Source organism: Nuphar pumila, chromosome 17, assembly GCF_984573655.1.
Source record: "Nuphar pumila chromosome 17, dmNupPumi1.hap1.1, whole genome shotgun sequence".
Classification (NCBI taxonomy): Eukaryota; Viridiplantae; Streptophyta; class Magnoliopsida; order Nymphaeales; family Nymphaeaceae; genus Nuphar; species Nuphar pumila.
In genome coordinates this window covers 5,403,139-5,475,227 of record NC_143265.1, presented here as the reverse complement: position 1 = coordinate 5,475,227, position 72,089 = coordinate 5,403,139, and the positions used below count along the sequence as shown (strand labels likewise).

General features: G+C 37.4%; 1 protein-coding gene across 1 annotated transcript; it reads right to left on the bottom strand.

Moving 5' to 3' along the window:
• Positions 1 to 24,000: 24,000 nt before the first annotated feature.
• On the bottom strand, positions 24,001 to 54,494 carry LOC149811433 (gamma carbonic anhydrase-like 1, mitochondrial). The gene is made up of 2 exons (XM_089993402.1): positions 54,101 to 54,494; positions 24,001 to 24,742 (listed from the first exon to the last, which is right to left on the bottom strand). Exons 1-2 carry the CDS (start codon positions 54,444 to 54,446, stop codon positions 24,366 to 24,368), a joined length of 723 nt encoding a protein of 240 aa, XP_089849528.1. The 5' UTR covers positions 54,447 to 54,494; the 3' UTR covers positions 24,001 to 24,365.
• Between the last annotated feature and the right edge of the window lie 17,595 nt (positions 54,495 to 72,089).

Below are 72,089 nucleotides of genomic sequence, written 5' to 3'. Positions count from 1 at the left end.
CATTCAAAATATTTGTGAAATTAGCGATGAAAAGTTTTCTCTCGCTAATTCCATCGCTAATGAGTGACAGATTAGCGACAAAATTTTTTCGTCGCCAAACACTACAAGAAAAATGCTAATTAGTGACGGAATTAGCGAGAGAATATTTCTGTCGTAAATCTGCCGCTAATTAGCGACGAAATTAGCGAGAGATTTTTTTTGTCTCTAATCCATCCCTATATAGCGATGGATTAACGACGACAAAATTTTGGCTCTAATCTGTCACTACTTTTCGATTTAAACCGACCCATCTAAGACACAAAATTTTTCCTCTCTCCTCGTGCAAAATTTAAACTGACTACTTCGTGGAGGGCCTCCTTGACTTCTCGAACGAGGACGACCTCGTGGCGAAGGAATGTGAGGAAAAAGAGGAGTCAGAGTCGACCGTCGGTGCTGGAGGACCAGGTCGGCCCGAAGTCTCCGGTAAGTGTTTTTCTTTTCTGAGTTTGGCTTTCCGTTCTCGACCTAACGATTCTGTTGGGGGTTCTGGTTTCAGGTCGATGGACAAGCGTGGGAACCAGGTCGGGAGAGCGCCAGAAAGCACGCTGGTTCAGAGGTGTAGCCACTGCGTTGTGCAGAACACTCCGCAGTGGCAAGCCGGGCTGGACAAGCGGGGAACCAGGTTGAGAGGGCACTGGAGAGCGTGCATGAGAGTGCACCGGTTCGGAGGTGCACTCTCCTGCGTTGTGCAGAAGACCCCGCAATGGTGGGTCAGGCCAGAAAAGCAGGGAACTAGGTCAGGAGGGCGCTGAAGAGTGCGTCAGAGAGCGTGTCGGTTCTGTGCAAAAGACCACGTAGTGGCGGGCTGGGCCGCTCGGGTGCAACACATGTGTGGTGCGGTATAAGTCTGGCCTATTGCTGCCGGAATACCGTTCGACAGAGAGCAATTTTTTTTTATTTTTCTTTTAAAATTTAGCGACAGATATTATCCGTCGCTAAGTTAAAATAACGACTGACTCGCGACGAATATTATCCATCGCTAATTTAAAATAGCGACGAACTCGCGACGGATCATGTTTGTCACTAATCTGTCATAAATTAGTGACGAAAGTAGTGACAAATCATTTCTGTCGCTAATTAGTGACGAGAAATATGTGACAAACGCTATCCGTCGTTAATCCATCGTCAATCTGTCGCTAAGTTGTTTAGCGATGGATTAACAACGGATAGCGTCCGTCACTAATCTACGTTTTTCTTGTAGTGAAAGAAGATGAGGGCATATTGAACCCAAATAATCATCAAAATGCTTATGTTCAATTTGAGTTTTAATGTCTTGAGCAAATGATGCTTATTGCATAGATGTAATTTAATTAGCTCGGTTAGTGCCTTTGACAAGTTTGATTTTGTTTTGCAATTGCTTCGGATAGTGTTGTCTCTTCTTAAAGAATCGTGTCCATTATACTAGCCAACAATACAACAAATAGTTTCTTATGGACTGGACTTGGTTACGGCTATATATATATATATATATATATATATATATATATATATATATATATAGAGAGAGAGAGAGAGAGAGAGAGAGAGATGGGTAGGTGATAAATGAAATATGCTAAATAATACATGCTAAATGGGGTTTTCTGCTCTTTCAGTGTTTTTTTCGCATTTCCGACCCCATAAATGTGTTGGGCATAGTCGATTTATGAGAAATCCATACCTGAATCATGTGTTTTGGATGAAAAATTGATATTTCAAGGTTTGAAATTTTGCAAAGATTTTGGACCGTTGATTTTTCCAATCTTATTAAAATTCACCCATGTGTCTGAATCGAACACTTCAAGAACTGATCCATATAAAATCAAGTACATAGATCACATATGCCCGATCATAATTTAAAAATAAAACCAAAAAAATTAGCATGTATCATGCACCAACCTATATATATATATATATATATATATATATATATATATATATATATATATATATATATATATATATATATATGTTTGGATTAGTAGAAATCAGTGTTTAGATCATATTATTTCACTTTTGCAGGGTTTGAAAAATCAATGGCCTACAATGTACCCAAATTTCAACTCTCAAAAAAACACATTTTTATGTCAAAAAATCTCATCTAAGTGTCGATTCCTATTATTCTGACTATGCCGAACACATCCATAGGATTATATTTGGTCAAAACAACCTTTCCAACCATGTGTTCTAACTTGGGGTTCCATGGACTAACCACACTTGAGATCAGACCTGGCCGCACTAGGTCTTACCCTACTCTACCTATGGTTGCCGTCCTAGTAGTGTAAGACTCCGTGGGCTCTCCTCTCAACCCGCAGGAAGCTGCCTTGTAAAAAGAGATGCTCACATGATGATTTGAATTTGGGGCTCTATCTATCAGTCTCAGACCATGTGGGTGACCCCTTGGGGTCTCCGCATTGTGTTTGGTAGTTTGCCTTTCCACTTGACTTTGATTCAGGCAGGTTGGGTGCCAATTCTGCCACCACTCTTTCCTGGTTTGTCTCTCTCCCTATATATATATATATATATATATATATATAGAGAGAGAGAGAGAGAGAGAGAGGTGATAACCCAACTCTATTTCTGCCGGACCCATACCCAATGGGGCTTTTTTTTTCAAAAGTCTGACCTTATGAATGTGTTCTGCATGATCAATTCACTAGAAATTGACTCTTGTATCTTGTATTTTGGATGAAAAATTTGATTTTTGGAGTCTCAAAAGTTTTAAAAAATTATAGGCCATTGATCTTGGAACCTTATAAAAACCTATCCAACGCATTGTAATCAAATTATCCAAGACCGGATTCCTATAAAAACAAGCACGTAGAACACATCTGTAAGGTTAGAATTTAAAAAAAATACCAAAATTTTTATAAAAATCCATCTGGTACAAGTTGGGCATGGATGGAGTCAGGTAGATTCCCATTTTCTTATATATATATATATATATATATATATACCGTGACATACCATTGAGTACAAGTTGGGCATGGATTAACCATTGAGTAAAATTCACCTTCTTTTCTTATTTTCAGTTTTTGTTTTTTGATTGGACTGTATGGATTGATCTATGTTGTTGTTTTGGCTCAAAGTTATGTGCTTTTGAACCATAACTGTGACAAAATTACCCAATGTTTTCCGTACGTTTTTTTATAAATTATTTTTTGAGAAAAAAGTTCAGATTATGAAAATTGTATAGTTAAATATTGATCGTTTTTTGAGAAATCCAAAGGGTTTAATTGAACATTGAACTCTAGATTTTAAATTTAGATTCAAATCAATTTTTATCTTGATTGTTTACTATCTTTTTATTACTTTTGGACCGTTTTAAACCCACTAACAAAATTTTAAAAACCAAAATATTTTGGGGTCTGACCGATGAGTCAAGGGCCATTTTCGACCCATTTTGAACACGCCACCTAGCCTAACAGGTGGCTCCAACGTCAATAGGCATGTTGGGACATTAGTGCACACATGCTGCCCGTTTGGTCATTATGAGGTCATGCTAACAGTCTGGTCAATGGACCGCTGTGGCCCTGATGACCAACGTTCAATCTAGGTCTTGATATACCTTGATTGTCCCATATATTCATACACTTCTGCAATTCATTTTCTTCTTCTTCCTCTGTCTTCTTTCTTATTTTCCTCTGAAGCTGCTACGCGATCAGAGAAACGTGGCAGGTTAAGATTGATAAATAACCTATAAAACTCAAAAAATATCAATAATATTTATTTTTTTAAATAATACATGTCATTAATATTTTATTTTATTTTTTAAAATAATACATATTACTAAAATAGCTAGAGACTACAAACATCTTAGCCATGTTTCATTGGAAATGTATGTACGATTGTTGATATGTATGGAAAAAATAATACTATAATGATGTTAATATATTTATTATTTTTAAAATCTTACCAAAGTTCATCATAATTCCAAATATTAATAAAAGTCCACTTGGACAACTTGACTTTCATGTAACATAAACATCAAAAAAATAAATTTGCTAGGATGGCAGTGGACCAGGGCGAGGGCGAGGGCGGGGGCGGGGGCGGGGACAAGGTCTCCACTCCTTCCCCATCTCAAAATTTTTCCTTCCATCCCCACCTCCGTCTTTGTTTCATGTCCTCCATCCCAGTGGCGGAGCCACAAGTTTTTTGTTGGGTGGGCAGACTTCGGGTGGTGATCATCAACCTCTGTCGGTGGTGCAGTGGCACGAAGCTTTCATGGTGGTGAAGATCATACATCGAGATCGAAAGCCTGTTTCTGTAGTTGAGCCACCTCCTTCTCGGTGGTGATCCAGCAGCAAGCCAAAGGTCTTCCAACTGAGGTGCCTCCTCAGCTCTCTCTCGGAGGGGACGGTCCTCGCCACAGCATCGAGGCAGAGCAACTCTGTATCGCAGGGAGGCGTGATCTCCACTCCTGCACGACCCTGCTCTGATCTTCTTCGACAAGCATTCGCAAGGAAAGAATGCAACCTCCAAATCATGGGGAATGAAGAAGAAGACCCGAGTCGTATCATATTTGGACTCGGTTTCTAATTCTGGGGTGGGCGACCGCCCACCCATGCCCACCCCGGGCTCCGCCACTGCTCCATCCCCAGTCCAAATGAGGCGAGGCAAAGCAGGGTCCCATTTTTCCTCAGTCCACTGTCAATCCTAAAGAAGGAGAGGAAGCGGGGACCGGGCGGAAAAAAGAGCGTAAGTCCATCACTGCCTCCATCCCCTCATGGGTTTTGATTTTAACCTCCATCCTAGCCTCCATCTCCATTTCATGTCCTCCATCCCGGGTTCAAATGGGGGTGAGGGGGGGGGGGCTATTTCTCCCCTGTCCACTGCCATCCCTACAAGTCACAAGATGTTGCACATATGGTTCTCTAATGGTTGAGTAAAAAAGCTTTCATAATGATATCAATTATAATAGCATGGCAAACAAGACAAAATAAAATCACTATAACACCCTGATTTAAAAACGTTTTCATGAAACCAACTACTTAAAGACACAAAAAAACTATAATTTCATGATTGCATGCATGGGTGAACAATAGGCAACACCAAGACGCTGAATTGGGGTGAGCATATATAGCTCACCCAGTTACATACATAACTGATTAACTGGCCAAACTATTTGGCCGATAATCATTAAATTTAAAATGACTCTAACTAATTTAACATAAATAAATTGAATAGAGATGATGAAACATATCTTTCATCTAATGAAAACTTCAATACACATGTTGAAGAAAGAAAGAAGAAAACACAAGGCAAGAATCAACTTACTTTTACCTCAAGTCACCCTCAAGAATTGAGTCGAGCTCAAGGTTTGATGTCCACCCTTGGTATGTGAGCAAACTGAATAGGGCGGAGACCATGAGTTTGCCGCTTATATGGTGTGCTCACACCCATAATGAGTATCATAAAAGTCATGCTTATCCAATACATAGACATATATACAACCCAATAATCGACATCTTAATTATCTAAGACCAAAGTTCACTTAGCCAACTCCAACTCGAAGGTCACCAACGAGTGTGGTTTTTAACCATTATCTCTCCAGAAGGCTACGTACTCTTCACACACTGAAATGTCTAACCAATATAAAGAGACAACAAGGGACTCTTGCAAACATGTGTGCTTCATATTCCATGGTTTTTTGTTGAGTCCTTCTTCAGAAGACTCCTGCAGAAAAAACAAAAGAAGACACATTACATCGCCTAAACTCACTAAAGATTTATCCCAACCTAATATGTGAGACATAAAAAACAATGCATCTAAAAGTTCTCGGGGTAGGGTTTTCTCATGTCAAATTGACATAATTCATATTTAATTTTCAGATGAGCTCATCCTGCAAATAAATGGTTAGTACCACAATATAATCTTGTACAAGCCACGATTGCATGTTGTTCATGAACAAAACATAATTTTATTCATTTAAATATCTATGGATTTCATTAAAAATTATGCAAGGCCATACAAACATCAATGTTCACTGTAAGTTTCATCCAAGGCAAAACCATGAATAGAATCCTAGTTAAATTACCATCGAGCGAGGAAAACCCCGCGTGGGGCCCCACAAAAAAAGATCCGAGTTAAACTATTAAACTCCATTTTTAGGAGAAGTGGACAATGTGTGTATGCCAACTTTCAAATAGAGCTAGATCTTGATTGGATAATATTGAACGTGGTAAAATGCCTGAGTATGGTGTTGGTAAGATCTCATATATTTAGAGAGAGAGAGAGACAAACTATAACCATCAACATTACGAAACAGGTTCAACCAACATTGAACCTACCAGATAACCCACCAGGCCCAAGGCATGCCAAGGAGCCCCAAAACGACGGAAAAAGAAGAAAGAGAAAAGAAAAATGAAAAACAGATAACAGAGAAACACGAAACAACTCCAGTTTGTCGGTGAGCATCACCCTGGATCATAAGTGGTCCTTGTGGGCAGATTGTGTTGTAGATCAGGGATGTTGATGCGTAGAATGGTATACACGTCCGCCAAAATCAGGTTCACCATTTTGTTGAACACTGCCGGAATATGCCGAAAAATAGCGTTGTTGCTAGTCATCCATACAACCCACCATGACGAGATAAGCCAGGTTCGCCAAATAATCCGCCAATAGTTGCAATGACGAACTTGCTTAAGACCCCACAACAAATCGCTGGCGAACGATTCCTGGCGCACGCTGACCCCCGGCTTATTCCAAGTCACCTTGAAAATGTTTTGAAAGACAGAGCACTCCCAAAAAAGGTGAAACGCAGATTCTTCGGCCGCCTCGCACAACACACATTTACTCGGCAGATGGAATCCGATGGATTTGAGGAAATTGTCAGTCTGCACCCGATCGTGTAAGATTAGCCAAGCTAGGAAACATGATCTCGGAGTCAGACCCTTGCCCCAGAGCAGGCTCGTCGGAAACCGGTCCACCCCTGACGGAAGGAGAGCGAGGTAGCCTTCTTTTGAGCGGAAAGATCCGTTCGGAGCAAAGATGCGTCCAACGAGCTGAGATTGCGAGTCAACATTACCATTATGTAACAGAACCGCATACCAAGCTTGGATCCATGATCGACGAAGCTTTGACATTATTCGCTGACACACGCTAGTGGCCCCCACCAAGGATTCCACACCTCCGTATTTAGCCAGAAGCATGCTTGCACACGGGGACCCAGGTTGGTGTGCAAGTCAGCTCTGCTTCACGACGAGAATCATACTCCTCAGCCTTGAATCCTTGATTCTCACCCCCCCCCCCACCTATATAGGGGAAGTCAAAGTGTGTCCCACCCTATGAGGTGGCGTTTGTTGTTGGTACCTCGCCCCGACCACAGAAAGTTCGTCACTACCCGAGTTAGCTTCTTACTAACCCCCATAGGCATCGGGAACATAGACATAAAAAATTCTGGCATAGCAGAAAGAACGTGCTTGATGAGAGTCAGTCTACCCGCGGTATAAAGGTAGGAAGTTTGTCAGCCCGATATTTTGTTCTGAACCCTTTGAATAGTAGCGCTTCAGGCTGCCGTTGTTACACGACTGATTTGAAGCGACCGACCCAGGTAAGAAAAGGAGTTTTCCGATACCGAGCACCCGAATATCCGCTGGCCCATGTCCAGCATTGACGAAGGAGCATTGACCATGGATAGACAACACTTATCGTAGTTGATGGATAACCCTGACATCGATAGGAAAAAAAGAAGGACAAGCTTGAATCTTAACATTTGTTGGATGGAAGCCCTTCCGAAGATAATTATGTCATCGGCGAAGGTCAGGATCTGACTACAGCACTCCTGTATACCGAGAGACTCAATTAGACCATCCTTCATTGCCCTCTTAACCAAAACCACAAGGCCTTCAGAGACGATGTTAAAGAGTAACGAAGACAGAGGACATCCTTGTCGAAGACCACGACCAAGTTTAAACTGATTTTCCTTGACACCATTGATCTGAATTTGTGACTGGGCATTGGTTACCAGCTCATGCACCCAACTAGAGAAACGCCTACCGAAGCCCAGGTTCGCCAACATGTTGAAGAGGAACGACCAATGAACCGAGTCATAGGCTTTATTAAAGTCAAGCTTAAGAGTGAAGAAGGCCCCCCCGTTGATCTTCAGAGAGTGCAACACTTATGTGGCCAAAATAAAGGAATGTTGAAGCCTTCTGTTAGGAATGAAGGCAAACTGAGCCTTCGAAAAAAATCCTAGGTACGACTGACCGCATCCTATTAGCCAAGACCTTGGCAATAATGCGATATAAGCTCCCTAACACTGATATAGGACGAAACCGCGAGATATCCGATGCGGCTTCCTCCTTAGGAATAAGTGACACAATTGCTAGATGAGCATGAACTGGCAATCTTCCATTGCGATGAAACTCAACGAAGACACTAAGAATGTCACTCTTAACACATTGCCAGAATATGCGAAAGAAATCCACTGGATACCCATCAAAACCTGGAGCTTTCTACCCAGACGAATCCTGCACCGCTGAGACGATTTCTTCTTCGGAGAATAACCCCTGAATCGAGTTGGAGAGCGCTCGGTCCAAGGACAAAAATAAAGTCGTACCCATATTGCCACCTGCAGCTTGGTTGCAGGAATACAGGTTAGAGAAATAGTTGGTGACAACATTGATTACCTGATCGCCCGAAAAGGAGACACCGTTGATATACATAGAATGAATTGCAATTCTTCGATGCCTATGCGACGCTAAAGAATGAAAGAACCTTGTATTAGAGAGAGAGAGAGCGAGATGTATTGAGTTGTTTTCTCATCAAACAATTAATTTCTTTTCTTTTTCGGTTTCTCTATTCCATGTGGATTAAAGGGTCGTGTTGAGATCGTTTCAACAAAATGATGTTCTTCTCTCCAAGGTTTTTGCTACGTAAAAAATGTAGTGTATCAATAAGTTGAGTCCGGCTTAAATCTGCATGAGTTGGGACCATTATATGTATAGTTCGATATATCTAGACTGTGTTTAATCAGATCTGTCTAAGCAGATCGTGATTGAGATGAACAAGAAAAAGCTAGGCTTAGTTTGATAAAAATCTTACTTTTTAGAATAATTTGTATACAAAACCTACTGAATTTTTATCAGATTTTAGATCTGTGTGTGGTTTACGAACACCAGAATCATCTGGTTATCAAATTTTATGTCTAGGCTTGATAAGCATGGATCAATAATAATTTGAATCTTGGCATCGTCAAGAATAGAATGCAATCATAAAAAGAACAATTAAATCATGACATACGTATAATAGCTATGTGTCATAAAATAAGAAAAAAAAGTTTGTTACAGACTTTGAGATACTTTAATTCCTTGCTAAAACGAGGAAGTTGAAGAACATCTAATTTGTATGTAAAAGTAAAATTTTATATCCTAGAGATTCTATGAATCCCAATCTTACTAAATTTTAGAGTTTCCAGACATAGGATGTATAAAAGTCAATAAAAAATCTTGATTCCAAACGGTCCTAAAAGGTGGAACCGGAGGCTCAGTGACGAAAGTTTAAAACTTGTTTTTTTTTTCGGCAGTCAAAAACTCTCAAGATTTTGATTTTTTTTTTAAATCTTGCATTTTTCGAAAAAATCTCAACAATAAAAATAAACTAAAAATATAAAAATATTTTTTATAAGAAAATATAAATAAAAATATTCTAAAATAAAAATCACACATTTTTTCATGATAAATAGCCGTTTAAAACATACATATCATGTTTAAATCACAATATTTATGTTTTGCTGAAAAAGCATGATATTTTGAAAATATCGTGAGAAATTCCCGTTTTTAACTCAGGTAGTTTCTCACGAGATTTTCGTAAATCTCGCGATATTTGTCACTATTACAAGAGGATATTTACTGGCATGGGGGATGGTCTTTGTAACTATTACACACATGCCCACAAGGGCTCCACTTATTTGGTAGGGCGACTTGTGAATGCCACTAAGTTAAAGGGACATCACTAGTTCAAAACCCATTGGTGGCTTCCCTTGCCGTAAGGATGAAGTTGGGTATACTCTTTGGCTAGCAGACAATGTGCGGAGGGGTTTCCCTTGGACTATAAAAAAAAAATTAAAACTATACTACACACGCATGTGCAAATGCAGGCACTCATGCACACAACCTCAAACTTAGGTCAGTTACCACCATTCAACAATTGATCATGCCTGCTATTGCCATCATCATTATCAAACTTTACCCTCAGCTGCATGGGTTCGACTTTATGAGCACTATTTTTCTGTCCATATCTATACTACAACATTGGTCGCCTTACCACATAACACATTAACACCAATCACTGCCTCCCTCCATGGCCTCATTTTTTCAGTTTCTTCTATTTGCATTATGTCTACCTATCTTAGAAGCAGTATAATAAGCTTTCCCATAGTATGCCCAAACTATCTTAGATGTCATTGTCTAATCTTTTCCTTTGTTGCCTTATTATAATATGGGTAGAGTTTCATGATTGTTTGTCACTGACAGCAACCCTCCTCCTTTATGCTGCTTGGGACTGACCAAAACCATCCCTAATGGTGGAGTTATCATGACTTACTAATTAGTATGAAATAAACTGAAAAATAGGACTAACCAACCCTATTGGGATTAGGGATGGCAGTGTGCCACCCCCGCCCTGTCTCAAAATCCTGCCCTTTATCCCTGCTTTCATCTCGGCAAAGGTTTTGATTTTAACCTTCATGTCCCAAACGGGGCAAGGCGGAGCGGGGCCCCGTTTTCCCTCGATCCATTGACGACATACCTAAAGAAGGATTGGGGATGGGTCCATCCCCGCACGGGTTTTGATTTTAACTTCCATCCCCGTTTCATATCCTCCATCCCCTGTGCAAATGGGGCAAGGCGGAGCGGGGCCCCGTTTTCCCTCGATCCATTGACGACATACCTAAAGAAGGATTGGGGATGGGGCGGGAGAAAGGGTAAGTCCATCCCCGCACGGGTTTTGATTTTAACTTCCATCCCCGTTTCATATCCTCCATCCCCTGTCCACTGTCATCCCTAATTAGGATGTAGGATATATAGCTGGATGAATTGTGATAATCATGATACCTTATGGTTAAAAACAACAAATAACATGACTAGAGTAGAGAGCATAGTGGAACATTAGAATAAAAAAAAAATCATGTACCTGTACTTAGATTACAAAAAAAAAAAAAAAAACTTCTGGCAGACCAACATTAAGTAAACTCTTTCCCACGAGGAATTTGCTCATCTGGAAAGGATGATTCATAAACATCATCAAGCTGAAAGATGTCGCCAGTTCGAAACTTACAGGTGCACATCCCTTGAAGAAGCTGGGTGTACTCTTTAGTGGGCAAGGGGCACCAGGCATTTTTATACCAATGAGTTTGCGAGTGAATGAGGTGGTTTTCTCTTATTATCCCACCCAAGATGCAACGATCACTGTTCCAAGTGCCTCCATGGGTATGCTTGTAAATGGGTCAGGTCCGGATCCTACCAACTGCAATCAGGTAAATAGATCTGACTCAGCAAAACCCATGTCCAAAATATTCTTTTGAGTTTCACCCCTCAAAAATTGTTTTTTAATTAACACACCAAAACCAGGTTTAATACTGAGTGAGTTTAGGATCCTATCTGACTCAAGCAGAGAAGGTTTATTATGGGTATGGGTACTATCTGATTGAGAGTCAAGCTCAATCAGATCAAATCCATTAACAGCTTGGTAATTATTTCCTCTACCAGGTTTCATGATTGACCAAATATTATTTTTCTCAAGGGAATAGCCAGAGAAACAACTCGTTTTTTTCATCTTCCAAGAAGAACAATCAGTTAAACCAGTACCTCTTTCACAATGTATGTCAGTGACCACGAACTTGTGACGTCCCGTCAACTTGGTGACATTAGCCGAGCTCCTGTAGGCGACTAACTAGGTATTTGATAACTGGATTATGTATAAAACAGTACCTTGTAAGAGAAATAATGAGAGGAAAACGATTTTGCTTACAAGGAGGGAACATTTCATCAGTTATATAGTTCAATCAATAACAGTACTTCATGCATAAGTTAAGCATAAACAACATTTATGCGGAATAAGGAGGGTCTGGACCTATCTGTGGAAGTGCATTTTGCTCCAGCAACTATACATTCTGATTTATCTTAAACCTAAACATTTCCAATCAATAAAATAGCACCCTATCTTAATTCTTAAACACTCCCTATTCTACTGAATTACAGTTAGCAGCAAACTAACAAAAGCTAAACTAAGATAAAATATGGAATTTAATGCCAGACTGTGAAAAAAGAAACAACAATAATCTCATTGATAAGGGAGGAGTGAACACCATGATGATTTTTTTATTTAGGAAAACACCACCATGATGAAATTATCCATTTGAATATGTCAATTGTTCAACTCGAGTTGGTTTATCATGCAACATAGAAAAATCATCTCGGATAGAGCTAGAGAGCGAAGTTTTTTTATGAATTTTTTTTTGAGAGATTAACCGAAACAAGGTCATGATCAACATGGCTCATCTCGGCCAGTAGCGGAATGTCTAAACCGTAACAAACACACACACACACACAGACATAGAGAGAGAGAGAGAGAGAGAGTACCAACATGAAAATCACTAGCAGGAACTTGTTTTACATCCACATCTAGTGCTTTTCATAATGATCGAAGCTACGTGATATTGGCACGGCTCAATCAGATCATAAGATCCAAACACTTTGGAATTCTGATCTGATTGAGCCATCCCAACATCACCTCGAAGCCCCCCCATTAACCTGAAATTGAAATCCAAGAAACGAGGGAGAAAATATTGCAATGGCCAAGAGCTCACGGAAACATGCAACAGAAAGAAGAATAGATGATTGGGTTTGATGAGAAACCAGTGTAGAAATAAAGCAAGTGCAAGGAGATTGGTTGGTACGTCCTAATCTTCTCTAAGGTGAGAAACCAATAAAATAATTTTATTTTATGCTGTAGGGAAAAAAATGAAAAACTGAATAAGAATTACAATATATTAACAATTTGATCCCAATTGGTAGTGGTGGTTGGTGAAAATGGAATCATATACGAATTTTTTATTACTTAGTTTGAGCTTACTCCCTTAGATTGCATGGACAAGCAATGGATTCTCTCATCCCCCAGTTGCAAGGAATTTTTTTTTTCTTGAGGAATGGAGAAACTACCTCTGGAGTAAAAACCCTAGGCTGTGCTAGATTATGCCTGCCAACCTACAGCCACTTCTCCGTTGGCATCAAAAGGTAGAGAAACCCTCACCCCCAAGGAGTGGCCTTGCTTCGGCTTATAATTACGCCCGCAGGATTTTAACCTAAACTGCCGTCTAGCAGCCTAGGCCCATCATACTTGTCCAAACCCTTATGGGGCTTTTTTCGGATTTATAACAGTTGTGATCAGGTGCAATCACATTGCACAATTGTAATGTGCTGCTGAAACTGATCACCATTCATTTGCTGTTGGGCCCCACTCACAGGTTGTACAACAAAAAATGGAGGAGGTGCAGCGGCACATTGCATTGTGCAATGTGATTGCACCTGCCTCATTAAATGTAGAGGTGCTTTTGAGAGGCAGAGTCAAGGTGTTTATGGGACTTTGGTTTGGGTTGGATCCAAGTCAGAGGAAGAATTGGGTAGATCACTCTTTGGCAGGTCTGCCAACAGTTCATATCCCAAACTGATATATATAGTCACTTTTTTTTTGGGCCAGATCCAGGTTCATCTTTGTTAACCCAACTCCAGCCAGTTTTACAGGTGGGATCACATTGGGCCACGTAGGCTTGACCATCCAGCCTAAGTGGAAATCATGGTGCGAGCCGCATTGACTTAATCAGACCTCAAAGATGCATTCAGTATGGTCCTTTAATTTTGCTAAAGAACTCGCCTTAAATCACATTTTTTTTTTTGACATAGAAATACACTTTTTTGAGCTGTGAAATTTTCAAACACTGCAAACCCTTGACTTTTCAGGCCATTCTAAAACCTGCTTACTCATTGTAATCACACAATATCCAAAACCCCTTTCCTTTTTTTCAATTTATCCCAAAGAAACCGCACCCGATATAAAGACCTGGTTGCACTGGCTCAGCCTGTATTACCTACGGTGGTCATGCCCTCAAGGTAAAACTCCGAGGCAAGGACCCCTGCCCCCCTGGGCCTAACTCGGCCCAAAACTCCTTTCCTACTAAATGAACCTTGTAGATCACATCTATAGGGCCTGACCTTGCAAAAGTAAAAAAAATAAAAAATTGGCCACCTTTTACTCATTATAATGTAATGGTGACCTAACCAAATATTAGCCTTTTACATGTAAAGTTTGACATATGAAACAGATCATTGCATGATAAACTGGATAGCTAATAGGATCTGGATTCAGTAGTAGTTGTTCCTATCCATATCTGACACCGAACACAAATTAGTCCAGATCTGAGTATGTCAGATCGAGTTGCGCCTACATCCAGACCGAACCCGATCCATCTTCATCCCTAGACTACTGATTAGACCAGTTCCAATTTCTTGGTATTCTATTCATTAATGCTTATACTAGAACCGAACCCAAACCGTTCATTCCCTAGAACTAGAGGAAGGTGTTTTCTGTAAGGTTGGCAAAATAAATATCCAGTCAATCAGTATCATAATGTTCATTCTTCTGTAACTGAGCCTGCAATGGAAGTCATGGATCCCATCGTTGCTAACAGAGCCCGTATGATCAAATTCAGCAATGAAATAGCATCCAATTAGTATTTGGATTTGGTTTACAATTTACATCCGAATTATATGAACCTGAATCTGAATATGCTATCTTGTAAAAGACATGCAATATATCTAACTATATCCGGATTCAGTATTAACTCTTCCAATCTGAATGCCAATAAACTCCGAATTAGGGCTGCAAACGGATCGGATATAGTCGGATATCAGATCCGAGAATGACGTCATTTCAGGATATGAATCCTTTAAGTAAAATCTGAATGCATTGAGATCTATTTAATCAGATTACTTTTGGATTCGGATTGGGTTTGGAACAGTGTTTTAAGTATGATCTGGAGTTTATCCTAATCAAAATCCGACCTGATTGCAATTTTTTACATGCAAACAGCTTGTTTTTGTTCTATTTTTCCCTGGTTCAGTATTACCACATGTATTTCAGATTCAGATTTAATCTTACATCCTTGGATCTGATTCAGATCTACTGTTTAAATTTTTTATTTGGATCTGGATCTAGCAAGATCCAACCCAAACCTGACCCGTTTGCACCCTACTACGAATCTGATTAAGACTTATCTGATTATGTACGAGAGTGATGACTACATTCGAAATGAATCGGACCCGTTTACATCCCTAATTTTTTTTAAATGTTGCTTTAAGTGATCTACATCCCTAATTTTGCACGTCTGATGAGGTTGCTTCTAATGTAATCCACCAACGTGTGTGATATACTGTTTTTTTTTTCTTCTTTTAATGCAACATATGGAGCTGCTCCAATCCAAAAGGCAGGTATGGAGATCCTTCTAGAGTAGGCCTTGCTTACCCTTTTAATATATATAAAAGATGCCAACAATTAGGTATGACTCATTTAGCTCGCCTACCACTCGAGTCTGCTAAGAGGAATATATGCCATCCTACAAAATCAATGACATCATTTCTTATATTTTTAATGTAAATCACAGTGATCTTAGATGTGATGTGGTATCCAAAAGGCTAGACAAGACTTAGAAAATGGAATTTAGGTCTACATTTCAGACCTTTCAAGAAAAAATAAATGTCATCACCATCAACTTTAGAACAATAAAATCAAAAGAAAATCATTGTAATTATTATTTCTAGTCCACTATTGCATAAGCCACATTAGATGTGGGACTCAAAGAGATCCTTTTGCTTGTATACCGACAACCATGCTAGTCCACTACCTAAAATTGTATTTTTGAAAATGACAAAGTACCAAATTGCTTGTTTGGATCTATTAACAAAAATGCGAGACATTTTTAAAATATCGTGTGATGCTTTCAAAAGCTGACCTAATCTTAAAAAATCAACAATTTTATTTGTAAATGTTATATATGCTCGGTATTTTATCAGAATCTTTTAAATCACAAACTTTTTAAATTTATGGTGAGATGTGCTATCATTGAGATTTTCTTAGGGGCGTTTGATGTCATGGAATGGGGGTGCCGCGGCACCCCCTTCCTTGGATTCCACTGCCGCAGAAATGAAATCGGACCCCTCAGAACTGTTTTCGCGGAAAACCACCTCCAGAGCATGTAAAATGGCACGCCCATCAAGGGTTTTCCATGGGAACACATGATTCTAGCATTTGTGTTGTCACTGTGGGCCCTGCGAAAACACACGCATGTTGATGGGTTTCTACGAAAAACAACCCACTTTCCATGACACACAAACACACCCTTAATACCGAGATTTGTGACATTGGTTTAAAACATAGTAAACATACGCCTTGCTTCCTCCTTCGGAAGAAGCACAGAGAAAATTTCTTTTCATTAGTGAAAAGCATGCTTTCTAGATTATAAGAAACAAGCTTCCCACTTATCTTATTGTTTCCCACTTGCTTCTCACTCGCTTCTCCCTTGCTTTTCCTTAGTTTTTTGTGTTTTTCACGTAATATTTGTTATTTTTCACTTCCCACTGGCTTCACCCTTGGTTCTCCTTTATTTCTTACATATTACCTTTTTTCACTTGACACACACTTGGATAAAGGTTCCAAAAGTAATTCAGCTTCACACTTCATAGTGCTTTTTATGCCTGCTTCCATGTTTCGGTTTTGCGCAATGCTTCCTGTATCGTTTCATATCCCACTGGGGACGAGGGGTAAGCCCTAGAAGTTTATGCTGACAGAACAGCAACTGTAAGTACGACAGGCTCAGCCAGTGCGACTAGGTGAGAGTAAAAAGAAAAAGTACAGTTTGGACCATATCTTAGGGACCAAGTTGTAATCCAATTTTGAAGGGCCTTACCTGGCTCAAAGTCAGCACTTAACCTAGCCTAGGCACCTAATAAGATATAGCAGTGTTTGATTATCTCAGATTAAAGATTCCATCATGGGAGGCGTGTTGGAGTAACACATGTTGTGTGGTAGTTACCCAGGTTCGGGACTCCCCAAAAAGGTGTCCCTTCCGATAAACACTAAAGATTATAAGGAACAGTTATCTTAATTGTTTTCTAACTAAGGCTATAAAACCGGGTGTCAATGAGAAACCTGGATCAAGAGAGATCAAGAAAAGGATCAAGAAAATTTCTTTTTTTTGAGATTTCAAAAAGTGGAATAGGATCTTGCTCACCGGTTGCTGAAGGTGTCTGCGCTCATTGGAGGGTTGTGATCCAGCTGAGGAGAAAATGTTCCCATGTTTCTTCTGCTCTGCGAAACACCATCTGCCATTGCCGAACTGGAATGGCTTCTTCAGGTACACCTTCGAACCTCTTACATGCATCCAATGGCTTCTTCAGGTACACCTTTGAACCTCTTACGTGCAGAGAATCCCCATCATTGGGTTATGCGCCCACAACCCATACCGCTATGCGATGTTGTATTTTATGCCCCTTTGATGCTGTGTTTTTTTGAAAGACTGGTCTCGTTCGTCTGAACGGCGATGCATCTCTTTCCCTGAACCCAATATGGTCGGTTTCTTGAAGGAGGGAGACGTCGACGTCGTGCCGAACGATACTCTGCCAGTTTCAGGAATGCCCGACATTATGCCAGCTATTTTCTGAAATGACCAAATCAAAAGAATACCTACCAATCGTCGGCGGGATCCTTCCTCCTTCTGCAAAAAGAGCTTTCTGGGACCATCATCGACTGACGACCATGGTGGATGCAGTCGGTCGATCTTCACTAGCATTGAAGTTTCACCAGTCGGCCGGGTCACTGGCTTTCAGTCACTGCCTGTTTTGGTTTCCCTGTCGTGGCTGGATGGGGGCAGATTTCCACCGTTCTTCTAACTGTCGACCAGAACAGGGTGGAGGTTACCGCCCTCCTCCATCCACAATAGAAGTCGGCGGTGCCCAGCCGCCGAACAACTTCTTCTGGCGTTTTGGTTTCGAGGGAGGGCAACAACGATCTTTCAGGAGGAAAGAGAAAAGTTCGGAGGGGATTAAGGGTTTCTGAAACCCTAATTCGTAAAAAGGGGTTTTAATGTTTCGGGTCGGGTCCATATTTGGATCTGGACCCACCCCACTTGTATTGATCCATAAGATTTAATTTGATCGGGTCTAAGTTTGGGTGAGGGATCCAATATTCTCAGAACCCAGACCCATGTAGCTTTGGATCAGGATCGGGTCCATAATTCGATCTGAACCCGACTTACCCGTTCCGATCCATAAAGGTTCTTTGGATCAGATTCAGTTATCGAGTAAGAGACCCAAACCCTGACCTGTTTTGGTTTTGGATTTGGGACGGGTTAATTTGTGGAACTCGATCTGGACTCTAGATCTGTATCTGATCCATATTGTTTCATTGGATCGGGTCATTGCTTTATATCTAGATTTGTGGACCCGTACCAACCCATAAAGTTGTCAGGTTGGATATGGATATAGAGTTGCAGATCATAGTACTCGAGTCCAAATGTCCCTAGATCGGATTCGGGTAATTGGACCTAGTTCTATCTATGTCAGATCCAGAATCTGATTGAACCGGGTTATATGGTTTTGGATCTGGCAAACTCAAAACAACCAAATCCACTATAATGTAACAGTAACAGTGAACCGGTTCAATCGTTTCACTGGGTTTCAGAACCGATTCAGGCCATTCTGGAACTGGTTCTTAGTCAATTGGATCTGGTTCAGAGCTTCAGATACCAGTTCATGCAGTTTGAAGACCGATTCAAGGGTCTTAGAAACTCGTTCATGCGGTTTTAGGACCGGTTCAAGGGTCTTAGTGATCGGTTCATACGGTTTTAGGATCGGTTCAAGGGTTTTTTTGTCGGTTCACTATATTTTTTTTATTTGGATACTTATTTTTCTTTATTTCATGGGCATAAACATCAAGTTGCAATATGTTAAAGTTTATATTTTATTAACATGTTTATTTATTTGTAATTATGCATGTATAAATGAATGTATAATATCGGCATCAAGAATAGCTAGATGACTTAGTGAATTCATGTCACCAAAGTGACTGAATATACGTGTGTTATCAAATTTTTGTTCTATCACAGAGCTTTAGCCAATATTAATATTGTTCTTAGATTCATGAAACGATAAATGACCTAAAGGAAGTTTTATCGTGTTTGGATTTTAGGTAGGATAAAATAAGGCAAATGTGTTGAGATACATCTGACATGTGTATCCAAAGGTACCATGTGATGATGGTCTAGCTTCACATGAATCTTAATTTTACCAACTATGGTCAAAAGGCATGGTGGTTACGCATATTGAAGTTCTTACCAAAGTAAGGCTTCAATGACCCCTATACTCGTCCAAAAATAAGCATATTCAGGGCCTTTTATTTATTGTGTTTTCTATCAGGTTTGCCTTATATATGCTTTCTTTTGATACCTGTCTTTTGTCATGCAATTTCTGGTTCTGTGATTTTAGATGGCTCGAATATTATTCATTTTCTTGATGGATCTAATTTTAGTGATTGAAAAGAAACTGTCCTTTTTACATTAGGGCATATGGATTTGGATTTGGTCTTAAGAATGGATGAGCATGCTGCTGTGATAGATCAAAGCACTACTGAACAAAAAAGTGCTTTTAAGAAGTGGGAGCTATCGAATAGACTTAGCATGTTGCTTTTGCAATCTAAGGTGACTAAGAATATTCACAGTGCTATCACGCAATGCAGGACAATGAAGGAATTTTTGAGTGCTATTGAAGCACAATTTGTCTATTCGAATAAGGCTAGAGTCAGTACCCTAATGTCAAAACTTATATTTATGAAATATTTTAGAGGGGATAATATTCGCCAGCACATTTTGGAAATGATGAACATAGCGTTTCAGCTAAATGACATAAAGCTGACCATTTCTGACTCATTCCTAGTGCATTTGATTCTGTCATCCTTACCTTTGGAGTATGAAACTTTCAAAATCTCTTACAACACACATAATGATGAATGAACATTTAATGAGCTTATATCCAACTGTATTGAAGAATAAGAGAGATTGAAAGGAGAGAAGGTGTAAAGTGTACATATGGCTTCTCATGGATTCAAGGTAGGACCAAAGAAAAATGCATTCAAGAAAAATGTTAGGAAGAAGTTAGTAGAAGATAAGATATCTCAAAGCAAGCAACTCAATTATGCTCCCATGAAGTGCTTCTTTTGTAAAAAGAAGGAACACAGGAAGGCAGATTGTATAAAGTACAAGAAATGGTTAGAAAAGAAAGGTAATTTGTCATTTATTTCTCATGACTATAATTTATTACATATTCCTGAAAATAACTGGTGGATTAATTGTGATGCTATTGTTCATATTGTCAATTGTTTGCAGTCGTTCCTGAACAGAAGGGAACCAACAATGCATGAGAAAAGCATCTATTTGGAAAACAAGATGCGTTCGTATGTAAAGGGTGTTGGGACATGCAAGATCACTTTAGATACCGACGTAGATTTGGATCTTCATGATTTCTTTTATGTTTCATCATACAGTAGAAATTTAATTTCAATTTCAAGTTTGGATAAATATGGATATTACTTTAAATTTGAAAACTCTAAGTTATTCATTTACAAAAATTCAATTGAAATTGGTTTTGCATTAGTTTATGGTGGTTTGTATAAATTAAATATGAAGATCCAAACTCAGGAGTCTTTGACTTCTGAATACGCGTTGGTTGGCAATAAACGTAGCATGCTTAATGATAAGTTCTACATATTTTGGCATCGAAGGTTGGGTCATATCTCTGAAAAGAGAATAAAGAGACTCGTAAATTAAGGGATTTTGAAATCCCTAGATTTTACTGACAATGACCCGTGTGTTGATTGCATAAAGGCTAAGCAAACAAACACATATAAAGAGGGTGTCAAACGTAGTAGTGAGATATTTGAAATAGTTTATACGGATATATGTGGACCATTTACCCCCTGCTATACAGGCAAAAGATATTTTGTCACCTTCATTGATGACTATTCTTAGTATATGTATCTCTACTTGATTTATGAAAAAACTGATATTTTTCAGATGTTTAAAATTTAAAAAAAAAAAGTAAAGAAACAAACTGATAAAGTTATTAAGATAGTCAAATCTGATAGAAGTGACAAATATTATGGTAGGTTTACTAAGATGAGTCAAAGGGAAGGACCATTAGTGTGATTTCTAAAAGAGGAAGGCATTGTGCCTCAGTATACCATGCCTGGTAGTGCATAACAGAATGATATAGCTTAAAGAAGAAATCGTACGCTTAAAAAAATGGTCAGGGTCATGTTGAATTATTCAACACTTCCCATGAAGTTGTGGGGTGAAGCATTAAGAACTGTTGTGCATATTTTGAATAAGGTTCCTACAAAATCGGTGCCTAAAACTTCCTACGAGTTATGAACAGGTAGAAAACCATCATTGTCTTATATGCACATATGAGAATGTCCTGCAGAGGCTAAGTTGTATAACCCCCACATTAAAGCCTTTAATCGAAGAACAACCAGTGGATTTTTCATTGGTTATCCAGAGAGATCAAAAGGATACATGTTTTATTGTCCATCTCATTCACCATAGATTGTTGAAACGAATAAGGCAAAATTTCTTGAAGATGGTTCAGTTGGATTAAGTGCACTTCAAAATCTTGGTTTTAAAGAAATACAAGATCCAGTTTCATTACCTGTTAAAGAGAACATCGAGAGATACCATATTGTTATTCCTAATAATGATATGGTTGATCACCCGATTGTTGATGCATAAATCCAAAGTGAACCTATTGTGGACAATGCAGAAGAGCACGAACAGGATGAACTCTGAACCTGAAGAATGACATGTTTGGAGATCCACAAGATTTAAGAAATCTGTCATATATCCTGATTATGTGGTGTACCTTCAGGAGCCTGATTATTTCATAGATATAGATGATGACTTGTTGACCTTTATGGAAGTTGTTGAAAGCAAATAATCTCCACACTAGATGGAAGCCATGAAAGAATAGTTAGACTCTATGGCTAAGAATCAAATATGGGATCTTGTCGAGTTACCTAAAGGAGTAAAACCCATAGGGTGTAAATGGGTCTTTAAGACCAAAAGGGACTCTAAATGTGACATAGAGAGATATAAGGTAAGATTTTTTGCTAAAGGGTTTACCCAAATGGAGGGCATTGACTATAATGAGACATTCTATCTTGTCTCAACTAAGGAGTCAATGAGGATAATTTTAGCTCTTGTAGCTCATTATGACTTGGAGCTACATCAAATGGATGAAAAAAAATGTTTCTCAACGGGGATCTGAATGAAGAAATATACATGGATCAACCTCTTGGTTTATTTGAAGATGATCGTTTGGTTTGCAAGCTTAACAAAACAATATATGAACTTAAACAGGCCTCCCGATAATGGTATATTAAAATTTTCCAAGTCATTGTGACTTTTGGGTTTACAGAAAATATTATTGATCAATGTATATACCTTAAGAAAAGTGGGAGTAAGTTCACTATATTGATGTTGTATGTGGATGACATTTTGTTAGCAACCAACGATATAAAGTTACTTACAGAGATAAAATAGTTTCTTGCATCACATTTTGATATAAAAGATATGGGTGAGGTTGCTTATGTACTACTGGGCATAGAGATTCGTTGAGACAGAGCAAAAGGTTTTCTAGGCCTCTCCCAAATATCCTACATAAATAAGGTATTAAAACAATATGAAATGGAGAATTATTCTTCTAATACATCACCCATATCAAAATGTGATAAACTGAGCCTGAAGGATTGTCCACAGAACGATATTGACAAAGCACAGATGAGTGCTTATCTAATCAAGAAAAGGATCAAGAAACACTTAAAGTGTGCAACTACATTGGACCAGGTCCTCCCTCTTCGGATCCTGCATAAGCTGACAATACACTCATCAAGCACATCAAGCAGGCCACACTCCTATCTTAGGCGAGCAAATTGTGCAAAGTACTCGTCCCAATCACTGACTGCTACATCCCACACCTCCCCCCTCATTCAAAAACGGGTCTCACACCTCTAGTTGGGTTCCACTCATCCCCTATGTCATCCCCCATCTTCATACCCCTTTGAAATCTTAATGATGCAAAGTTGTTGTGATCAAATCTAACCCCATAGATGGATTCAGTATGGTTGGTTGATTTAATAAAAAATCTACCCTTGAACTGCATGTTTTATACCAAAAATATGATTTAAAAAAATAGAACAGTGTGTTTTATCAATCGCCCTTTTAAATCACTGAAAAATCGTGCATATAAGTTGAATCCCCAAAATTTAACTATTGATCTTCACCAAATGAATGATGTAGATCACATCAAACAAGGCCGATTCAATCAAGAGAATTTGCATCGATGAGATTCTAGAGAGGGGTATGAAGATAGGGATGACTTTGGGGACGAGTGGAACTGGATTGCTCATACCTCTTCCCTCCTGAAGCAGATCAGGTCATGCTGAACATGAGCGTTTCTGCTCATGCAGACATTGTAGCCATCCTATTTGCATTTTAAAAAACTCAAAAGTCAACAAAACCATGTGGCATTCATCCAAAATGCAAACAGACGGCCACGATGTCAGCATGAGCAAAAACGCTCATGTTCACCATGACCTGATCTGCTTACCTTCCCTCCTAGTACCTTGCAAAATAGTGAGTCCAATCACTGAGTCCTCCCTCACATGATGTCTAGCGCACCCACCTTGAAAGTTATCCACAATCCTTGTATAGAACGGAAGATGCATAGAAATTTTCTATACCGCAACCCACATCTGGCCATGTTGGAATCACCAGGTTGGCCTTGAGTAGGGAAAATCGACAGGGGCATGGCGCATCAGCTTTCCCATGTTATGAAAACATACCACTTGTCAGTGTTGCCAGTGAGAAATGCTTTGAAAATATCATGAGAAAAACTCGAAACTTTAGCCACCGAAAAAACAGGAAGATGGGTCTATATCCAATTCTCCAGGTCCAAACACAAGCTAGATCTTCGCGACCCAAGAGCACTAAGTAAACCTAAGCAGCCTGTCAAGCTTCATCTTTTAGCAAGATGGGGAAGTAAAAACCTTCCCTTAAGAGGACCAAATCTATGGAAAAGCTAACGGGCCTAAATTCCAACCTCTTATTTAACAACACTTGTGATATGAAGGCGCAGAAGGCCAAAATCTTCACAAGGATTGTCATCTAAATTTCCAAAACAGATACAAGGAATTGCTCATCAAAGAGACCAATAAAAGAAACCCATGTCTTCGCACTGCCTTTTTGGCAATTACAACGGAATTTTGAGTGATTTTTTCATCTTCTCCACCTCCAAGTAGACAGTAGAGTATGGCAGGAACTCAGAGAAATGGCCCCGGCTCAAGTCGTTGATTGCCACCGCGAGCTTGGGGATCTCCAAGATCTCATCGTGTGACAAAGGCCGGACAAATCTAGCTGGGTTTCCAGCCCAAAGTTCACCGGTCGGAATCCTCCTACCAGGGGGAACCACGGACCCAGCCTCGAGTATCGAATGAGTCTCCACTAGTGAACCTTCCATAAGGACAGAGTGCTGGCCGATGATACACTCAAGCTCAATTGTGCAGGACCTTAAAAGGGTATAAGCACCGATTGTCACGAATCTCTCAATATTTGTGTCAGCAGGAAGCCCTGCAGAGCAGTTACAAATACACATTAGTTTCAATGCGTGTGCATTGGGTATATATATTTCTGTTATTTTCCTTTTTCTCCATTTACTTGACAAGTTATTTATGATTTCCTTTATCTTCTAAATTTTCTTGAAGTTTCGTTAGATAACATATCATCTATGTACCAAATATCCAGGACCAAGTTTTGAGACAATAATCATGGAAGCTTGCAATTACATTAAAATATGGAGTCGTCATAAAAAGCCAGATTTCCATGAAGGATTGGGAAACAACCCTCGGGATCAGAGACCGAGTCGCACTGGCTAAGCCTGCCATACTTACAGTCGCTGTCCCGACGGTGTAAAACAATTGCATGAAAGAGCTAACAGAGAAAACCACCACTATTAAATAAGAGACAGAAAGGACATTGGCATCAGGAAAAACTCAAGCTCTAAGTCCTATTTAAGTTGAACAGGTGTACTAGATAAATAAAGCCCCAGTTTCTGAAGAAAAAAGGTTATGGTTCACCAATCCCCAATTCCTTGCCTAAAGACAGCCACTTAGGAAGAAAATTGTAGATTTTAACATGTCTATGAGCATAGGAACCTAAAGAGAACCAATACTACGTTTGCTACAACCCTAAAGTATTGTTCATACATAGAGAAACATGACAGTCACTGTAGAATGGCTAACAAGTTCGAGATAAAAAATAACAAATCGCTAATACCTTTGACATCACTGTGAAAAAGAAAAAGCACATTCATATAGCAAACTTAAGAAATAAGGGATGATATTTCAGGGAGACAACATAGGCCATCGATGCACTGATTTTTCATTTTCAATTGGAAGGTAACAAGGCAATCTTGCCAACTTTTACCTTTGAATGAAGTCATGAAAGAGTGTGACTTCTAGTCAAATAATATACAGAGGAAAAAGAAACTCAAACCTAAGACTCACAACATAACTTAGATACCAAATCCAAAGAGTCAAAAGCAATAAACAGATCTAAAAAATATGAAAACATCATGAGCCAGCAACCACGAAAATAGATCATAAAGAAAAGACGAAAAGAGGGGTTTAAAACAACAGGAAGAATGCCTTGATTCCTTTTATGAGTTTCTCATGCACATGACATGTCGATGCGGCAAAGTGCTAGAGTGTTTTGTCATGAGCCAAATTGATAAGTTTACCTACCTTTGGCATAAGACAGCAGGTCATGTGCCTCATTGACGAAAATGAAACCCATGATATTGACCCATCAAACTGCTTGGTGACATCACATGATAACAGGAAAAAGAATATGTTCAAAAGAAATGTTTCGAATAAAGGTGACAAGCAACTCAAAATTCAATCTCACCCTACAGGAATAACATCATAAATCACATGACACAAATAATGCTGGTCGATGGGCACAAAAGATAATGTTGCTTAGGTTCCATAAATACAACTAGTACATGCTATAATTAACTGGAATTCACAGAAAGAAACATAAACACAAGGGCTTAATGTGGGGACTGAAGGCCATTTTGGAACTGGAAAATTTTCTTTTTGGAGGCAAAGCATTACCCATTGACAAAAAGAAAAGAAAAGAAAAGAAGCACGGTCTTAATGGAGGATAAAAACAAGTATCACTGGACACCATGACATTTAGAAAGCAAGAACAATTTTGTCCCAAGTAGCAATATATTATACAGTATGAACTAGAGCACAATACCAGAAGAAAAGATTATCTAATGCATCTTATCTACTTTTAGAAATAAAGAACAAAAACAAATTGATAAAAATCAATTTATACTAAATAAAGAACCCAAGAAACCCGTATTCCATGGACATGAAAACATTAAGGAGACATGCTTGAACATGGAAAATATTAAAATAGACTCAGCCACAAATATCAGTATCAGCTATATCTCGGCGATGCTATTTCTCACGATATTATAGGTTTGGTGATAAATCTCAGAGCTTAAAAAATATAAAACTAACAAAAATAAGTAAGAAAATATCATGTTTAGATAAAAAAACAAACAACAAAAGAAATAAGTAAAAATTTTAAAAAAAGAAGAAAAACATATTTAAAATATAAAAAATAAATAAAAACGGGAAACCCAATTGATAATATCACGAGCATATTGTTAAAATATGTAATATCATATAATATCTCATATGTAATCTCATAGGCATCTCATAGGCATGTAATCTCATGTAACATTTTCTTTTTTTCTACTTAGTTTTGGGTTTAGTTATTTCTAGTTGAAACATAACTAGAACTAGCTAAACTCACCCCTTTTAGGACTCATTTAGGCTTCACCTTTTTGACTAGTCAAAAAGGTACTTTTTGACCAAGTCAAAAAGGTGCTCCTCACCTTCACTCTATAAATATGGGGACCATTCCCCTTGAATGGTATGCTTGTGGTGTGGGATTTAATCCCAATCATATGAATTTATTTTTCAAGTATTTTGAATACTCCTTTTTGGGTATTGTGTTTGTTCTTGTGTTGAAGCTCTCTTTGTGAACCTTTATGGTTCTTGTGATTCTCTTGTGAGAACTTGTTGAGAGACACTCTTGTTGTGGATTGTGCTTTCTTACATGGTATCAGAGCCATCGGTGGATTTGCATTGGGAAGCATGCCATTCAAGTTTTCTTCAAGAAAGTGAAGATTTTTTTTTGAAGAATTGGTAGTGAAAGCTTCGAAGGCTACTTGCCCTTGTTCTTTGTGGTAGAATATTCTCCACTCTTTCTCTTTCTCTTTCTCTTTCTTCTTTTCCCATTCTCAAGTGTGTAAAATGGATGACAATGATAATGTCACCATTAAGCACATAAAACTCAATTACTCAAACAATGTAACATGGGCTTCTATCATGAAGCACCTTATTTGGGGAAAAGGTCTACGGGGATTAGTAGATGGAACCGATGAGGAACCTAAACTAACCCTCACCAAAGAAGGAGGGAAAGAAGTACCTCTTTCGGAGGTAGAAAAAGTGAAAGTCATCTCCACATATGAGAAAAAGTGGAAAGAATGGAGAATGGGTCACGCCAAGATCATGTCTTAGCTTATTTCTAGTGTTGATATAAAGAAGTGTTCAAGCCTTACAAAATTTAAACATGCAAATGATGCATGTGATTATCTTAAGAGAATGTACTCTCTTAAAGATATTGCCCACATATGAAATCTCCAAGAAAAGGTTCGTAATATGGTTCAAGGGGATAAAAGTATTAGGGAATACTACAATAACCTATCCGAGCTATGAGAAAAACTGGCTCTCCTTGAACCAAAGTGGCATTGTCCACAAGACATTGAACTTTGCCAAAATTAAGTAAATGCGGAGCACTTTTTTCAATTTATTAATGGGTTGAGGTCCGAATTTGAATCAACCAAATCCGCTCTTCTTCATCGAGGAACGGTTTCCTCTATTGAGGACACAATTGAGGAGCTAAGTATGAAAGAAAATAGACTCAAGAAAAGAGTCGCTAAAAGTGATGACGATTCAGTTCTAGCCGTATCTAGACCGGGTAACCATATTCGCACGTACAAACCTCCACATATTGGGAGGACAAATGATGAAAGGCAAGAAAGCGACTTTGAAAGAAAAAAAATTTGCTATTATTGTCGCAAACCACGACATGTCAAGACTTATTGTCCAAAGTTGAAAAAGCCTTATGAAAAGAAGGTAGCTTTTGTCGAATCTTCAAAAGAATCAAATGAGGCATCTATTGAAAACATGTCACTAACTCAGCTGGTGGAGGCACTACAACCACTTCTCAAAGAAACTTCCTCCTCTGCTGGAGCCGCTGTCTCTTCTGTTGGCATCTTCGATCCCGGTAAATCTCTATGGCTTCTTGACTCTGTTACTTATTTTCATATGACACCAAACATAAAATTACTTTCTCAATGTGATAACTCAAGTGGATCTAATGTTTTTACTGCGGATGGAACAACTCTTGAGATAAAAGAAATAGGGAATTTCAAAAATAGTTTTCAAAACTCAAAAGGATTTTGTATTCCAAAAATTAGATATATTCTTAAACTTAATTTAAATCTCTTGTCTGTATCTCAGTTAACTGACCATGGGTGTAATGTTTCATTCTCTTCTCATGATTGTCGAGTACAGGATCATCAGTCAGGAAAGCTGATTGGAGAAGGCCATAGAGAAGGAGGCTTGTAGTATTACATGATTTTTTTGGAAATACCCAAGAATACATTATGCTATAATGTTCAAATATTAGGCTTGGATCTTTTGCACCAAAGATTTGGTCATCCTTGTACGTCCAAGCTTCAGTTTTTTCCAAACATGAAAAAAAAAATTAATCTTGAAACTTTTAAGTGTGAAAAATATATTCTTGGAAAAATGAAAAAACTACCCTTTCATGAAAGAACCTTTGTTTCTACTCGACCACATGAATTAATACATTCTGATGTTTGGGGTCCTGCACCGGTTATGTCAAAAGGTGGTTTTCTGTATTATATAATTTTTTTAGATGACTTTACACGATATACTTGGATTTACTTTCTTAAACATAAGTTTGAAGTGTTTTCATTTTTTCAAATATTTCACAATATGGTCAAAAAACAATTTAAAAATGATATTTCAATATTTCGTACTGATTCAGGAGGAGAATTCTTATCAACTGAATTTAAAGAATATTTGAACTCATATGAGATTTTACATCAAAAATCTTGTCCCTATACTCCACAACAAAACGGGTTAGCAGAAAGAAAGCATAGGCACATTATAGAAACATCTAAAACACTACTCTTCACACATCAAGTCCCTAAAGTTTTTTGGGGCGAAGCTATTTTAACTGTTGTTTATCTTATTAATAGAATGCCCTCATCCTCAATAAATAATATCTCTCCCACTGAAAAACTTTATAAACAATTTCAGATTATTCTAGATTAAGGGTATTTGGGTGCAAGCGCTTTATTTTTACAAATAAGAGTGATAAATTTTCTCCCTGTGATATTCCTTGTGCCTTTTTAGGATATGCAAGTCATCAAAAGGGCTACAGGTGTTTTGATCCTAAAAACAACAAATTATATGTTTCAAGAAATGTATCATTTCTAGAAAAAGAAAGTTTCTTTGAAAACAAAAACTCTACTGAAATAGATGAGTATTCCTTCTTGTTAGATCTAGTTCCACGGGATAGTGAAAGAGAAATTGATCTGGATGATCAAATGGATATGACTGATTCTGATCCGGTTAACGACAATCAGAATTGCATTCAATACTCTAGAAGAGGAAACTTAGAAAGACACTGTGCCCTGGATAAATACACAAGGGAACAAGAACATGCGTCTTTATCTAGAAAATCCACTAGGATCTCGAAAGTTCCTTAAAAGTTTGTGTCATACGAGTCTTTTTCACCAAAACATCAAGCCTTCATTGCCTTATTTCATTCCTATGAAGAACCCTCCAGTAATGATATAGCCAAGGATCAACCAGAATGGGTCAAAGCTATGAAAATCGAATTAGAAGCCTTAGAAAAGGCAAACACTTGGACTATTCAAGATCATCCTCCAAACAACAAGAAACTTATTGGTTGTCGTTGGGTGTCCAAGTTAAAAACTAAGAGTGATGACACTCTTGAAAGATTCAAGGCCCGATTGGTGGCCAAAGGCTATTCCCAAGAATATGGAATAGACTATGAAGAAACCTTTGCCCCAGTAACTAGAATGACCACTATTAGAATCCTAATAGCTCTTGTATCAATAAAAGGATGGCATATTTTTCAAATGGATGTTAAAAATGTTTTTCTAAATAGAAACTTAGCTGAAAAAGTATACATGGACCCACCACCGGGAATGAATGTTCCTAAAGGAAAAACCCTTTGCCTAAATAAGGCTATATATGGTTTCAAACAGGCCCCAAAAGCTTGACATGACAAGTTTAGTAAGGTTATGCTTGATTTTGGTTTTCGGTTTTGTCTTATTGACACAGTTTTGTTTGTTAAGAATTCTAATGCAAGTATTATCATCCTTCTACTCTATGTTGACGACATGATCATCATCGAAAGTGATAAACAAGGAGTTTATGATATTAAAAAATTTCTCAAAACACATTTTGAAATGAGTGATTTGGGTTTTTTGAAATACTTTCTTGGTATAGAAGTTGCATACTCATCTAGGGGATACTTGCTAACTCAATCTAAGTTTGCATTGAATATTGTTACCAGATCAGGTATTTCAAATGAAAGGCACGTTGATACTCCTGAAATTGTGAATGTCAAAATGAAGATTGGTGATGGAGAACCACTCGAGAATCCAATTCCATATAGACAACTTGTTGAGGCTCTATCGCATCTATCCATCACAAGACCTAACATTGCACATGTTATCCATACAGCCAGTCAATTTCAGCATGCCCCAACTTTTGTTCATATGGGCGCACTTTTGCGTATTATTAGATACATTAAAAATTCTATTTCTCGAGGTTTATTTTTATCTGCTTCCTCTAATTTAGAACTGCTTGCTTGTGCTGATGCAGATTGGGGTGGTGATCCAAATGACCGCCACTCAACTACAGGTTTTTGTGTCTTCATGGGAGAATCCTTACTGTCATGGCGATGCAAGAAGCAACAAAAAGGTCTCTCTCTCATCAAAAGAAGCTTAATATAGGGCAATGGCCACAACCACTATGGAATTAGTCTAACTTCGACATCTATTTTCTGATATGAGAGTTGAAAGTTCAAAAGCATCAAATCTATGTTGTGACAACAAGAGCTCTGTCTATATTGCAAGCAACTGGACATTCCACAAACGCACTAAGCATATAGAAATTGACTGTCATTATGTACGAGAGGAATTTTTGCACGGCACCATCAATCTTCCATACGTTGCTTCAGAATATCAGTTAGACGATTTTTTCACCAAACCTCTTGATGCTCCTAGATTTAACTTTCTCTTAGGCAAACTTTCGGTTATATAACCGTAAGTTTGAGGGAGAGTATTAAAATATGTAATATCATATAATATCTCATATGTAATCTCATAGGCACTATGTCACATGGGTGCGGGTGCGGGTGCGGGTGCTGGTGAGGGGATTCGGCACTTCCAAAAAACCCGAGTGCGGGGGTGCGGCAGGGGCAAAAATGTAAATATATATAAGGGGGTCCGGGGATCTCCCGACGCGGGTTTTTTCAAATTTCATTTTATATACAGCTGCACGATAGCGCACCCATCTTGTCAGGAGAAGAGTTCGTCAGGAGAACAGTGAATGCTAATAGCCAGCAAGGCTACCACCATCATATTATCATTTATTATGGAGAGAGAAAATCCTTTACGAAAAAGAAGGATTAGCAAGGCTACAACCATCATTATCATTTATTATGGAGAGAGAGCAAGGCTACCACCATCATTATCATTTATTATGGAGAGAGAAAATCCTTTACGAAAAAGAAGGATTTTGAAAAGGCAGAAGCAGCAGCAGCTGTCAGTAGCTGTCAGCAGAATTTTTTAAAAAAAAAAAATCTGCAGCCCATTTCATAGGGCAAATTTTTTTAAAAAAAAATCCAAAAAAATGGACCTAAATGATCCTGGGTGCGGTCAACGTACCCAGGATCGGGTTGACCGCTCCCGCGTTGAGTCGCGTCGACGGGTGCGGCACCCTGCTAGCCGAATCCCTGTGACATAGCATAGGCATGTAATTTCATGTAATATTTTCTTTTTTTCTAGTTAGTTTTGGGTTTAGTTATTTCTAGTTGAAACATAACTAGAACTAGCTAATCTCACCCCTTTTAAGACTCATTTATGATTCACCTTTTTGACTAGTCAAAAAGGTACTTTTTGACCAAGTCAAAAAGGTGCAGCTTCAAGGGAGCCATTAGACTCCCAACGGCTCTACTCCCTTGAGGCTCCTCTCCTCTCTATAAATATGGGGACTATTCCCCTTGTATGGTATGTTTGTGGTGTGGGATTAATCCCAATCTTATAAATTTATTTTTTAAGTATTTTGAATACTCCTTTTTGGGTATTGTGTTTGTTCTTGTGTTGAAGCTCTCTTTGTGAACCTTTATGGCTCTTGTGATTCTTTTGTGAGAACTTGTTGATAGACACTCTTGTTGTGGATTGTGCTTTCTTACACATATCACAATATTCTCGTGAATATCACAATATTATCAAATTGGCGATATTTTCAAAATATCATGATATTTGAATTATATATGCTGTAAAAGGAGAAACCATACAATAAGTGTGGTCTTGTCTCATCAAATAGTGCCTTGAAATTAACACTGTAAGTAAGATGATCAATAAAACTTAATGTGAATCAACCTAATAAATAGAAACTGGATACATAAATCATTTTTAATGAAATAAAAACTAAAGAACTAAATAATAAAATTATAATGCAGCAGGAACCAATATTTCCTAATATTTTTATGTCATTCAATGCAAAATGATGTAAGTTACTTGTGAACTCCCCAAAGTAGCATCCGTACATGGGAAATGTGTGATTTCCACCAGTTTGGTGTCAGTTCCCTTTGTTGTTTTGAAGGTTGCATGCACTTTGATGTTGGTATAATTCTTTTCAACCAATAAGACATAACCTAAGTCACATGGGTGCGGGTGCGGGTGCGGGTGCGGAGGTGCGGCACTTTCAAAAACCTTGGGTGCGGGGGTGCGGCAAAAACAAATAAAAAAATTTATATATATATATATATATATATATATATATATATATGATTTGGTCGCTACCTACTTGTTCGAGCAACACTATTTTTAGAGTTTTTTTTTTACCCAGGGTGGATCCGGATCCGACCCGGACCCGCCAGCCCATTAGGGTTAAAACACAGAGGGGTGAGGGTTTCCCGTTTTCCCCTTCTGCTAAAAAGAGAAACCCCTTTGGGGTTTCCCGTTTCACGCTCCCCCGAACCCCTTTAAAGGGAACGCAGAGGGGAGGGAGGGCTCTCACCCCTGCGCTCCTCCTTCTCTCCTCTCTCGCTCCCTGCGTGCGACGCCGGACGACGCCGCCGCTTCCAGGTATGCTCTCTCTCTCTTTGTCTTCTCTCCTTCTTCTCTTTGTCTTCTTTTCTTCTTCATCTCTTTCCTCTTTTGTTTGCCGAAGGGCCGGCAGGAGGCCGGCGGCTCTCTGTCATGCCCTCCCGCTCTCTCTGTGCCAACCGAAGGGTCGACAGGGGACCGACTGTCCTGCCCTCCCGCTCTCTCTGTGCCTACCGAAGGGTCGACAGGGGACTCGCGGCCCCCTATCGTGCCCTCCCGCCCTCTCTATCCACCGCCTGTATATGGCTTCGGCAAGGGCAATCGCCTCTGCTATCGTTTGTTTCCCGACATGCAGGGGCACGCCCCTGATGCTGTGGGTCTTCCTAGCAAGCAGAGGCACGCCCCTGCTACTGTTTGTCTTCCCGGCAAGCAGGGGCACGCCCCTGATGCCGCAGATTTTCCCATCATGCAGGGGTGTTGCCCTTACTGCCTTTGGTCTCTCGGCAGACAAAGCCATTTCATCGGGCAGATTTTTTTTTTAAATCCAAAAAATGAACCAAAGACGCACCCCCGCATGTGCACCTGCATCGTGTCACGTCGACGCGGGTGCGGCACCTGTCTGGCCGAATCCCTATGACAGGACATAACAGACACTGAATAATTTATTATTATGTTGTTTACGTGTTATCATCTATGTCAGGGATTCGGCCAACCAGATGCCGCACCCACGTCAACGCGACGCGATGCGGGTGCACGTGCGAGTGCGGCACCCGGTGTGGTCAAGCCGACCCTGGGTGCGGTCAACGCACCCAGGGTCATTTATGTCCAACTTTTGGACTTGAAAAAAAAAGAGGCCCGCTGGAATGGGCATGACAACCAAAAAACTTAGGAACTGGTTTGTCAACGTGGCAAGTTTCGAGACACAACTCTTCAACTTTCTTTACGGCAACCACATGCCGTAGCCAACTACCAAGGAGTCTCTTCTCTGAATCGTTTCTCTGGGTCAAGCGCAGGCTAAACCTGCGAAGGTGCCTGGTTCAACAAGAATCGATTGACAGCGGTGAAGAGATCAATTCCTTCTAGATGCAAGTGTGACTCGCCGAGCTTCTTCTGTCTCTTAAGTCGCTTTGTGGTCGAAGGGAAATGATCCTCATCGAATTCTGCGGAGGGGATTGCAGTCGGGAGATGCCTCCATCAGGATGGAGGTCTTCACCGCAATTTTGATGGGGAGTGAACAAGGCAATGCATTGATACTGCACCTGGTGGCTTTCTTCATCATTCTCACCTTTTACTGAAGATCTGACACCTCTCGTAGTTGATGAGAGCTTAACTTTTCATGAAAATTTGGATGGTCTCAGAGAACAACCATATTGTACCCTGAAAATTGAAGAGAGAACAATCATTTTGTTAAAATAGAGGGTTCAGGAAGGCGAAAGGGTAATGATGCCCATGTTGGCCCGTACAGATTGCAGTCAACTGTACCTACCTGCAAATATTAAATCAGATTTTGATTTCCTTCCGAGATATGCGCTGGGCTGGAGGTTACGTACTAGAAAAATTAATACAAAATATCTAAAGTCAATGAGCTACCAAATTTTGGGGCAGAATGTAATGATCATGGACAATACAGCCTTTCTTCAGAGATGACCAGCCTGGTTACCATTCAAAAGTAGCTCAGTTACGTAACTAGGAGAGAATAACTAAAAGAGTCGGATGGAAAACCAAGCATATATGTCTTGGCCAGGGGGAAAATGGGGTCTCCCCCCGTTTGGACCGGTGTTCGTACCTTATTTGGTTCTTTTACATGTAATCTGATATCCATCAAATCTTGATATTTGTCTGATTCAATAGCAAAAAATTAAAACCATATATGCATCTAGCAGTGCTCGATTAAACTATTGAACTCGGCTCAGACCAGTAGAGCTTAATGAAGCTTTGAAACTCGATTAAGCTTGGTTAATGCAGTCTTATAATGGCTCAGACCAGTAGAGCTTAATGAAGCTTTGAAACTCGATTAAGCTTGGTTAATGCAGTCATATAATGATGAATTTTAGCATATATATAATTTTTGTTTTTTAAAATGTACTCACGATAATTGTTTTTTATTTCATTAGTGTTACTGTTGTTAACCGTTAAAACTTCAAAATTGTAAATTGTATTTATACATACGTATATATATATAATTTTTTATATTTTCGCCCTCCGCATCCCGCACCCACGCACCCAAGTTTTTTTTAAATGCCGCACCCGCACCCATGTGACATAGGTTATCATACATAATGTTATCTTAATGTTATCTTGTTAAAGAACTCTCGCTTCCATCTCCATCTCGTGCCACTTTTCCCAAAAGAAGACATAAACTCCTGGACCCAAAATGCAATGAAATGCCAAGGCCATTGCCACCTGCACCACTTCTTGTTTTTTCTTATTGCTATGACAATTGTGGCACAGAAAGTAGGAAGAGAACAAAATAAAATTGTGTTTTACGATTAGTCTTATAATGGAGAGATCCCATCCTTAGGGTGTCATTCAACCATGATACCAAGGCATTGGTTGCATGCGTAGAGAAATTCTTCTGATGCGAGTGTGAATACATGGGTAATTTTTGAAATACAATCTTAATTTTGAGTGTTTTTAGAAAATACATCTAAACTTTCAAATATTCCAAAATCACCCAAAATTCCCAAAAAATTGTCAAAAAGGTCACTCACGCCCTAGAAATTCCAGAGCCAAATTTTGGCTTTTTGCCAGAATTGCACCAGGATCTGACCATCAACAATTAAGAACAAATTCCATTATAACAACTATAGTTGCTGCTGACTCCCAATTAACATAAGAAAGTTAAAAGTGCACCCAGTATGTTGAAAAATACGTCATCATTAAAATAAACCTTGCTATGAGATCAACAGTGAACCTAAAGAAAGCAAGCGTGGTTGTTTTGATTACCATCATGACACTTGGGTGTTTTAGAATCTCTAAAAGTTTGGTGGCACATGAATCTCCACACCGGAGATTCTCTTAGGGCGTGTTGGACTGCCCTGGAGATCCTTGGATCTCTTGGCTGGAGGAGGGATCTGGTGTGGGGGCCACAGCATCTGACCTTCAAGAAAACGAGAGATCTCATATCCGATGATTTGAGATCCCAAAAGCAACACAAATCTGAGGCTTTCAGATTTGAAGTGCTCAGACCAGAAAACCAAGAATATGAGTTCCCAGGATTTCATATCCATGGCCTGGGATCCGAGATTCAATACAATTCAAACACACCCTTACTGAAAGTAAACGGTCCCCCAGCGCCATTTTTGAAGATACACATGCTGCGAGCATGTTAAGATAAATGTACTATTTTTATGTATTATTATATATATGTATATACGCATGTATGTAACTCCGCCTGTGTAGTTATACACTGCCGGTCCCAAGCCCGGATAAAGGAGGAGGGTTGCGGTAGGCCTGTGACAGCCAGCATAAAAACTTTGTCATATCCTATGAAAATGAACCAATATGAGAATTTCGTTGGGGCGTTCCCTACTGAGCGACGCGCTGTACTCTCTAGGCCCGGAGGCAGTGATAAATGTGCAAGGGTTGCTAGGTCGTCGCCCAGAAGCGACGCGTCACACCGGCGCCCGGGTGTGGTGTCAAATAGGCAAGGGTTCCCTCACTTTGTTGGACGGGTGGGGGTAAAGAAGTTAGTCCAAGACCATAAAATTAGGTTAGCCACTTGGAACATAGGGTCTTTAACTGGTAAGTTGGTAGAGTTAGTAGATGTTATGTGTAGGAGAAAGATTGATATTTTATGTCTTCAAGAGACCAAATGGGTAGGTGAGAAAGCTAAAGTGATAGAACCTTGGGGATATAAGATTTGGTATACAGGAATAAATAGGAATAGGAATGGAGTAGGGATTGTTATGAGTCGTCAGTTTATAGATAATGTAGTGGAGGTCCGTAAGAAGGGTGATAGAATTTTACTTATTAAATTAGTACTAGGTACGGATATTATTAATATTATTAGTGTTTATGCACCTCAAGTAGGTTTAGATGATTCCATTAAGCATCAATTTTGGGAAGATTTAGATGGAGTAGTACAAGAGACATCTTATGGAGAAAAGCTTTTCATCGGCGGTGACCTTAATGGACATGTAGGCATTAGTAGGGATGGATTTGAGAATATCCATGGAGGCTATGGTATAGGAGAAAGAAATGAAAGTGGAGAAAGGATTTTAGATTTTTGTTTGTCCTATGATATGATCTTAGCAAACACTTGGTTTAGGAAGAAGGAGTCTCACCTAGTAACATTTAAAAGTGGGGTTAATACGAGTCAGATAGATTTTTTCCTACTTAGAAAGAGAGATAGGGGTTGTTGCATCGATTGTAAGGTTATACCAGGAGAAAGTGTAGCTACACAACATAGAGTCTTAATTTTAGATCTTAGAATTAGACAATGCCGCAAAAGGGATAGACATAGGATAGATCCTAGAATTAAGTGGTGGGCACTGAAAGGAGCTAAACAAGGAATGTTTGTAGAGCAGGTAGTTAAGGAAGTTGATTGGTGTCTCGAGGAGGATTCAGAATCAATGTGGAATAAGATAGCGGGTGGTATGAGAAAAGTAGCTAAGGAGGTATTGGGTGAGTCTAAAGGCGGTGCACCACTAGGTAAGGATACATCATGGTGGAACGAGGATGTCAAATTAGCTATTAAGGTTAAAAGAGAGTGTTATAGAAATCTAAGTAAGAGTCGTGATAATGAGAATTTGGAGAAGTATATGATAGCAAAGAAGGAAGCTAAAAAAGTTGTTCGAAACGCGAGGGCTAAGGTATATAAGGAGGTTTATGACAAGTTGGATACCAAAGAAGGCGAGAAGGATATTTATAGGCTTGCAAAGATGAGAGATAGGAAATCGAAGGATTTGGGTATGGTTAGATGTATCAAAGATGAAACGCAAAGGGTTTTAGTCAAAGATGAGGAGATTAAGGAGAGATGGAAAGATTATTTTGATAAGCTATTTAATGATAGTCATGCTCAAGATCTTGGAGACTTCTCCATTCCTTTTCATGAGATAAATCGTGACTTCATGCGCAAGATTCAAAAGAAAGAAATTGCAGAGGCTTTGAAGAAAATGAAATCAAGAAGGGCAGTTGGCCCAGATGGTATACCTATCGAGGCTTGGAAATGCTTGGGAGAGAAAGGTTTAGAATGGTTGACAAATCTTTTTAACTTGATTTGGCGAACAAATAAGATGCCTAATGAGTGGAGGAAGAGTACTTTGGTGCCTTTATATAAGAATAAGGGTGATATACAAGATTGCACAAACTATCGTGGTATAAAACTCATGAGTCATACTATGAAACTTTGGGAGAGGGTGATTGAGTCTAGGTTGAGGAAGGTTGTCATGATATCGGAGAATCAATTTGGTTTTATGCCTGGAAGATCAACTATGGAAGCTATACATCGTCTTAGACAACTTATTGAAAGATATAGAGAGAGGAACAAAGATTTGCATATGGTTTTTATTGATTTAGAGAAGGCATACGATAGAGTACCTAGGGACGTTCTCTGGTGGACAATGATGAAGAAAGGTGTTTCTCTCAAGTACATTAGTATAATTAAAGATATGTATGAAGGAGTAGTAACCAATGTCCGCACTTGTGGAGGGGTGACAACCAATTTCCCGATAACGGTTGGGTTACATCAAGGATCTGCTTTAAGCCCTTTCCTATTTGCGATAGTGATGGATGAGCTTACGAGATCAATTCAAGAAAATGTACCGTGGTGTATGTTGTTTGCTGATGATATTGTTTTGATTGATGAGTCTAGAGCTGGGGTTAATGCTAAGTTAGAATTATGGAGACAGACATTGGAAGCTAGAGGTTTTAAGTTGAATAAGAGTAAGACTGAATATATGGAATGTCGGTTTAGTAAGCAACGAAGTAGTGATGGGAGTGTAGTGAAGCTTGGTGAGCAAGATATACCGGTGAATGATTATTTCAAATATTTGGGATCCATCATTCAAAAGTATGGAGAAATTGATGGAGATGTAAATCATAGGATAAAGGTTGGGTGGATGAAATGGAAAAGTGCTACTGGAGTGCTGTGCGATCGTAGAATGCCATTGTGGTTGAAGGGAAAGTTTTATAGGACGACTATTAGACCCGCTTTACTATATGGTACGGAATGTTGGGCTGCCAAGAGACATCATATTCAAAAAATGAGTGTAGCTGAGATGCGGATGCTTAGATGGATGTGTGGAAATACAATAAAAGATAAGATTCGGAACGAAGAGATACGTAAGAAGGTAGGTGTTGCACCCATTGAAAATAAGATGCGAGAGAATCGTTTACGGTGGTTTGGACATATTCGGCGAAGGCCTAATGATGCTCCAGTTAGAAGGTTGGAGAAATGGGAAAATATATTAGTTAAAAGAGGTCGGGGTAGGCCTAGGAAGACTTGGATGGAGATGATAGGAAAGGATATGAATGCTTTGAACCTCACCGAGGACATGGCGTTGGATAGAAATGATTGGAGGAAAAGGATTCATGTGGAAGACCCAAAATGAATTTCTTTTTTGGTTCATATCGCTGACCCCAATTGTTTTGGGATGAAGGCATAGTTGTTGTTGTTGTTGTTGTTGTATATACGCATGTATGTATATATATTTACATATATAATACATATTTATATATAGATATATATAGTATATATATAGTTATATATAATATATAAATATATGTAGTATTAGTCAACCTTGGTTGACTCTATCTAGCTGTTGGAGGCTAGTCCAACGGCTAGATTTCTAGCTGTTGGACCCTTTCTAACGGCTAGATTGAGACCTTCTTTATTCTCTCTTCTCTCCTCTTTCTCAGTAAATGTGTGGGTGTGTGTATGTGTGAGGGTTGAGAGGGTGATGGGTAGATTTAGGTTCTTTTGAGTGTTTTGAGTGTTTTGAGTGTTTTGTAGTGAAGTTATTTATATTTTGAAGTTCTTTTTTGTATTTTTGAATCTCATTCTGAATGAAATTACTCATTCATAATATTTGTGTTTCATTGGTATTTCTTATGGTTAGTTTGTATTCAAATACATTATATTTAAGTTCTTGATATTCATTTGAGAGTGCATCGAGATCCATGTCATTTCATGATATGGCTTCAGAGCAAGACATCGTGGTCTTGGAAAAGATTTGTATTAATGAATGAAATGGATCAGTGTTGTAAATATTGTATCGTATTGTACGATACATATTGTTACTTTTGGATTTTGCGATATGATACACACTCGAATCGTGATACAAGTGTGTATCGTACTCGGCGTATCAGGTGTGTAGTATGATACACTCCTATATCGTACAATACACTTCTTTATCGTGTAGTGTTGTATCGTACGATATAGGACATATCGTACGATACGAGTCTAGCGCACTAAAAGGACCCGAAACTTGATTTTTAAGTTTTGGGTTTTAAAGGCCTCTTGAGGGATGACTTCTACGTTTCTCTAGAGGTTGTTAGAAGGAAACCCACACACCCTATGAGTCATGAGATCGATTTGGGGGCCGATTGGTGCGCAAGAGAGAGGAATTTTGCAATTTTCTTAAGGGTGCATTTCCACCATTTTCTAACTCAAGGAAGTGGGTTTAGGTAAAAAAATCTTATTATTTGCTTCTTATTGAGTTTTTGGGGGGAAGATGGCATCAACAAATTCGGTATGATAATGGAGTATTCAAGTAATGAGTGAAAACCGATTAAAAATTAATTGCAATTATTGTCAAATTTCTTTTTCAAATCGTATCTTTCGGTTGAAGCATCATTTAGCTGAGACACATTATAATGTGCAAGCAAAAATGTCAAGAAAATAGTTGGATGTCGTAAAATGCTAATGTTAGCAATTACTTAATGATCTGAGAGAAAAAAATAAGAAAAAGATATGAATGAGGTAGAAATGGGGTATGCAAAGCCCTAAGAGGCTATGTATTAAGAAAATGAGCTTCATATTTTTTATCCTATAACACATAGCATAAAATCAGAAGTAAGAAGTTCTACAGCAAAGGGGAAAGGTGTGGCTGGTGTCAATTGTAGTATTGTTGCGGGCACAAAAAGAAGAGGAGGAAGAGGGAGTTCTTGAGGAGGAGGTAGAGCTAATGGCTTTATTAGGAGTTTATTTCCTCCTACAACTACCCTTGAGGTGTAACCCAACATTCGTATTGCTATGACTCCTCAACATTTAGTCAAGCAGGCGGGAGATTGCTCTATGATGTCTGCATTCCTTTTTAATGCGGCAAATTCCTTTCATTTTCAGACCATGGCAGATGTCATAACCAGTATCAAACATGGATATAAAATGCCTTCATATCATGCTTTGAGAGAAAAAGTTTTAGATGCTAATGTGAAAGAAGCAAAGGCATATTGTGATGATATGAGGCAATCATGGAGAGAAACTAGGTGTAGCATCATAGTAGATAGGTAGAGAGACAGAAAGTCAAGGACCTTGATAAATTTTCTTCTATATTGCCCTAAAAGAATTGTTTTTGAAGTCAATTGATCTATCTGATATGCCTAAGACAACTGATATATTGCTCAAAGTTTTTTATTAGGTCATGCAAGAGGTTGAACATCAAAATATTATGCAATTTATTACTGATAATATATCAAATTATAAGGCAGTAGGTAAAGAATTGGCAAAAAAATTTGAGTCATTCTTTTGAGCCCCATGTGTTGCCCATTGCATAGACCTTATGCTTGAGAACATCAGCAACATGGATAAGGTACAAGAGGCAGTTGAATGCTGCCAAGAAATTGCTAAATTTATTTACAATCATGCATGGGTTTTGAGCTTAACGAGAAGGTACATTGGTGGAGATGAGTTGATTCATAGTGCAGTTACTACATTTGCTACAAATTTTTTGACAATGCAAAGCTGCACTAAAAAAATTTGTTTTCATCATACGAGTGAAATGCATATCTTCATGTACAAAAAAGAAAGCTCAAAAATTGTAGATATTGTATTCATAAGTGAATTTAAATGCATGAAGTTGTTGAGAATAATTATACTTTTGGTGAATTTACTTTGATTGGTTGACAGTAAAGGCATACCAGCTATGGGTTATCTTTATGAGGCCATGGATAAGGCAAAAGAGACTACTAGAAATAATTTGAAGGGAAAAAAAATTGTATATAATTATATGGAACATCATTGATTATAAGTGGACTAGGCAACTTCATTAACATCTTCATGCTGCAGCATATTATTTAAATCATGTATTTAGATACTCTCTTACGTTTAAAATAAACAATAAAGTCAACAAGGGACTTTTGGATTGCATCGAAAGGTCAAACCCTGATTATAACATTCAAGATCAAATTCATAAGAAAATAAAAACTTATGATAATGCATTGGATAATATAGGGAGACTTGCAGCAATGCGAAATCATGCCACGATGCATCCAGGTAAAATTTTTTTATTTTTATATTGTTATTTAGTTATGATGTTTTGTAAGATTGTATATTTGTTAATGTCTTCTTGATTTCTCATTTTCTTTTTTTTTTCAGACATGTGATGGGCCAAGTTTGGAATTGATGTTCCAAATTTGAGAGCTTTCGTCATTCTCATTCTTAGCCAAACATGTAGTGCAAGTGAATGCGAGAGAAACTGGAGTGTCTTTGAGCAAATTCATATTAAAACAAGAAATAGATTGGAGCATAAAAGGCTCAACGACCTCGTTTACTTTCGCTACAACTTACGACTAAAGCAGAAGTATATAAAATTATAAAGTTCATTTGTTATTTTCATATGTTTATTTAAAGTTTTTTCATATAATTCAAAACCCAACTAATTTTAATTTTTTCATGTCATCTTTTTAGGCAAATCAAAAAGTTATCATCAAGGAGGCATAAAGAACAATTTGATCATATCAGTTTAGAACATTTTGATGAATTAGATGCATGGGTTGAAGAAGATGCAGGGACTCTTTTGAATAAAGAGAACATTCAATGGATTAACATGGAATGAGCATAGGAGATAAATGATGAAGACCTCAATAATCTTCAAAAACAATGTAAATGTCGGAGGAGAAGAAAAAGAAGATAATGATGATGATGAAGATTTTATGATTATTAGGGTTTTATGTAATATGTTCTTAGTTATCATAAGTGTTAGGCGGAGCCTAGGCGGTGAGCCCCTAAAAAGGCCTAGGCGGTACCCCAAATAAAAAAATAAAAAAAAAACATAATAAGAAACATGTATACAATATACAATCAATCAACAATAAGCAATAGACAAATAATATGTCAATGAACACGGTAAAGCAATTATATTACATAACCTTAATCTGCTCAAACAAATTAAAAATAAATTAACAACTGAATAAACAAACCATACAACAAACAATGTGAACGAACAATACAAAAAATAAAATCATATATACAAAAAAATTAACAATAGACATAATACAACCAATAGACAAATAATGTCTTCTTTTTCTTCTCAACAATAAACATAATACAAGCAATAGACAAATAATATTTCTTCTCTAAGTCACACGGACTGGGCTAAAAGGTCGATGCACCCGCGTCGACATGCCCCGACACAGATGCGGCTTCGGACACGGGGCGGACACGGTCAACTAAGTGTCAGACTCGGTCAAGGCACCGGGGCCGAGTCCATCCACATTTTGGATTCGGACAACTTTGACCGAGTCTATTTTTGTCCATTTATTAAAATTAATTTTGGACTCAGTCAACTTTGACCGAGTCTATTTTTGTCCATTTATGATTGTTATATATATATATATATATATATATATATATATATAACAATAGTAAGATTGTAAATTTTAAAGCAATAAGTTGACCGATCAAAGTTGACAATATATATATATAGTCGTGTCCCCGTGTCCAAAAATTTTGAAATTGTTCTGCACCCGTGTCGCACCCATACCCGTACCCATGTGACATAGCTTCTTCTTCTCAACAATAGACGTAATACAAGCAATATACAAATAACATGTTTTCTCCTTCTTCTCCTCCTCAAAGAAGAAAACAAATGATATGTCTTCAAAAAAAAAACTTTAAAAAACAAAAACAAAACCTAAGCTCTAAAAAAAACCTAGGTGATCGCAGCTTAGGCGGCACCTAGGCAGTAATATAGGGCCCCACCGCCTAAACCTAGTCTCCCAAGTGGTCAAGCTGCGCCTAGGTCGCCCAATCTGCCTAGGACAACTAAGAATATGATTTTCTTTTTTGGTTCATATCGTCGACCCCAATTGTTTTGGGATGAAGGCGTAGTTGTTGTTGTTGTTGTTGGTGGTGGTTATTTAACATTTATTTGTTTATAAACTTGGTGATTTTGTTTTTGTTTATGTAATATGAAAGTATGAGTCTTTTGGCATGTTCTTAATTGCAAGATATTTAATATTTTGCACTTTTATTGTGAGATATGCATGCATTAGTTGATGTTAGATGATGTCTTATGGGGCTCATAGAGACATAAAGGGTTCATATGTGATTTTATGGGTGCATTTTGTGTAATTCATCATTGTTTTATGTGATATGATTTTTTTAGAATTTTTGTTAATTTTTCTGATTTTGCTTGATTTTTTTTATTTTTTAGATTTTTTTTATTAAAGATTTGCAATACGTTTACGATATGATATGATACAAGACAGTGTTACTATGGGCCCGACCGATACAGGTACAATACTTACAACCTTGGTATGGATTCAAGGATTTTACATTCATTGTGTTATGTGGTATGGTATCTTTGGCTTTTCTATTTTCATATGTATCGTAGGTATTTTAAAAGAGTTTATATTAAAAATTAATATTTTTTAAAAATAAAATATATACAAATTATTGTCTTTTAATATATGAAATATATATTTTAGATTATAGATATGTATATTGAAAAATTATATTTTGCAAAATGTAGTTTCTTAAAGTCTTATATGTGTTTCATGTCTTGCAAAATATTAAATTTCATGTTGTAGTTTTTGTATCTCTTAACGTATGTGTATAAATACATTATCTTTGAGATTTTTTAAAATATCATGATGTTTCTTTGGTGATTTTAATTGTGTAACCAAGCATAAATTTTAAGATATATTATATGAACTCCATGATTAAGATTGTAAATCTTAAAAAAAAAATTGCATGGTATTATCATTGGTTATAACATAGGTGTTTTCTATGCTCTCTCAAGGTTCTTCTATCATCGTGTGAATGTGTTATTCCATGTATGTTTGAATGATATTGCTTTATTTAAAATACCTAATTAAATAAGATTATTTTCAAGTTAATAGCTTGTACTTATACTTCTTCTTTAGCATTTTATAATTGGTTCCCTCTCTCTCTCTCTCTCTCTGCCTAGGTTCCTGCGCATCTCATCTAAACTTCTTTAACGAGTTATCTTATATGCTTCTTGTTTAGCATTTTGTAGCTTTATGTGTTTTTGCCTATTGGCGGCTTATTATTTTGAGTGTTTGTGCACTTTTGTAACCCTTAGTAGTTTCTTTCTATTGCATTGATATTTCATTATATGCATCTTAGAGATTTTATATTTGTTGCATTGTGATAAAATTTCTTGCATATCATATGTGAGTTCATGGTTGGTGATAGTTATGTGTGGCTCTTTGTGAATCTTTATATGTTTGTCATTTATTGTCTTATAGCAGACTTATGATTTAGATCTCACTTCTTAGAAGTTATTCTTTAATAAAATCATATATTCTTGTCTCTTTAGTGAGATTTATTGGATCTTTTGAATGTGATGTGCCTTAGTGCACTTGTTCCTAGATTGGTGGATTTATGATTTCATTCCATCTCCTCTATGTACATCTATGTCACAGGGATTCGGCTAGCAGGGTGCCGCACCCGCGTCGATGCGACTCGACGCGGGTGCAGGAGCGGGTGCGACACCGGGTGCAGTCAACCCGATCCTGGGTGCGTTGACCGCACCCAAGATCATTTAGGTCCATTTTTTGGGATTTTTTTTAAAAAAAAATTGCCCTATGAAATGGACTGCGAATTTTTTTTAAAAAAAAAATCTGCTGAAAGCAACTGTCTGTCAGGGCTGCGAATTTTTTTTTAAAAAAAAATCTTCTGACAGCAGCTGTCTGTCACGGCTGCGAAATTTTTTTAAAAAAAAATTCTGCTGACAGCAGCTGTCTGTCAGCTGCTGACAGCAGCTGTCTGTCAGCTGCTGACAGCAGCTGTCTGTCAGGGCTGTGAATTTTTTTTAAAAAAGTTTCTGCTGACACAACTGTCTGTCAGCTGCTGACAGCAGCTGTCTGTCAGGGCTGCAATTTTTTTTAAAAAAAAATTCTGCTGACAGCAGCTGTGTGTCAGCAGAAAAACCAGCGTCGGAGAACCCTCGACCCCCTTTATATATATATATATATATATATATATATATATATATATATATATATATATATATACATATATATATATACATATATTATTTTTACATTTTTGCCCCTGTCGCACCCCCGCACCTGGGTTTTTTGGAAGTGCCGAATCCCCGCACTCGCACCCGCACCCATGTGACATAGATGTACATTGCTTATAATGGGCATGATCTTTGTTCGTCATTTTCAAGTTCGTAAGTATTGTCATGAGACTTCTTGTGTTGCATATGATTGCACTTATTTTTAAATTTTTGTGACTTTCAAATCGATTTATGTTTTTGAACCCACCTTATTTCAAAATTGATCTTTTCATGACTTCGTTATTGTCGTACTATAGCATTTGTTTTGACTATCACATATGTTTGTTTGATGCATCATCTTCTTTGACCTTGTTGTTATTGGGACATGGTTAGTCGTTGAGGTGAGTTATGTGTGCACCTTATGTCATCTCAAGATAGCCAAACTAGGAAGCGGAAGCAGGAAACGATACGGAAAGCAGAAGCGAGAAGCGATGCATTTTAAAATGTATGAGAAATGAGAAGCAAATAAAAAATAAAAAATAAATAAGAATTGAATGGGAATAAAAATAAAATACAAATAAAAACTAAAATAAAAGTGATGAATATTAAATTTCATGTTTTTTAGTGTAAGAATTAAATGTTTAACAAAACATAAAAACGATGGCTATCAATCTAGAGAAAGCACATGGAAGTGAGTGAGAAGAGAGAGAGAGAGAGAGAGAGAGAGAAAACACATAAAAAACAAGAAAAGTTGAGTAAGAGAACATATAAGAAGATATGAAGCGTGTAGAAAGCATAGGAGAAGTGTGGGGAAATCGAGATTCTCATCAAGTTTCGGAAGCGAGGAGTATCGTGCTTCAAAAATGAGTTTCCGGGAAGCGAGCTTCTCACCTATCTAAGAAACTTTTGGTAACTCTGTGTCACCTTATTAGTCTAGGTTTGCAAGGGTTATAAATAGCATGTTGTCACTTGCCTTGTGTTTGATTAATGGTTGATTGGACTCTTGATCCATGTTGCTTTTGTTGAACTAGAGATGTTTGTTGGGGTGAGTTGTGTGCACCTTGGTTTTTGTCAGTTTTGATTACCGGCTTATAGTTCGGATGTAACTGATGGTTGTTTGATCTCTAGTTATGTGAGTGTGTTGTATCACTCATTTGTATTTTTGGTCAAGTGTTATTATGATGGATGGTTATAGTTATGTTTATCGCTGATGGCTATCTATTTTGAACCACGGTATTTCGAAAGATTTTTAAAATTAATATATTTATTCTTCTTGGTGATATTAGTTTGCATTCATTACAAACTCTCTTACCTCATGTATTTTTCTCTTATTATGCTTCTTATTTAAGTGTCATTCTATGTAGACAAGAGATATTTTTCAATATGGTGAGTTATGAGCACTCATTGGTGTTATTTGCAGTGTTACTATCATTTGTGAAGTGAGGTATGTACACCTCTTGTGGTTGTAGCTGATTTGCATTGTCAGAAAGCCAGTATTGCCTATGCATGGTCACGGGAATGGTTATTGCTGATATTTGTGTTTTTGATTACCAGTTGTTGGTGCATGGTCACTGGTTTGGTAATGGCTGACATTTATATTGTCCTCTTGTTCTAGCAAGAGATACACTTGAATTTTGATGTTTGAAGGTCTAGTGAGGTGACTGTTTGTGGTGGTCGAACTATTGTTAAGATTTGCAAATATCATTCATTGTGTTATGTGGGATTTTTAAAATGTCTCCATAAAAATTCTAAATTTTTATTACTCATTTGTCCTTGTATGGGAAATGGTTATTGAAATATTTTCATGCATTTTGCATTGAATATGCTTTAAGTGCACAATTAAAGATACTTTAAATTTGTTTCATGATTGATTGTTCTTCGTGTTTTGCATATATACTGATATTTGCAAAATATCATTTCTTGATATTTGTGGGATTTTAAATCTCTTCATATTTTTTGTAAGTTGTTATCTCATGAAAGTTTTTCTTGAAATTGGTCCATAAGTGACTTTTTCACTATGTCACACGGACTCGGCTAGGGAGGTGCCGCACCCGAGTCGACACGCCCCAACACGGGTGCGGCTTCGGACTCGGCCCGGACTCGGTCAACGTTGAGTCAGACTCGGTCAATGAGTCAAGGCCAAGTCCGTCCACATTTTGGACTGGGTCAACTTTGACCGAGTCCAAAAATGTCCATTTTTAAGACAAAAAACAAAAAAAACATTTTTTATATATCTTTTTTTAATATATAACCAGACTGTGCAATGCAGTTGCACAGTCACAGGCTGTGCAACTGCACAGTCAATGCACACAGTCTGTGACTGTGCACAGTCTGCACAGTCACAGACTGCATTGCACAGACTGTGTGCACAGTCTGTGTGACTGTTTCACAACTTATGTAAAAATATGTATAAAACACGATAAAAGGTAACCCAACCATTTGAGGTAGCTAAATAAATGCTTTTTCAGTTTAAAAAAATACTAGTTTCACAAGTATTAGAAAAGCTAGCTTAAGAATTACCATAAAGAAATGGGAGTGCCAAATTGAAACTTTCGAAAAAATTAAGGTCATAGTTTTGGCTACTTAATTTACTGCAGACTTGAAGTTTACTATTACAAGTCAATTTAAATTATATCTGTACAATGATAATATCCTTTTATCTTATATAGTTTTGGCTACTTAATTTTAATTGTTTACTAGAATTATTGTTATATATATATATATAGCCGAGTCCCCGTGTCCAAAATTTTTGAAATTGCGCCGCACCCGTGTCGCACACGCACCCGCACTCGCACCCATGTGACATAGCTTTTTCATTGATTCTAAACTATTGCATGGTTCATTCATATATGCATTAGTTGTGTGGTTAATATAAATGTAATAGTTAATTGATCCTAATTATTTATATTTTCTTAAATCTTTATTGAATGACTTGAATTATTTCTTGTATCTTCCGCGGTGTAAAATAATTTGTTCTTAAAAGGAAATCTAACTATGAGTAATTTATTCTATGATGTAAACTCCTTTGTGAGTTATTTATTTATGAATTTGATGTTTTTTGAAAATCCATATTGCATGATTTTTATGCATTAATGTGCTTTTTTGTAATAGATATATGTGTGTTGACTTTGAATAATGCATGCTTTCATGAATGTTTAAAGTGATTAATGATTTATGAGCTTATCTTTGAGATATTTTATGCATGCATCTCTCTGTTTTTTACAATATGCAATTATGTTGTCCTATGAATTAAGAACTATGATTTCTTAAAAATTAATGGTTTTTTAAATAATTTTAAAAAATGATAAATTGTCTTATTATATATTTTCTACATATTGTATTTTTGGTGTGTATGGTCGTCCTCTCTTCATAATATATAATGAATATAGGTAAATTTTTGAAATCTTCTTATGATATATAGGTGTGTATAGTTGGGATATTTTGTGAGCTCTATTCGTTGGTTCTCAAGCATCAATAATATTGAAGATCCCAAAGACCTTTTGTATGATAGAACATATGTTTGAAGATCAAGAGCACCCTTTGAGAAAGCAACAAATGGAAGAACTTGATGAAGTCAATGAGAATCTTTTATGTAATGGGTTTTTTATTTGTATTTGCAAACTTATAGTGAGTCGTAAGTTTGAGGGGGGATGTTAAGATAAATGTATTATTTTTATGTATTATTATATATGTATATGTGTATATATATGCATATATATTCAGTGTTTTAAAACTCGCCGAGTCAACTCGGCTGACTCGGCTCGGCTCGGCCCTCCAGCGAGTCAACCCGTCAAGGCAAACTCGGTTTGCCAAAACTCGGGCTTGACTCGGCTTGACTCGGCCTGACTTGGGCGAGTTTTGGGATGTTTGAAATTTGTTTTTTGAGTTTCAAATTACAGTTTCGAAATATAAAAGTACATATATTTTAATAAGGGTTACCCCCAGATTTTGTATAAAAAAGAAAATAAAAATCATTTAAAGATAAAAAAAGCATTTAAATCCATAGAATAAAATCTCCATGTTGTTCGAAGTACTGTTCACCCTGTGTTATCAACTTATTCTAGCAAAATATTTTAAAGAAATGATTCTCACTATATATGGCGGGTCAACTGTGCCTATGGGAAGTCACATTTAGGTTTCATCATCCATTTGTTATGTGAACAAGCATTGTACATATTCAAATATTAGTAGTCTTTTTATAGTTGTGCCATTAATATATTTCCTGCATAGTTTTATACATGAGAAAATTGCTTATTTATGTTGATATTGGGCATTCTGTAAACTTTCAATATGCACATATATCCCTGTTTTACATTTATGGATTTGTTAGAGAGGGAATTAAAACTTTTAAAACAAGCTAGCATATATGATTGGCCATTTTAGGAACCTTAGGTAGTAGCAGACTGAACTCATGGTGACCAAATCCTCTAATTAAAGTCATGAATTAGTCAAAGTGCTTGTATAGATATCAAATTCAATTATTCAAGCAAACCTCTATAGCTCTTTACAGTTGTTTTTATATTCTTACAGACGTTTGGAGACTATGTTTACTCAAAAACATGGTTTCAGACAAATTATATATTGTTTTTCTTTTAAAATCAAAAGTTAACAAAACCCGGTCCGAGTCACCGAGTTGACCCGCCGAGTCACGAGTCAATAAAGAACGAGTCGAGTTCCGAGTCACGGGTTTTAAAACCTTGTATATATTTACATATATAATACATAAATATAAATTATATATGTAATATTACTCAACCTAGGTTGACTCTATCTAGCTGTTGGAGGCTAGTCAAAGTTCAAACGGCTATATTGCTGTTCAACCCTCTTCAATGGCTAGATTGGGACCTTTTTATTCCCTCTTCTTCTCTCCTCTTTCTCTATAAATGTGTGGGTGTGTATATGTGAGGGTTGAGAGAGTGATGGGTAGATTTAGGTTCTTTTGAGTGTCTTGAGTGTTTTTTAGTAAGATCTTTTGTATTTTGAATTTCTTCTTTGTATTTTTTAATTTCATTCTTAATGAAATTATTCATTCATAATACTTGTGTTCCATTTTTATTTCTTATGGTTAGTTTGTATTCAAATACATTATATTTGGGCTCTTGGTATTCATTTCAGACTTTATTCCCTTATATACCAATCATATTGAGAACTTCATAAAAATGATCATATCAGGTATATGCAGTCGTATCCATGTGGCATAGGCCACGAGACAACCAGAGAATAAGAAAAAGATAGACCAACATTTTAATACCATAAAGCAATTTTTATTTTAACTAGGCTTAGAGCTACAAGAGTAAAAACTCTGTTACATTGATATTGATGCTTTACCAATGTGATGTTCAAAATACTGCTAGAAATGTGTAAACAACAATAAATGTTGTTACTGATTTTTTTTAGTTCTACATGCATTATCACATTTTATACATAGTGACAAATCTCGTGAGATTTATGAAAATCTAGCTCGCCAGAAATCACCTGAAAGCTAAAAACTGTAATTTCTCATGTTTTTCTCATCAGAAATATAAATATCATGTTTTAAACGTGATATGTATGGTTTTTGTAAAATTGTCTATGCTAAGACAATACGCATACGAGCGCAAATTCTTTAGAAAAGATGTGCACGAAGGCACTCTCACAACACTTGAACAAAGTACGCAAAAGCGTAAAAATAATAAACATGCACTATGGCATGTATTTTATAGAATGAACCAAATGCTTGAGACTCTCAAGCTTAGGGAAAACAAGGGGGAAACACCCCTATTTATACAAGAAGGAGGTGCAAAGGGGCTCCCAAAGGAGTCGTTGGGGAGCCCCCAACGGTCACATTTGTGACCGTTGGGGGGCCCCCAACGACTCTATTGGGGGACCCCAAATGCACCTTTATGAAAAGGTAAAAATAAATAAAAAAAATAAAAAAGAATACAAAAAAATAAAAAGAAGAAAAATACAACATATTCCAAATGGAATATGCGCAAGAAGAGAAATTACAATTATACCCTTATCGGGTAAACAAAAAGATAAAAATATATAAATATACATATTTATATATATAGAGATACATATACATATATATATATATATTATATGTATATGTATCTCTATTTATATAAGTATATATATTTATATTTACATTAACGATTTTGGGAGATACATTTTAACAGTTTTATATGCTATTTATAGTAGAAATCGTGTGTTTTTTATTTATTTATAAATTATTATTTTTATATTTTAAATTTATTTCTTATTGCCAGATTTTGCCCAAAAAATCCAAAGATTTATAAAAAAAAAAATTATTTTCACGAGATTTTGCCCTTTTTTTTTACTTTTGTCACTATGATTCCATACGAATAGCGGCATAAGAGTGACACTTGATACAATGTGATAAGGGATGAATCACAGAAGCATCGGTTAAATTGTTAAGTATGTCCTTCTCAATGAAGAAGCCCTAGAAGAGCACAAAGACAGAGAAACCCTAGAAACTTCCACTAAACCCTAGCTTTTGTCCACAAAAAAGAAAATATCAAAAAAATTAGCGTGCTCAATCTGAGAATCACAAGAACGGAAATAACCAAACCCAATATCAACAACGCATCACATTTCCACTAAACCCTAGATTTGATCTAAATCCCCAAAACCAACACGAAATCCCTCCATTAAAAAAAAAAGAAACCTAGATTTAACACGATCAGAGTAACAAACAGAACAGAAACAAAGCAAAAGCAACCTCAATCTCTATTGCATTTCCACTAATTTCCAGCTCCCATCCAAACACAACTCATCAAATCAAAACGAGAAAAACCGCAAAAAAAAACCTAATTCGGCATCCTCAAAGGAAACACCAAGAACACAGGAAACAAACCACCCTAATCTCAACGAATGAAGCACCTAAAATCCCTGGATCTCTCCAGAATCCAAACGAAGAACACTTCCAACTAAAACAGAACAATCCAACGCGATAGGAAAAAGCCTAAGTTCGATTCGATAAAGAAAAAAAACGAAGCCCTAAAACAAGGGGAACGAGAGAGAACAGACCCGTAGGCGAGGACCAGGCGGCATGGAAGACGCAGCGCTCCTGGACGTTGGAGCAGAAGCCGACGGTGATCTTGTTGAGGTCGCCGCGGAGGACGGACCCGGACCAGACGGAGGCGCCGTCCTGTACGGCGACCTGCCCGGCCAGAACCACGTTGGGGGCGACGTACGCGTCCACGGCCACCTTCGGAAGCCACTGCCCCAACGGGATCACCAGCCTCTGCCCTCTGTAGTCCCATTTCACGTGGCCGCCCGCTTGCCCGCCGGAGACGGTGGAGAAGTGGTAGCGGACCGGCGGGTTCGCCGCAGCATTCAGGGCGTTCCTCGACAGCCGGAGCAGCTTCGCCATTTTTTCTCGCAGGCAACAGAAACGCAAAGAGAGAGAGAGAGAGAGAGAGATGATGCTCCCTTCTACCCTTCCAGCGTGGGGTCCAGTTCGGCCGAAATTATTATCGCGACAACCGTTTGAGTTTCTAAATCAAGTCCTAATAAATTATCTGCCACGAGGAACATTAATAATTTGAACCGAAGGCAGAAGCAAATTAGAAAAAACAAATCAACATGCAAGGAGCACTTCTTACCGTGATCCTTGCTTGTCGATATCTTCCTTGTACATGTTGCCTTGATTATCGATATACTATCAATATCCTTGATTGTCTGACATCTCAGTCCCTTCTTTATCAATACAGTAAAAAACCCTTGATTATCGATATCTGCCTTGATTGCAGTAACATGTGCATGTGTAAAGTAAAATGTACATGTAACACGTGAAATAATCTTTTACCCTCCCTCAAGTTGGAGTGTGCGAATTACGCTCTAACTTGGATTTGTGATGAGAGAAATGCTCGGTGCCAAGCATCTTGGTGAAAAGGTCCGCATATTGAAAATGTGTGAGAATGAATCACATTTGAATTAGACTACTTTGAATTTTCTCTCGCACGAGATGGCAATCAATCTCGATATATTTAGTGCACTCATGATACACTAGATTAGCAGCAATGTGAAGAGTTCTTGGTTGTCACAATGTAGCGTCATGAGGTTGGGAATGATCAATGCCGAAGTCCAACAACAAGTACTTTATCCATGTGAGTTCACAACATGTTAGGGCCATGGATCGATATTTGGCTTTGGCCTGACCATGACACCATAGACTGCTTTTTAATCTTCCAAAAAATAAGTTTGTCCTGAATCATGATGCAATAACCGGAGGTGGATCGACGAGTCATTGGGCAAGAGGCTCAGTTTGAATCACAGCAACCGACTACATGAATCTTGTTGGTGGATAACATCAGAATTTCTTGTCTTAGGAAACTCTTAATATATTGAAGGACCCGCATGACAGCATCCATATGAGGCTATCACGGCTGGTTACTGAACTGACTTAGAATATTAACCGCAAAAACAATATCGGGTTGAGTTATAGTAAGATATAACAGCCGATCCACTAGGCGCCTGTATGGCCCTGGGTCCTCCAACAGACCTTCATCTTCAATACTGAGTTTGATGTGTGGTTCCATGAGAAATTGACTTGGCTTGGCTCCAAGATAACCCATGTCTTGCAAGGCATCGAGAGCATACTTTCGTTGAGATAAGAAAATACCACTTTTAGATTTTGCAACTTTAATGCCGAGGAAATATTTTAGTTGTTTAAGGTCCTTTAATCAGAATTTCTGATTGATGTGAGACTTAAGTTGCTCGATGTATATAATATCATCTCCTGTAATGATAATGTCATCCACATAAACTAGAACAAAAATATGTATCACATTAGTAGTTTTTAAAAAAAATAGATAATCAACTTTAGATTGTGTGAATCCTTCTTGAAGTAGATAGTGTGAGAGTATAGCAAACCAGTTTCTAGAAAATTGTTTTAGTCTGGACAGAGATTTATGCAACTTATAAACTTTACACTCTCTTTGAACAGAAAAACCTGGTGGTAAGTCCAGATACACCTCTTCATCAAGGTTCTCATGAAGAAACACATTGTTAACATCTATTTGATATAGATGTCAATTCTTTATTGTTGCAATAGCTATCAAGCATCACATTGTTACCAACTTAGCAACGAGGGTAAAATTCTCATTATAATGTAATCCTTCAATCTGGGTATAGCCCTTTGCCATGAGTCGAGCTTTATATCTTTTAATGGATCCATCAGAGTGATGTTTAGTTTTATACACCCATTTGCAACCAACGGAGTGTTTGCCCATAGGTAGATCCACAATCGACCAAGTGTTGTTCTCTTCTAATGCCCTAATCTCTGAAGTCATAGTGCCACACCAACATTGGAACTCCATGGCATGTGCAAAGGTTTTGGCTTCAGAGTATTGGGAAATGACACTTAGGAAAACACAGTGTTCTTTGGAAAAGTAGTTATAACCTATGACTTTGGATAACTCATGATTCATGTTGTGAACCTCCTCTCTTGTGTTTGTCGATTGGAGTATGGGAGCAACCATATAGCAGCTATAGTCTTTGAGATGTGGTGGCGGTTGACGAGTTCTTTCATACCTTCAGAGATGAACTTGAGTTGGTTTTAGGGTTCTATAATTGCGAGTTTCAGAATTTGGATCAGGATGACAAGGGTTGGGGGTGTCATTAACTTGAATATCATGGGGTTCTTGGATCTGATAGAACTAAGGCTCGAATATGGAGATGGGTAAGATATGTCATTCCCCTTTGTCCGGATTGTTATGATCTTAAAAGGAAAACATGTTTTTATAAAACTTTGCATCTCTACTAAAAAATTTTTTTTTTAAATCATATACACGATAACCAACTTGACCATATGGATACCCTACGAAAACTCCTTTGCATGCGCAATTATCAAATTTATGAGAGTGGTGTATGTTATGGGCATAGCATAGACATCCAAAAATATGAAAATGACCATAAGCAGAGTTCTTCCCATGAAGTAACTTGTATAAGGTATTTTGCCTAATAAAAGTTTGGAAGGAATGTGATTAATGATGTATGCAGTTGTTAGAACACATTCTCTCTAAATTTTAATGGGTAAAAAGGCTTGAAATCTCAAGGTTCTTGCAACATTGAGTAAATCCCTATGTTTGCGCTCGACAACGCCGTTTTGTTTGTGGGTTGCAATGCAACTATGTTGGTGCTCACCACCCTTTTCTTTTAAGAAATTTTGCATGTCATTTGAGAAAAAAATAATTTCATTGTCATATCAGAGACTCAAAATCTTGCTATTGAATTGATTTTTAATGAGTAAAAAGAAATTTTTGATCTAAACTATGGTTTCTGATTTATGTTGTATGAGATGAACACATGTGGTTCTGAAATAGTCATCCAGTATGGTCAAGAAGTATTATGCTCCGAATAATGAGGTGGTTTGGTATCCTCCTCATATGTTACAATGGATTAGTTGGAAAGGTTTTGATGAAAAAATTGACCTACTGGGAAAAGGAAGGCGAGTTTGCTTAGCCATATGATAGATGTCACAATGACCGTGAGGAACACAACCGTGTAATTTATTATCATTTATAAGAGTTTACAATCTAGTATTTGAAATGTTTTCAAGTCTTAAGTGCCAGATATTGAAATCAAGAGATGAACTTCTCAAGGAAAAAATTTCACCAATCTCAAAGACATAAAGTCCACCATGTCGCTTACTCACTCCAATCTTCTTCGAGAGAGATGGTACTGAAAAACACAATGATTATGATAAAAGAAAACATCACACTTGTGATCTTGGATTAGTTTACTTATAGAAATAAGATTAAATCTAAATTCTAGAACAAAAAGGACATTTGAGAAAAAAAATTGGCATCAATCGGACACAACCCATGTGAGTCGCATGTGTAGATGATCTATTTGGTAATCCAATAAGGGGGAAATGGTGGGCCTTAAAAGCGTAAGATTTGATAAGGAATTAGTAATGCAGTTTGTCGCGTTCATCTCTATGATCTAATTTTTGGACGATATGGAGCAAACAAAGGAAGTATCAAGATTACCTTTTAGGTTGACCACAGGTGCTGGTTTGGTATTACCTAAATTTATCGCAGGTAGTATTTGGTTAAGTTGTTCCTGGGTAAGTTATTTTGGAGCTTTAAACGGATACTGACTTGTTGCTTTCGAAAGACGCAGAGTTGGCGCTAGCCTAACTACATTGATGGGCATTAGAAGGTGTACCAGATCAATTTGGAAACCTGTAGAGATGAAAATATTTTGCCTTCACATGACCGAGTTTTCCATAATGATCGCATTTTGGACAAACACAATTTTATCAATTTCTATTTGGATCTGTGTTGATCTGAGCGTTGGATCCACTTGTGATTGCTACCACCGGTTCTTGATTAACCTTGACCTTAAGATCACACTACCTTTTTTCTTGCACAAGTAGTGCGAAGGCTTTAGATATATTCGACAATGGTGTCAACAAGAGCAATTGGCTCCTTATGATACTGTAGCTCTCATTCAATCCCATTAAGAATTGCATAAGCCTCTACAGATTTTGTTGCTCATGGATGGCCTTCATTGTTCCGCATGTGCACGACGAACTCGTCATGTATGTGGACAACTCATCCCATAAGCCCTTCATTTTTGTGTAATAGGCTACCAGCGAGGTTTACATATGCTTTAGATTTATGATTTCTTGTTAAATTTGATATATGCACGAAGCATTCGATTGAGAGAATCAATCGTGAAGTTCGACCCATACTTCAACAGCGGTTTTAGCGTAGATGACGCTTGAGGATAGATCTCGATGCAATGAGTTGAGAAGCTATGACAGGATCATGTTGTTGCATCGTTCCCAAGCAACAACAGATTTTACGAGAGAAGTTGGTTTTTTGATGGATCCATCTATGAATCCAAACTTGTTTTTTGTAGATACCATAGCCATAGCACAACACTATCTAATATAGTTGTCGGCGGTTAATGGTTGAGATACTAACGGCATGCCAGGGTTGTTTGAGTGATGCAGGAAAAATGGGCTCTCTATTTCTTCAGGGTTCTGGCTTGATGCGCTTTCATTTCTGTTATTCATCATGTCGGAATATCATCTGAGTGCTCTGATACCATTATAGAAAAAAAAGAATTGAGAATGCGGGGAGAGAAATATTTTATTTTCTCTTAAAAAACTAATTGAATTCAAAGAGGGTGCTAACCAATAAATTGCATATATACTAAACAAAAAAACTAGATATTAGTACATTTACAATAATTGGAGCACTTTTTATCATGATCCTTGATTGTTGATATCTTCCTTGTACATGTTGCCTTGATTATTGATATACTATCGATATCCTTGATTGTCGATATCTCAATCCCTTGTTTATCGATACAGTAAAAATCCTTTGGTTATCGATATCGATAATCTCTTGATTATCGATATATACCTTGATTGCAGTAACATGTGCACATGTATAATAAAATGTACATGTAACACATGAAATAATCTTTTATCTTGATTATTGATATCTGCCTTGATTGCAGTAACATGCACATGTATAGTAAAATGTACACGTAACACGTGAAATAATCTTTTATTGTCTAAAGTCTGAATCTAGATCTAATTGCTAGAATGATTCAGTATCCTAACTAGAATCGTGTATGGGTTTAAAGTCGAGTCAATAGGGTGCTATTGATTAGAGGTCCTTTAATTCTTATTGTTTATAGCAATAAAAATTGTATTGAGGGCTGAAATTTTTAAAGCAAAAAAATTCTCACATATGGAGAAATTTTTCTTATCAAAACCAGGGTACAATAGTTTTTTTTATTGTTTAAAATAAATAGAAAAGTTATCACTTTTTGATGCAGAGTGAATCCATGATATCCTAGATCTAGAGGAAGTGGTCCAAAATTAGAATCTAGATCAAAATTGCCATAATGATTCAAGATCCAAACTAGAATCCTATACGGGTTTAAAGCCTAAGGATATGTTTAGAAGTGAAAAAGATGTAGAAAAAGTGATGCAAAATGAAAAAAGCGTACAAATTTTTTAACTCTTCCAAACGAGAGACTTTTTTCACTAAGAGAGTTTTTCTAAAAAGTACACTTTTTGATAGAAACCATTCCTCAATGAGAGTGGAGGAATGTTTCCTACCGAGAGAAATTTTATTTTTACACTCTCCACCACCCATCTCACCATATCTCACAGCTACCACCACCACCCACCTTCTTCCACTATTCATTTCACCACCACCATCACTATCACCCTCTTCCTCCTCTCTCGCATTTTTTTACTCTATTTTTCTCATGCTACACAAACAAGGGAAAATTTTCCTTTTGGAAAACTTCTCTTATCAAAAACTTTCATAGGCAAAACTTTATTTTCTTGTGAGACTTTTTCTCTTTTCCTAGAAGTGAAAAAGATGTAGAAAAAATGAACAAAATAAAAATCTATACGATTTTTTTGACCCTTCTAAACGAGAGAAAAATTTCTTCTAAAAAGTTTATTTTTTGATAAGAAACATTTCTTCATGGGAGAGGTGGAAGAATGTTTCATACCAAGAGAAAATGGTGAGGTCCACTCCCCACCACCCATCTCACCACCACCACCACCCACCATCACCACCACCATCCATCTCACCACCACCATCCTTTTACAACCACCATCAACCATCTCTCAAAAAACTACCCTCTCCATGATGATTTTTCACTATCCATCACCATCATTCATCTCACCACTACCACTCACCCTCACCCACCTCTCGTAAAATGGCATCGGAGAAGCTCCACCACCATCCATCTCACCACCACCCACCATCACCTACCTCCTAGAAAACTGCCCTCCCCACCATCCATCACTAGCCACCATCACCCACATCCCGAAAAACGATGCCGGAGAAGCTCCACCACTACCACCCCATGATGATTTTCCACCACCATCTCTTGACTTTCTCAAGCATAGAAGTCGTCTCTAAGCTAAACTGAGCATAAACAATGCCCATGAGTAATCTCTCCTGACTCAGGAGTTGACCCTTGGGCTAAGTACACTATAAACAAAATAAAGAAGCTGACTCTTCACTTTAAAAGTCAACTCATTGCAAAAAAGAATAGACTATTCAAGTGCACGAGTCAACTTTTTTACATAAGAAGTTAATTGTTACATAAAGGAGTCAACTCATTCATAAAAGGAGTCGACTCTTTCACAAAGGTGTTGACTCTTTTTGCCTCACAACAACACATGCATGGAGAAGTCAACTCTTGTTTTATGGGAGTCGACCCTCGAGCTAACCAGAATATGAAAATGGATAGGAGTCAACCCCATAAACGAAGGAGTTGACCCCTAAGGTATTTTAGTTTGGTCATTGATCATGTGCGATAAATGGTTAAAACTGCTTATTTGCAAGGTTTTCACATCTTCTTGTCAAAAATTAGAAATTGAGCAAACTAGAGCCTTTTTAAGTAATTTAGAGAAAACAATTCAATTTCAGAAAATAATTCTTTGAAAGAGAGACCTTTTTGAAATAAGGCTCCAACATTGAAGATTTTTTCCTTTCTCTTTTTAGATTAGGCTTTTATTTTGTTCAATTTATTAGGTTTGTAATAAGCCATGTCTATTCTTTTATTCGTTTAAGCCCTATGCATAGAGCAATACTCTTTAGTTATTCATTTATTTAATTATTTCTTTTTCTTTATTTTGGCAATAAAGAATAGCATAGTTGTGTGTTTGAATACGAGTATTTCCTATTCCCTGAGATTGACCCGGACTCCACCACTCGTGCGAGCCGGTTTTTATATTTTTGGTGTCTGGCTTTCATTGGATTTTAATTGAAAATTATCATTTAAAAAGGGTTTTCCAAAACTTACACCAGTCATACACTTTCGAAAGTCCAAAAACTCAAAGTTTGAAGTGCCCAACTTGCTTGAAACTTAACCCCAACATATCTAGGACTATTTCAAAACAATTACACCCATTTTTCAACCAAAACATCACAAAAAATGATCGTAAGCATGTTATTCCATAAAAACACATCTAAACATTCAAAGCATGCTTTTTCACAAAAATCACCACAAAACTACTTGCAGTCCTAGCAATCTCACTACCTATAAAACAAGAAGTTGAGCACCTACCTTGAATCACTATATCTAACTGGTATAGGTCCACTAAATGCATTGTGTGCAATTTGCATACACCAACATAGACTCTTGACTACCACAGATACAAATAAGAGAGTTGTCCACACCAAAACATGGACAGATGTACCTCTGATCATCGCTCTAGTTGTAGCAACTCCAACCATGGTATAACTCAACCACTGGGTGGTGGTGAAACTGATGGGTTATCAGCCAAAGGAGGGAGAAGCTGTTAGCGTTTAGAGAGAGAGAGAGAGAGTATAAGAGAGGAAAAAGGAAAACTCATCTCCCTCTTAAGCTTAAATAGGTTCCCACAAAAACTATAGGTTGGGTCTGGGCAAAGTTAGATCCAAGTGATCAAGATCTTGTTGGATTTCAACCAGATCCCAACCACAAATGGGGGGTGGGCTTTTACTTAGCCCACTAGTTGAGTTCACTAGGTCCCCACCTAGTTGACCTAACCAAAAGGTAAGCAATCCAAAAAGCAAAACAACCAAGTGGCAAGGTTCAGTTGACCCTGGCAGGTCTGATCTGCTGGGGTTAGATGAGCTGGGTGGTAGCTGCAGCTACTGCCCCAGCCAAAATGACCAAATTGCCCTTAAGAAAAAAGTACTCATTAAGCCTAAATCTAATTCTTTTCTTAAAATAAATCACAAGAATGTCATTAAACTAATTCAAATAATATCAGATATATCCTCTCATGCAATTGACTGACCCGATCAACTTAGAGTTGGACAACTATATCCTTCAAGATAAAAATGCCCTTAAAATAACCTAAAAATGACCGAAATACCCTAAAAACTTGTTGGACGCGCTCTAAACTCATTTTAACTCTAATTTTGATGAAACTAAGATCGTTCTTCTCAAAAAAATCACAAGAATGTAACTAGCATGACAATTGTAGGAAAAATCTATTTATTTTGTCATTTATAGATACTATAAAAGTCAAGAAAATGTGATATTTTACCATACTAAAGAAAATTTCATTTTCAAAATTCAAGCAAACAATGAGTATTATTCATAACTGATTGGATATTTACCCTTGTATCTAAAGCAGTTGCTTGGGGATCTAAGAAGTGAATTGTGATAACCCATTTTATAATGAAAGCATAGTTGATATCACTAGCACCAACTAGTATTGAAACTAAGTAGTTAAAGAATCTCTTAATAGAGATACCATTAAGAGATAAGTCTATACCCCCAATAGCTATGTGTTGTGATAGTCAAACAGTTATATATAAAATGAAAAACAATATTTATAGTGGAAAATCTTGACATATCAGTCTAAAGTATAATTATGTAAATAACTTACTCAAGCAAGGAGTAATCTCAATTGAATATGTGAAATCTTTTCAAACTTAATGGATTCGTTGACAAAGAAACTTTATCAAGAAATTATCTTTGAGACCTCGAGGAGAATGAGGTTAAGGTTTGTAAAAGCAATTGCAATTGATAAAAACTCAACACATGATAAGGGTCAAACCATGTCTAGTGGTTCAATGAAAAAAACAAGTCTCTAAGTGATTGAATTGAACACTTAATAATATTCTCATTTCTAATGTCAAGTACTTGTGTACGAAAGTTAAGTTTAAATTAAACTCTTAACAAGATCCATAGGCCTTACGACTCGGGTGTTTCAACTTTGATGAACTTACCTATGTGAGTGTGAAGGTGGGGGTCACCTTCTATGGGACTTGAACTTTGTCTTTAGAGTACTCATGAAACTGGAATATAACACAAGACTCATAATGCACGGCTTCAATATATTGGTAGACACACTATAATTACCTGAAGTGAAAGTGTGTGTTAGAGTGTCTGAAAAGTCAATTAAGATTCTGAATTCAAGGCTAACACTATTGAGGTCTAAGGCTGACTATGACTAAGTAACACTAATGTGGGGGTTCAATCCCAAAAGGCACCTTCATTTATGCATTGGATCTTCGCGAACAACCTCTTGAGTTCTTTCTATAGTTTTGATCCATGTAGAATATTATTGGGTTTTGACTTAAAATTATACAGGTTCCCTATGTATTTTTTATCGTTTTCCTAAGTTTATGAGTTTTTTGTCTTTACTATAAGTTTAGTTCTATATTGAAGGTTGTAGGAACTTTTCTTGTCCTTATATAGACAAGTGTTGCTTTAAAGGGCAAGGCCCTCAAGGGCATTAGATCTTGGGCTTGTAAATCTCTTTATTCTTTGACTTTGGACCTTGGATTTATCTTTTTTGTACTTGAGATAGATTCGATCCACAAGTCTAAAACCGACCTTTGTGCAACTCTTTATTAGACTTTGGCTTTGCATTTATCTCTTTTGGATTTTACTTGGACCTGACTCGGATCTGTATGGACCAAGCCAAACATTTTTTGCATGAGGTTTTAATGGTCTTAACGGTCTACTGGCTGCCCCTTACCTTGGTTGTTGATCTGGTCTATGACAGTCTTAACCCTACTAAGGTCATTTTAGACACAACCTTGCCATTTTTTGTCTTTTTTCGGTGCCCTCTTTGGGCTACCCATTTGGGCACCCATTAATGCCCATTATGGGTGGCCTCATGGCTGAGGCCTATATAAACCCCAGCTCTCTCCTATTTCTCTCATCCTTTAATTCTCTTTTCTCTCTCGAGCTCTCTTCTCCTCTCTCATGAGCTTTGCTCTCTCTCATCTTTCATAGTGATTTTAAGATCCAGTAAAGGTTGTAGTCCAGATTTATACCTAACATCCATACCCGATTGCAGTTCAAATTTATACATAAGATCCAACTTCATACTTACTTGCAGTTCATATCGATATTCACTTATAGTTTAGATCCATACCCATATTTAAACTCATGATCGATACCCAATTTGAGCTTGGATCATCCTAACCTAGTCAAAAAGTTGTTCAAGGTGGTTTGTGTCGAGGTTATCAGTCTCACCCAGTGCAGGGCATGGATTGATTTTTGCGAGTAGGCAAAAGCTTGGTTGTATCCTTTAAGCATAGTTGTGCAAGTATCCATTGCACCTAAGACTTGATCCTAAGTGAGTCAACCAACGCTTGAAAGATAGCACGTGTACACGTGTGCCTCTAAGTGCAACTGGTGCAAGGTCAGTTGCCTAACCCACTAAGTGAAGCATATAGTAAGTGTGTATAAGTTTCAAAAACAAGTAAATTGACTAACTTTTAGTGGGAACATGGTCCAAAAAAGCTAGCTTCTTTTACATGATTGAAGGATCTAGTTAGATTTTAATTCTTTATGCCATGAATATATTTGGCACTTGCAGTGCATGACTCTTTTGAAATACACTTTGTCCCGTCACGAGATCTTTTACGTGATATAAGGATCTAGTTAGATTTCATTAAGCAAGCACTGAACATTGTGATTTTTGTGGATATACATGGTAATGCACATTATGAATCTATCAAAAACAGTAGATCCACTGTTTAGGATCCCATAGCTTTTTCTTCATCCAACCCCACAACACATAAAATTTTCTGGTTTCCAGGAATATACTGATATTGATTTCCAAATCAAAACTGTCATGCTACACGAGATCAGATCAGGTGATATGTCAAAACACAAAGTTTTTGTGTTTTGAAATCACCGCCATCCATGGCCTTCATCACCGCCGTTCATTGTACAAACTGTGGGGCCAACAATCACAAAAATCAACACTATAGACCGTCAGTGATTTAAAAACACAAATATTTTGTGTTTTGACATATCACCTGATCTGACCTCTACTGCACCATTGCCACTGCACGTGTGCAGATCAGGCCCATTAAGTGACCCGGTTCTCGGTGAGGGTTCTTTCGTCATAAAAAAAATGTTAAGATGTAATTGTAAAATGGCTAAATTCATTACCAATACAGAGATAGGACACAAGGACAAGCGATGTGGGTTCCACTTGCAAGTTCAAAACAAAAATTCCAAAATAAAGAAGATGCTGACACAGATTTTTTCAAGTTTTTAATCAATAAAAAAAACTATTTTTTTGATATCTTAACACTTCAAAAGTAACTTTATTAAAATATTGTTTAAAAGTAATAAAATAGTGGCTGTAAGAATCGTATCCACATCAATGTGTCAGAACATCCAGTCGTGTCACAAGGAGTACGCGACCAAAATGGCGTGTCACTGTGACATGCTTTGGGAAGGGTGATCATGGTGATATAAAAAGAATAGATACAATGACAGGATAAAGCAAACTTTCCACATGTGAATATGCTCTCACTTTACAGAGGAAAAGCAACCTCTTGAAAATCAAAGGACTAGTGAAGACTAAGCAAGACCGTTCCTGGCTGTCCACTAAAGAAATGGCCGTCCATTTCAGTACCAAACCATCCCGGAATCCAAACAAACGCCCACTTGTTTCTCACAAGATATAAAAAGTTCTGTCATCTCGCAGACGTTTGTACTGTCAAGCCAGAGCGATTATTGTTTGAATGGAAATGGAAAGGGACACCGTACTCATCTATTTCTGCACTCACTGTTCCCACAACGACAAAGAATTTTCACAAAAAAGAAACAGAATAAAGAAAGAAGGACAATGATAGGGCAGGAGATTCTATTAGGTGCAAAAGCCAACCCTTGCATCACCCTTATTGTGTGTTCTCTATCTTTTTCTTTTCACAGTTTTTGCTATGGAGCAGGCTCACGCCCCATGGCCCAAGGCCATTCGTACTTATGCTTTCAAGCATATGTTCAACCACAAATCCTCAAGGTAGGGAAAAGTTGTGCAAAAAGGACAATAGATGAATCAAATTAAATTGAAATAATTAAAATGGCCATGCTAGATATGCCTAGATTTATTTTATTTTTCCTGTACTTATTTGCTTTGCATATTTACTTGCCTACACGCTTATTGGTCGAGGTACGGTTTGGTACCTCATGCATTATTTGTACATTTACTTGCTTGCTTATATATTTGGCCGAGGTACGGTTTCGTACCTTGTGCATTGCTGGTCGGGTTAAGACAAGTGTCTGAACTAGAAGGTTCGATTAATACATGGATCCAATAGTTTGTGAAATTTTATAACAGACACATGCTCGACCGAAGTTTTGATTAAGACCTGCAAATTTTCAATGTAAAATGATAAAAAAATATTATTTTACCAGGTATGGCCCGGGCCTGGTTCATGTAGTTCTTATCGGGTCTGGGTATCGTTTTGATTGGTGGGTCCAATTAGACCCAGATCCGGACATGATACCATACCTGAAATTCGGGGCCAGGTTTGGTTTCACCTGGGTCTGAACCAAGCAAGATGCGACTGGGTTCAAGACCTATTTTCTTCTTTGTTTTTTTTTTCTTTATATGTAATTTGGATATTCAGTTTTCATGTGTTTTTGGTTTTTTATTACGAGATTCGATCCATCTTGAATTCCTAATAGAATTAGGGTTTTGTTTTTTTCCTATAAAAACTCATTGTTGTAGAGAAAATTAATTAATGAATATTTCATATACTTGCTTTTATGTAGCTAGATTGTTTGAAGAAAAAGAGATTTTCAAAATACCACAAGATTTTCCCTTGTCAAGATCTATGGCGACGAGATCTGAAACATTGGTATCGAAATACAAACACTTTGCCAATGAATAATTTGCAACTTTCTTGATTTATTTCATTATTTACAGCAACAATAAAAAACAACAATGAGACCCCAAGGGGTTACCCATATGGTCCCCTGCTCATGAACCTATATATGATCTCCAGTTTGAGTACGGTTTTACACCATTGAGAAGCCACCGTAGGTATGGTAAGCATAGTCCAACGCACCAGGTCTTTCAAATAAAATCAAACCATCAGCAGCAGTAGCTAGTAGCTGAACTAACTAATTTCAGATTAAACTTGTAAATGCAGATTACCTCTTGTTTTTTTGGTCGTTTCACCTACAACAATAACAGTATTTTAGAAATCAGGATAAGGTGCAATCATATTGCACACATTAAGTGTGCCGCATCCACACATCTTTGGGGTACATCTTGTGAGCTGTGGAGCCCAAAATCCGATGTGTGGCACTCAGATGCAGTGACACATCAATTCAGATGACGATATAAAAGGTCACGAGTCACTGAGCTTGAGCATTCAATTGATCTTATAATTCTTAGTTGCTTTCCACCGAATACAACTTTTACTTATCAAGGGTTTTCAAGTTTTTTGATAAAATCTCGCTATTTGCGAATTGTCCAGTTGATACAACGTAGACATGACTGGACATAGGTTTCTGCTCTACTTTGGTAGTGGCAGCCTCACACTTATTGTGTGCAATGTGATTACACCTGATCAGGCCTCATATTTTAGATCCTTCGTCAGCATCCTATTATGCTAAGTTGTAGGAGGGACCTCCTAAAAACTAGCATTTGGAATAAGGAATTTAGGTACATTATTTCATTAAATAAAAACTAATCATAGGAGAACAACGGTATCTAAAAAGCAGCACAACCTTACAAACCAGAAAAGTGATATGCAGAAGAATAAAGTTCATGATATATCCACATCAAGCACATTTCTTTCATATCATCTAAAGTTCTTGCTAAACTGGTGTTTGGGTACTCCAACATGTGCCTCCAATCCAAACATATCCTTCAATGAAAAGAGACCATGTAACCAGATATTTAGTGTCTAGTATGGCCCATCGGAATTTTCATCCTTATCCATGAGATCTCTTCATTAGTATAAATAACCATTATCCATGAGATCTCTTCATTAGTATAAATAGCCATTGCACAGTCTACACCATTCAAGCTTTGTTACCTGCAAACTTCTTATATTTCTTTCTCTCTCTCTCTCTCTCTCTCTCTCTCTCTCTCTCTCTCTCTCTCTTCCCATTTCGTGAGCAATGGAGGCGAACCGAAAGCATAAAGGATTCATCAAAAGCAAGTTGGTGATGACTCTGTACCGCAGGACGAGGCCTGCTACTTCCATGGCAATTAGTGGTAAGGTTAAACCTGATTCATTTTCATCAAAAGCTTCTGTAGATTATATAGTGGAAGGGAAATCAACTGCACCCATAACAAAGCAAAGAATGGTGGATGTGAAGAAGAAGGGTGATGAAGCTATTGACGGTGGAGCTCATGCCAGTGATGGTGTCAATGGTGGGGGAGAAGATAGTGTTGATAAGAGGGCCTCACTTTATATATCTCGTGTCCAAGAACGAATAAGGTTGGAAAGAGCTGGAATCAGAGAGGAGACAACGCTAGCATAGCTAGCTGCCTTTGAAAAGAATCATGTACTGGCTATCTTGGTTCATATGTTTCGTATGAATAAAATAAGCCATGATGGAAAATAACGCATGTTACTATGTCATAGTTGAGGTATTTCATCGTTGTCTAAGCTGTATTGTACAAAGATTCTCAAAGGTTCAAATAAATCCAGTTCAAATTTTGATATATGTGGTTTTCTCATATGAATCAATTTAAATATGGTCTCTCGGAGAGAGAGAGAGAGAGAGAGAGAGAGAGAGAGAGAGAGAGAGAGAGAGAGATGCTACAGGCATTTTCTTTTTAATTTTTTATGATGAAGGAACCCTCACTGAGAACTGGGTTCTTGATGCCACCATGCCTTATGTGCCCCCAAACGTGATAAAGCAACGACAGCCCCATACACTAGCAGGATTTGATCCTGAACACAAAACCCTGCTGACTTGATGTCTTCTTTTAAATCGTTGTAATTTTGAAAAGATTTTTAAATGAGAAACATGTGAAAACTAGACATCAAATAATAAAAACCGGTTCTCACTAGTGGATGAGACCGGGTCGAACTCAGGGAACGGGAATATGTTGTATTCAAACAAACAAGTCTAAACTATTCTTTATTGCCGAATTATTGAAATGTAAAATATCCAGAAAAGTAAAAACAACTAACTATTACAACAAATGAATACCCTTCGCAGAGGGCGTAAAGTGCAATATTTACAAACCCAGAATCAAATTCCTAATTCTAAACTGAAAAGTAAAAAGAAGCTTCTACTCTTCGTACTTCGTGTCACGTAATCGCTTCCGCTCCAGTCTGTGCTATCCTGCACAATTCAAATGAACACGAGCAGTACAAGAGCTAGAACTGACCAAAGATCTAAGATATGATGAAACTTTATAAAGCAACTATACTATATGTAATCAACTCAAGAACCTAGATGCAATGCAGTGCAAAAGCTAAAACAGTAAAATGAAATCTATATTAAAACTAAAAAAAAAAAAAAAAAATAAAATGAAAGGTTTAACATGCTGAAATAATACAAAACAACAAACAACAATTAACCGATCTACATTACAGGTAATCAACATGAATTTAAAAACAACAACAGAAATTCAGTAACTCAGACAACAAGACTTAGTAAAATGCAAAACAGAAATTCTGGAAAATATCAATGCAATGAATGGCAAACAGTATATGCAACAACAGAAATTATTCAGACAACCAGACATGCAATGACTGAAAAACAGGAAATGAAGGGAAGAAACACTAAAAGCAACAAGAACAAAGAACTCAGAATTACGAGAAATCAGAAATTGCAGAAAATCAAAAAATGAATAACAGAAAATCAAATGCTAAAAAAAATTACGATGATCAAACAGGATTCTACTAAGAAATTACAAAAATTAAAAGATGCTACATATCTGATGGTTATTTTTCAATAAGAAACATGTATTTACACAGACATGCGATCGATTATTTTTTTCATTTTTCTGTAAACATACTAACACAAGAACAATTAGACCGATTTTTCTTTTGTTTTTAAGTAACAAAACAGAATCGATTGAAAAGAACTAACTAACGAAAACAAGAGAAGAAGAAAATGATGAATGTGGAAGAAGAAGAAGAAGAAGATGCAGAATTGGAATAAGAAGCAGAAGAAGAATAATCGGAGGAAGAAGAAGAGGAAGCTGAAGAAGAAATAGAAATATCGGAAGAAGAAGAGGAAGAAGAAGAATCCGATCAGAAGAAGAAGAAAAGGAAGATCTGAATCGGAAGAAGAAGAGGAAGAAAATCTCAGCACTCACCGTGAACCTGAGGGAAGAGGTGTTGGCGGCGACCTCCAGCGTGCTGTCACCGGACAGAAATCTGCACCACCGCCGGCTGTCGGACATTGACTGAGAAAGAGGAAGAAAGGGAAGGTAGGGAAGGAGTGTAGCCACCGGCGATGGTGGAAGAAGGAGAGAAGAAAGAGAATAGAGGGAAAGAGGGGAAAAGGGGAAGCTTCAGCCGTGTGAAGGAGGCGCCCGATTTTTTTCTGCTTTTGGGGTTTTAAAAACAACATACCGGTTTGAACCAGTTTGTAACAGATGCAAACCGGTTCAAGCCGGTTTGTTTATTTATTTTTTTAAAATTCAAACCGGTTCAGCCGGTTTATTTATTATTTTCTCAATTTTTTTCCAAGAAACCCAAACCGTGTAAACGGGTTGGTTATTTTATATTTTTTTTTTCAATTAAAAAAAACAAAAACTATGTAAACTAGTTTATTATAAAGTTTTCAAAAATCAAAACTTATTTATAAAGAAACTAAAAAAACTATTCTACTAATTTTTCTTTTCTAAACAAAACAAACACTTAAAATGAAAAAACATTTTTCTATATTATTTTTTTTATTTCATTTTTAATTGCAAACTAAAACTAAACTACTTATAACAAAAACTAAAATATGTATAAAAATGTAAAAAATAAAACTATTTTTCATGCATTTTCTATTTTTAAATCATTATAGCACATTTACTCAAAAACTAACATAAAATTGGGTTTTTTGAAACATTATTTCATAAAATCATGCATATTTAAATGTTAATAAACCCTGAATTATATGCATGATCATGACTGCACAGGAAGCGGTCATTTTTCTTTTAAGAAACAATGAATTAATTCATTAAAAGGAGGCAAAGACTATACAACATTGAGCAAAGCAAGTTATATGTCCCCCCCCCCCCGAACAGGGCAGTTAGCTACATCTCATGATCGGGGGTCCCAAAGAGCACCACGTATGTAAG

Coding starts and splice junctions, on each gene's coding strand:
- LOC149811433 (XM_089993402.1), bottom strand. CDS start 54,446: ATGGCGAAGCTGCTCCGGCTGTCGAGGAACGCCCTGAATGCTGCGGCG. Junction 24,743..54,100: donor CGCCTGGTCCTCGCCTACGG/GTCTGTTCTCTC, acceptor ACTGCTCTGCAG/GGCTTCCTGCTGACACAAAT.